At 44.4% G+C, this 71,893-nt stretch overlaps 3 protein-coding genes across 4 annotated transcripts; 2 read left to right on the top strand and 1 right to left on the bottom strand.

Annotated features, from left to right (window-relative positions):
- The first annotated feature begins 475 nt into the window (after nucleotides 1-475).
- On the top strand, nucleotides 476-6,732 carry ppa2 (inorganic pyrophosphatase 2). Of its 2 annotated transcripts, XM_084465609.1 has the most exons (12): nucleotides 476-683; nucleotides 1,380-1,444; nucleotides 1,572-1,616; nucleotides 1,698-1,751; nucleotides 3,326-3,445; nucleotides 3,797-3,883; nucleotides 3,984-4,110; nucleotides 4,304-4,431; nucleotides 4,600-4,685; nucleotides 4,846-4,915; nucleotides 5,387-5,426; nucleotides 6,179-6,732. In XM_084465609.1, the coding sequence occupies exons 1-12, from the start codon at nucleotides 509-511 to the stop codon at nucleotides 6,199-6,201; spliced, it is 1,020 nt and encodes a 339-aa protein (XP_084321735.1). In that variant the 5' UTR covers nucleotides 476-508; the 3' UTR covers nucleotides 6,202-6,732. The 2 variants fall into 2 exon arrangements, with proteins under 2 accessions (XP_084321735.1, XP_084321736.1); XM_084465610.1 differs by lacking the exon at nucleotides 4,846-4,915.
- Nucleotides 6,733-6,857: 125 nt separating this feature from the next.
- Nucleotides 6,858-33,972, bottom strand: tet2 (tet methylcytosine dioxygenase 2). Its single transcript, XM_084465608.1, has 10 exons — nucleotides 33,527-33,972; nucleotides 13,894-16,828; nucleotides 13,689-13,779; nucleotides 13,476-13,569; nucleotides 12,970-13,178; nucleotides 12,607-12,757; nucleotides 12,424-12,513; nucleotides 12,064-12,201; nucleotides 11,428-11,773; nucleotides 6,858-11,227 (listed from the first exon to the last, which is right to left on the bottom strand). Exons 2-10 carry the CDS (start codon nucleotides 16,781-16,783, stop codon nucleotides 9,870-9,872), a joined length of 5,367 nt encoding a protein of 1,788 aa, XP_084321734.1. The 5' UTR covers nucleotides 16,784-16,828; nucleotides 33,527-33,972; the 3' UTR covers nucleotides 6,858-9,869.
- A 19,759-nt stretch (nucleotides 33,973-53,731) lies between these two features.
- Nucleotides 53,732-56,652, top strand: cxxc4 (CXXC finger 4; the record flags this gene model as incomplete). The annotated part of the gene is made up of 2 exons (XM_084465959.1): nucleotides 53,732-54,553; nucleotides 56,620-56,652. The coding sequence occupies 2 exons, from the start codon at nucleotides 53,732-53,734 to the stop codon at nucleotides 56,650-56,652; spliced, it is 855 nt and encodes a 284-aa protein (XP_084322085.1).
- Nucleotides 56,653-71,893: the final 15,241 nt, after the last annotated feature.

Consider the following 71,893-nt stretch of genomic DNA (forward strand, 5'->3'; position numbering starts at 1 on the left):
GGTCAAGTCAAAAGGTTACTTTATATATTTTTTTCTATTGTGTAGTAAAAACAGACATTCAACGTCAATGTAATGTAACGATAATGGACGTATGTTTGGTAAAGATCATGGAATATAATAAAAAGGTAAAGAAAGGTGGCAGTGTGCTCATGAAACATGTGACAGTGAAGCATACTGACGTCAGCAGTAACGACAGTAACGACTAGCTGCCCCCACGTCGAACACGTCCGGATAAACGCTCTGCTTTTGTAATTCAGACATGTACCTACGTTGAGGACTTGCTTTATCAGTTAAACTGTTTACTATTTAGCAATGTGTGTTATTAAACGTTATTCAATCAGCCAAAATGACGCTTACTTTGGAAAGCACCGGTATGTCTTTTTATTTTGAAAATCATACCGGAAGTTTGATACTACTGCTACTCTATGGTCCTTCGTGGATTCCGTAGATTCGCGTTTCACATCAACCTCACGTTTGGAAGGAGATCTCATGTAACTGAGCGGCTACAATGAGAGCACTTGTGCGCTCCTCGCTGGGAAACGTAGTGAAATGGTTTAGCCCACATTCTGCCACTCCGAGAAGGTTTGTCAGGCAACCAGCAGCACTATATTCCAGAAAGATGTTGCATTATGAAACGGAGGCGAGAGGACAACCGAACTCTCAAAGCTACAGGATTTATTTTAGTAAGTCAACAGTAAATCACAGTGGTAACAGTGGATAATAAATGTGTGTCGTTTGTGTATAACGGTAGTTTTACCCGCCGTGTATGACTGTTAAAGGGAAGTCAGCGAGGTGGTCGATATGGAGGTCAAGGAAAACGTTCTGTTGTTGAATCATTGCTAACGTGACCGTAACGACTCGGTTGTAAATTTTGAATGCCGTAGATAAGCGCTGTCGAGTCGTTTTCGACTTGTACCAGGCCGCATTGACTCCTTTGGGTTTATTCCAGTCTCTAAAACACTTCCTCGGTCACGTGTTTAGTCAATTAGCTGCAAGAAGCTGTCAGTCAAAACATTGGGATGGGTGGGTCAAACGACCGCTCGTTTCTGTAATGCACTGAATTAGATGAGTTAGATAAGTTCGTTAAAAACGAACTATTTGGGAGGAGAATGCATGTGACTTGACCAAACTGGAAAAAATTATAGTAGGCTGTATGATTTAATTACATGCACTCCACAGTCTACTCATAATTGAAATAAACAGATGAGATAAGATAACACTTGCAAGACCAGAGGAGAAGGCAGAAGGACACTAGACTAACTTATAGTTTTGTTACTTTTAATGTCTTCAGATAATTAATTGACAGTCAAACATTAAACATTGTTTATTTATTTCCTAAATTACTAAATCCATAAATTAATATAATATTTTTCTTCCAGAAACATCTGAAGGAAAGTACATCTCACCATTCCATGACATTCCACTTCATGCAGAGGTGGAGAAGGTGACTGATAAACCACTGGTTTTAGCATTTGAACTTCGGCTTAGTTTATTATGGCTTGAAGTTAATAAACATAAAGTAGCTGAAATGCAGCCTGCAACAATTTGTCTTTCTTTTTGCCTTGTTTTAGGACAGTGATGTGCCAACCAAAAAAATGAAGAAGGGGGAGAATGAGGTAATGCCTAGCTAGTCAAGCATTTTTTTTTTTTACCATTGAATAACTATTAACATTAATTGTTATTTTTTTAAATTTCAGGTGCTTTTCAACATGGTTGTCGAGGTACCTCGATGGTCAAACGCAAAAATGGAGGTAAATTCAATTTTGCCCTAAAAGGATCTGGCCGGTTTGCTAAGACCCCAAGTTAAGTGTTGACATTGTCTATGTCGAGATGTAAATTAGCCATGATTTGTGTTCAACTCATCCCCTCTAGTTAAAGTCCACAAGTTTTATTCTGTGCTTAAATGCCACTGCGCATTAGCCTAGTCCTAACTAGACCTTCGTACTCATTTCATTCATACTGATGGTCTAGAACTGCTATAGAGACAAACGATTGTTCACTTGAAGGCGGGTGCTGTTGAAGTTTAAAACCTATTGGCTCTGCCCAGTGCCACTCCGGATCTGCCTTAACCAATAGCTAACATTTGGTCGTGACGTATTTCATGCGCTGGGGTCCTGCCGGAAACCACGTTGCGGACTAGGCTAGTATTTGTTTGACTACAACTGAAACTCGCGCACAACCTGGATGCATTTCCCATTCCCATGTTTTAAAATATTAGTATGTAAGCTATAATAATAGGCTATATATAGGAACATTTTACATATATAACAACAATGTATGCCTATTCATTCAAAATATTGACATACTATTTTAAAATTAAAGAGGCTGGGATTTTGTTTTATATAATTTGTTTATATTGTATACGTCGCTGATAGAGGAAACCCATCGCAACGGCAACGAAAATCCCGGTCAGATCCATCCGATCGTGTGTGTGTGTGTGTGTGTGTGTGTGTGTGTGTGTGTGTGTGTGTGTGTGTGTGTGTGTGTGTGTGTGTGTGTGTGTGTGTGTGTGTGTGTGTGTGTGTGTGTGTGTGTGTGTGTGTGTGTGTGCGCTTTTCTATTCTAATCTGTGTAATTTCTCGCTCATTCGTTATTATTCGTTATAATAGCCTACTCTCCAACTACATAGGCAGTTAGGCACGCGCATCTGTACCCTACATATAAAAAGTCGTGTGTATATAAATACACACGACAAGCATATCTTTTAATTTATATTCATTCAAAATATTAATACTATTTTAAAATGAAAGAGGCTGGGGTTTAGTTTTATATAATTTGTTTATATTGTTCAGTATGCCTACATGAGGTCGTAAAGCAGTTAACAGAGCTGAGGTGGTGACGTCATTGAGTCCGCTGCTGTTCCAATTGCAGGTGCGTACTCGCGTTCTCGGAAGTCTGTACTTCGAAGTCCGGACTTGCGAAGTACGTACTTCCAAGTCCGCAAGAACGTAGTCCGCGTACTTGGTATTGAGAAACGGCTTTAGACTGAGAGGGGTGCAGTTAGAATTCTTGGTCATGAGCATGGTGGGAAATTTTGGATCCAACTTTGCATTTCTTTTTTGCTTTGACCCACCAGTTGCAATGGACTGGCTCTGTGGGGAAAAAGTGAAATATGTGTTACAATGGGAACTGAGCCTTTCATTTCGATTCAGAAGTGAATGCTTAGGCTGCTTTGCAAACAGTTGAAAAATAACCCCTTCCTTCCCTTGCGACTGATTGAGATGTTGCTCTGCATTCAGAATTCAGATTTATCCCCCTGCCTTAAACGCAGCCCCTATCCTTGCGCAGAATTCTTACTCCCCGCCTCATATTTCAAATATTTCAGATTGCTACGAAAGAGGTGCTGAACCCAATCAAACAGGATGTGAAGAAAGGAGCACTGCGCTATGTGGCTAATGTCTTTCCACACAAGGGCTACATATGGAACTACGGGGCGCTCCCACAGGTAAGGGAAACCCTCACACAATAAACATTCACAAATAAAAGACTCATAGGTAGGGTCTTGGAGGAAGTGTTTAAAACAAGGGCTGTTAGAGAGATGATATGCTCCATCATCTCTCCACCTTGAAGCTCTTTGTGCTACAGTTTAAGCCCAAAAGCTATTACATGAATGATTTAAACATAATTCTGGGAAACTACTCTTTTTAGAATTTCACTCAATTTTTTTTTAAGAGCTCAGCCTGTCAGCCAGACTCTCTACGATACTAATTTTATATCTTTGGATATTTGATTCACCCATACATCCCCCTTCTTGGCAAGTTATCAGACTGTTTTAAAGGCATGTGTGTTTTGACAGACATGGGAGGACCCAGAACACACAGACAAAGACACAAAGTGCTGTGGAGACAATGACCCCATAGACGTGTGTGACGTGGGCTCCCTGGTATGAGCTGCACATAGAACGCGTTTCCTCACTGAATACAACGGTCCCAGCGCTCCAACCTCCAGCTCACCACGCTGCTCTTGTTCATGCGCTTCTTCAGGTGTGTGTGCCAGGCCAGGTCATCCAGGTCAAAGTGCTTGGCGTCTTGGCCATGATTGATGAGGAAGAAACCGACTGGAAGGTCATCGCCGTCAATGCTGATGACCCAGATGCCCAAAACCTGAATAGTAGGTCAAGTTACTTTTTCTACCAAAAAGAAACCGAAGAATTAGAATACTGAAGAGAGTGTGTGTGTGTGTGTGTGTGTGTGTGTGTGTGTGTGTGTGTGTGTGTGTGTGTGTGTGTGTGTGTGTGTGTGTGTGTGTGTGTGTGTGTGTGTGTGTGTGTGTGTGTGTGTGTGTGTGTGTGTGTGTGAGATAGGTATAGACGATGTTCGCAAACGGAAGCCCGGTCATTTAGAAGCCACTGTTGACTGGTTCAGAAAATACAAGGTGCCAGACGGAAAGCCTGAGAACCAGTTTGCCTTCAAAGGACAGTTTAAAGACAAGGTAACAACTGTTGCATTTTGATTCAAAGCCATTGATTCGTAGGCTCTTTTTATGCATTCATTTGGGCATTCATTTTTGGAAATGTTAAATGGCATGAGGATTGTGTATAACAAAATGCAGTACATATGTGTTTGAACTGTTCTCTATATCGATTATTGGTTTGTTAAGGATTTTGCCATGGAGGTAATTAAATCCACTCATGAGCACTGGAAGGCTCTCATGCAGAAAAGCACCAACAGTGGAGAGATAGAATGGTGAGTGTAGGCATGTATATCAATCTCTATTTAGATTTATATGCATGGAATATGTACCCCTGTTATAAATGTATGATATGGAACTTGATGAGTTTGACAATATTTTAGTTTTTGTATCTCGGAGCGGTGGTTAATTCATTATTTGTGTTCAATGAAACAGTAAAAATACTTCTGTCTATGAGAGCCCCTTCACGTGCAGTTCGGAGGACGCCAGAAAAGTCGTTGAATCAGTAAGATGAATGAATATACATTATACATAAGTGTTAATATAAACAGCATCTTTAAGGACGCAAATATTTTTGTGTCCTGAAAAATGCTGTAGGTAAGATTAACGCGCTGTAATCTTGGGTGCAATTTGTAAGAAACACCAAAGCCATCCATGAAGCTACATAAATGCTCTGAGAATATATCTTGTGGTTGACTTCGACTACGCCAAATTTAGACTCCTGGTTCAAGCCGTACCAATCAGTGAATCGCCTCTTCCCTGATTGGTTCGCAAATCCATCTTGCCTGTCAATCATATTCGCACACACAGCGTTGTCCTCCACCAAATGTTTGTGTGTGTGAAGGCAACACTTCTCAATGGCAGAGATTTATAGGTTTATTTTCAAAATGTTCTGCTTTCTTTTCTTCACTCAAATACTACTCCCAGCCCCTTTTAATGTTGTATTCAATAACATTTATCCTTGTTCCTTTCTTAGGCTCCTGCGTTGAGTAATGCCCTTCCTATGTCTCCTGGGGGTAAGTTTACAGAAAACACTCAAAAGTTTAACTATTTAACCTGTGTTGTGTAACACTGCAAAAGAGAAGCCATGTCAGTTAGTGGTAACTACTAAAGTTAGATGATTAGTTAGTTAATCCTACGATAATGTTAAGTGTCTATAATAACTTCACACTTCACACCCAGTCCCACAGTCCCTTTCAGTCGGTGAAGCAAATACACTTAATGATTATAGTTTACAACAAACAAGGTTATTTACATTTTTTACAACTTATAGTTATGTTGATTGATCTGCAGATTTCTTTGTGGAATATTGACCATATTTTAACTGGTAAAAGTCTGCGAAGTTTGAGCTCTTATACACACAAGCAAAACAAAACAGCTAGGGAAAGTCATAATGTATGAAGCCATGATGGGTTGTGTACCATGATGGTGGGTTGTGTACCATGATGGGTTGTGTACCGATGGTGCTCGCTCTCCTGATAATATTCTGCATTATGCCCAATATACTCATCCAACTGGCTGTAAATTACTGAAAACTATGTTTGTAGTGGTATAATCTCAGAGCATGCCGTAATGCGAAATTTCTTGTTTTTCCCTTTTATATTGAAAAAAAGTACACCTACTAAAAATAATAAAACCTAATGTTATGCATAAGGTTAATCCATATTTAACATTTTGTTTGAATCTGAAAACTTTTTTTTTCTTTTCTTCATTTTAATTCACTTTAATTCATGCTTGTGCCTTTTTATACATGTATTCCCTTGCACAGTGGACAAGTGGCATTTTCTCTAAAGGGGATCTGACTTCCTCAAGATGGTGCCAAAACAACAAATCCTATGGTCCACTTGAGACCATTCTCATTTTGTAAGCACTCTGTCTGCATTTATGCAGAGAGGCTATGGTCTCTGTTTTGGTCGCAAACATTTAATATAAGACGATATAATGACATTTTGAAATGCCCTTTTTCAAAACCATGCAATTATACGTTTGAAAGGTAAAATAACCGTTGGAATATTTTGTTTTAAACAAAACTTTATTTCAGGCTTGCAGAATACATGGAATATATTTGATGTTTGCCAAATAATTATGTTGATCTCACTGTTGATTTCACTTACAGAGGATTTGTGTATTCTTTGGGCTCAAATCTTGTAATCATTTCCACTTCCTAAAAAGTCAGTGCTCAGCAACTCCGGTTGTATGTTAAGCATATGCCATGTTACCCATCGCACTCAATCTAGCTTTTTATTTTATTAAGACCACGTTTTTTTTGTACTGTAATATATTATTAATTTGAAAGAATAAATAATCATACTGTAAACATTACGTTCTTTGCCCCCTTTTACTTAAAACGTACCCTACAAATGGAAGAAGACAAGGACGGCATGTATTAAGTAGAGAAACAAATCAAAGTGCATTAAATAAATATAACCTTTATTAAAAACACCCACATCTTAGCAATAACAGGAATGATATAATGAACAGCTTTCAAATAAACTGCGTTCAGTACATTACATTACTTACAGTATCTAACCTTTTAATTCCATTTTTAGCATACCATACTTAGGAAAACTAGGGAAGCCTTTGAAAAAAACAAACAGGAATTTGCAGTTTTTAACCTTTTAGTGTCTAATTGCAAACCTCTGTTTATCAACTGCTAGCATAACGTCAGAGCTTAGCACCTTTTATTTGTAAGTTAAGCTCTGAAAGTCATTCAAGTAATGTTGATCCTCGAGTATGGCTATGCTTAAAACCCGCTATAAATCACCTTGTCTTACTCAACTTGCTACTTCAGCTGGGTCCTGTACAACATAGAGTGAAAGAAATGTAATGTTCGCAGCACTGATTAAGCTCCCATATTAATTTAATAAAAAATTAACAGCAACATTTCCACCCTGTTGGGTCATCTTCAGGCAAAGTCAGTGCTACGGACATTAAATTTCTTTCACTATATATTACTTTATTTGTCCTGCACCTGGCCAGAAGGTGGGATGTGCACACAGCTACTTTTTTGTACATCCTGTACAACATAATCATTTTATAATTTCTCTACAAAATGGGAAAGGTACAAATACACATTTTGAAGATTTTTGCTAACCGGATTGTATAACTGTAAAAAATTGCTGTGGCAATGGAGTTTAGTATGTACAAAAACTGTCTAGATTTATCTGACTGGGGTTTTCTGTTAACTCAAAAAACAAAGAAACCATGTTTACTTTAGGATTGGTACTTGATGGATTAGTATATTTGACAAAACTACATGAACCTACAATATCAATAACAAAGAGTGAGTTGTATTTGTGTAATACAAATGCATGGTATGTACAATGTGACATAAATTATTTTTCCTTAACACATTTACAATCTATTTTAAATAAAGTAATTCTTTTATTACATTTTTTTCCTGAAAAAGAAATTAAGTGCTTTAAGAAATTGATAGAATATATGTTAAAGATTGGGGTCACTCATACATAACTCATAACATTATATATCACATCAATTAAATCAAATAAATGGGGCAAAATTATCATTATACAATTGCTTAGTGGTTATAAATAAATTTGAACTATACCCAAGCACAATGGCGTGCAACTACTATAATAACTGCCCTGGCCTTGCTTTTTTAGCAAAATAAAACTACATTACTCCTCACAAGTAAGTGTCATACTTTCCCTTTAGTCAACTCAGTGCATATTAAATTCAAATGACCATTTTTTTTAATAAGATTTCAACCAGCCAACTAACTATATAATAACTTATGAATGATCATTTTTTTTTACTTACAAAATAAATTTTGTTTTGGGTATGGCTTCAAGATTTTCTAATGGGATTCTGAAGGCAAGTCCCTGAATGAGGTGTAAAAGACAAACTGAATCAAGATGGAGGTTTAGACATACTTAGTTGAAAATGTCCCTGATTTGTAGTAACATCAAAGCTTCAAGTTTAAGTAATTCTTTCTAGCAGATTGGTAACAAAAAAGGGAAAGAAATAAACTTCTCGGCCTGTTGGTAACCTGAATATTCAGCGAGTGTGAACGTTTTTGAGTAATCGAGGAAGGATAATAGACTAAAATAAACCTTTGTTATGTTATCCTATTGCCAAGCATGTTCTGAGGTATATGACAGGTAGATACTGTATATCATTCATCAGCCTCATGAGTCTCACATTATGTAACTACTATGTCAAATAGCACCATATGAAATAAAAACAGTTTCAACGCATAAAATACATCAAATGAAAAAAAAAAAGTCTGAGACTACTTCTTTACAACATTAAAATCTTAAGCATACATTTGAAAATTAATTTACTGTACAAAACTTTTTTGTATCTTACAGTTGGTTTACAATATTTTAAAGACCCCCACAGCATGCCAGCTGCCTTCTGAAACACCAGCACCACTGAACTAACCCTGCCTCATGTTCCTCAGTGTATGAACAAAACATGTTTAGTGAATGCAACAGTCACAGGACTAAATATTCACATCAGATCTGTTCAGTGAACCTATGGCCAGCAACCCGGAAACAGCCAACGACAGAATTGTGACCCCGTTGTGAATCAAGTGTACATTGATTTTTTTTCTCATGAAAATATATAAAAAAAGAAAAGCACCATAAGGATGGCTCAATTAAAAATGGACAGTATAAAGGACATAGAATAGTGAAAGAAGCACCAATAAAATGCAAGTGAAAGTCAGTTTTCTCGGTTTGACAGACCATAATCACTCATGATCCTTTTTTCTAATGCATATTGTCATTTAACTTTGAATATCATTAGGAAGTAAGAATGGTTTTGTAACAATATAATAAGCACCAACTTAAAAATTCAGATTTGAAGCTGTAGCATTTATCTTGTTATCAAAAGTGCTCTGATAATAAAGATTTTGTAAAGTAATCAAGTTGCTGATGATTTGATGATACTGTTTTCTGAATACATCATTTTAGTGGCTGCCACTCGTATAAAGTGGTACCGCTATTGTGTAAAAGCATTTTAATTAATGAAAGCATTATTAGGTATTCTTTAACATAAGTTAGGCTTATCACAAAATCACTGTTTTTTTGCCAAGGTTTTATCTCCAAGTGAATATCTTTTAAGAAAAATAGTCATAGTTCATAAAAAAGAAACTTTGTTTCCAGTATAAACAAGTCCTGTTGTATCAGACTGACAGCACCAGCGTTTATACAGTGTGTATCTTGCAAAAAGTAGTTAAACAAAAATAAATATTATGTTGGGTCAACTTACGAGTAAAGCTTGCTTTATAGAGAGGTGAAAGACTTGTCGAGAGAGTGCTTTCCATCTAAACTGATCTGAAGTTCACATTTCTTCTAACACTGTTTCTCTGTGGAAAATGAGGAGTGTTATATATCAGACCAGTGGTGCTTAGGGCTCTTGTATGTCATCCCTAATAAATATAGCACCTATTTGTAGGAATATAATGTCTTATTCCTTGGTATCCTATCCTTGTCCTACATAAATTGACTGTAGGGCCCGGTGACCTTAGTGAAGGCGTAGGGGGTTGTACTGACATAGGTGTTGGTAGTGCTGGACATAGAGCTCTCCACGAGTGTCTGGATGAAACGCTTGTAAGTAGGCTCCCGGGGTGGATCAGACTCCGGGTGCTCACGTTTGACCGCTTTCTTTCCTCCGCTTTTACTGGGGGTAACCTCACCCCCGTTCCTCTCTGCGTCTTCTTCCTTCTCTCGAGCTTTCTCTGCCATCTTTGCTTCCCATAGGGCCAACCCGTGCTTTGCCTCGTTCATGTTTTTGTGCTGGTAGAAGACGAGGGAGATGCGAGTTGGGTGGTTGCGGTCTGGGTTCTTAACCGGCGTTGTTGCATGGAGTTCCCGTTTCGCGCACTCGATCAGGATGGAGCCGTGGCTTGGGGCCACTGCCACGCCACCAATATCTGGGTCCAGGAAGTTGTGCTCGTTGTCTGACCACATCTCGGGTTTCTGTGGGGTGGTGGGCGTGGTCGGGGTCCCTGGCTCCTGTTTAATGGTCACACCTTGCAGGTTTCCATTGGGAACTCCAAATTGTGCCTGCGGAGTGTGACACTCGCTACCTAATGCAGAGGGAAGCACCTGTGGGCCTGGAAGGCCCATTTCCTGCTTGATCGGCATACGGAACGGATCTTGGCCAGGGGGGAACATTTGTGGATTTTGAGGGAGGTATGGATTTGGGTATCCTCCGAACTGATTGCCATTTTTCATGGCAGCTTCGTAGTTCAGGCCAGGGTGTGTTGAGGGGGCTCTAGAGAGGGCATCCATAAGATGTGCATTTGTTGCTCCATTAGGTCCATAGGGGGGGTAAGTGCCCATGGGATGAGCACCTGGCCTCATGCTGCAGGCATTGTATCCATTGACCTGTAAACCTGGTTCTCCATACCTTGGTGGATAGCGTTGATGTACACCGTACTGCTGCTCTGGGTAAAGCGTGGGCCTCTGTTGCCGATACATATCGAGGGGCTTTGGGTTGGATGCATAATAAGGGTGATAATTATCCAGGGGCATCCCTCCGTTACACTGATACCCGGGGTAAGGAGAGTTTGCCCCGTTCATGTAGGTGTTTGGAACATGAAGTGGAGACGGGTAAGGGCTAGTTGGTGTCGGCGTGGGGTACATGCCACCTGCCTTCGAAGTGCTCGGATAGGACCCAGAATGGATAGGGAAGCCGGGATAACCAGCCGGGTGTGGGGATCCTGGGTATGGAGGGAGGATGTTAGCGTGCTGCTGTTGATGGTGCTGCTGCTGCTGCTGGTGGACTCCGAGGCGGTGTGGCGACGGAGCTGCTTGTGCTGCCGCTGCCATAGCCCCGGGAATAGGTCCTGGAAGAAACGTAAGGACAAAAGGAGTCGTTAACCTTATCCAGCAATGGAAAGACGACATAATCGAAGCATTGAAGGATGCTTCGATTATTATAAGCATTGAAGGATGTTAAATTGTAATTAAATCACATATTATTTAATACCCTGCATTAATCGTTACCAAGGCAGTACGTCAAATGGAAAACAAATGATCTACCCACCTGTCCCAGCACCGCTCTGAGCAATAGTTTCATAAGTGCCAGCCTTGGCCTTGGCCTGCATGTTCTTCTCGGCCTTAATGTCGAGACCGGCGTTCTTGTTGGCCGCTGCCTTTTTGGCGTCCAGCTTCTTCTGCCGGCAGGACTTTGCAGGTTCTGAGAGCATGCGGACCTGGCGTCGGAAGGCATTGAGGACCTGTATAGCACCGGTTTTGATTTTCTCCCGCTGGCCTTCTTCACTACCAAATTCATCCGTACTGGAGGCCTTGTACAGAGGCAGAACATGAAGTTGTTCGTCCTCGGGGATCTTGCCTATGTCCCGATTATCCTCTCTGGTCAAGGTGCAAACCTGTAAGAAACAGGTGGCAGGATGTTTAGTGACTTTGAAATGCTAATTGAAACTCCTATACTCAACAAGCACCATCTTTGCATTTACAGAACAGACTAATGTTTCTTTGATTTTAGTTTGAAACCATGTGTTGATTACATGATGTGCATACTAGTGCTATGCGGAATTCAACTGTATATACTGTAAATACCGGTACACACAATAATTACAAGGACATTTATATTGTATGTGTGTGTGTGCTTTAGGAGTACATATTGAAACACCATGTCGTTTACTATGCATCTGCTTACCACAGTGCTTCCACCCTGCATATTGTGGAGGTCTCTGTGAGCATGTGCACAGAAGTCCATGCAAGCGGTGACCCCAGAGAAAGGACGGCCATCTTCCTGCCCAAGGCGACAATCTGGAGCTCTGTGTTCATGTTCCACCTACGCAACAAAGTATTCAACGTTGAGCAATTAGTTCAGTTTATGTTTATTTAAATGAATAACATGATTCAATTAACTGGTTAGAAATTGTTTAACTTATTGTGGCAGTTAGCAGCTAAATTAAATAAATTCAAAGGTCTCATTGCATAAAATATGCATTATGCAAAAATAATTATTTCAACTTGGTGTACTGGTAATATACTGGTTTAAAAAAAAACATACCTGGTTAGCATACGCATCAGGTGCTAATGTTTTATACATTGGCCCCATTAAAGTGGCTAGATTTTGTAGATTTTGCTCCAGTCTTGCCTCCTGGGGAAAAAAAAGTATTTGGTACTATCAATATTAAAGATATCTTATTACCTATAACACGTTGCCAAAATTGTTGAGAGTTTTACGACATACCTCATTACTATCATCTCCAAGAAGCTTGAATTTCCTTGGAATTTTGCTCCTAGCAAACTTGCATCCATTGTAATACATGCTCCAGGAACAGCCAAACGAGAAAGACGCTCCACAGGCCTCAGGATTTAGTCCTTGGCAGGCACATGTCCTCCTAAATGACAGGGAAGTTATGTTATGATATGGATGTTATCATGTACATTGGAAGAAAAATAACCAAAATATTTTGGATGATGTTGAATAATCTATTTTATCCCCAAAAAAGGTTTTCCCCAGTGCTGGATATGTGAAAACTTGGTTCTAAATGATGATATTTACATAAAGTGAAAGTTTCTTGGTGTTCAAGTGGTAACTATTTGTACTCACTCCTCGTTGATTGCGCAGCGTCTCTGGGTGTGGGCTCCATGCTTGGTTAACGTGGTGCTCAACTCCTTGTACAGCTGGTCGGCCACATTTCGGTTGATTCCCTCCCAGATTAGAATGACCACGATGATACAGGAGGTCTCACACGTATGTCCGGCACGCTGCCGCACCAACACCAGCACTTTCTCCTCATCACTGCCACGACGAATGACCTGCAATACACACAGGTAACGCAGGTTTAAGTATACATACTACCGGTTGAGACAAATACATTGTGAACGTTTTTTTAGAATCTATCTTTCCATTTAGTTATTTAGGCAGACACTTTTATCCAAAGGTCATTTATATGCAAGATATTAATGTGCTGGTAGGGGTAGGCATCTTGCCCTAGAATTCTTACAGGTAGGCTGTGGACATAGGCTGTGGGGGTTGAGCCCAGTACCTTTGTGAGTCGAACACCCTAGCGACTACATTACCCCCTATACAAATGAAATGCAAAACCTTCATACCCATTTGGCAATAGGACATCCTTGTGTGCTCTTCCCCTCCTTGCCTGTGTAAATGACTTTTTCAATTCTAATGGCACGACCAGTTAGCCCAGACCTTTTAAAGAGAGGGACAAACACAGAACAAGCACAATATGAGTACTGAGTCGTCTTCAACAGCAGGAGTCGTCTTCAATGGCATCTCAGAAGGCTGCATTTAATAAATTGATGGCATGCCTTTTCTCCATGACTTCTCGTATAGCTGGGACATTCGGTGCTGCTCCCAAATGGGTGTAATAAGGGCCCTCATCCTTCTCACTGATTTGTTCTATGGAAGAAAAAAAAGATAAGATAGGCAGGTTATCGGTTTATATTTGACATCTTATGATAATCTTATGACATCTTATGATAATAATTCTAAGAAAAATATGATGAGACTCACCGACACAGTGACAAGATGCAATGTCATACTGTGTTTTGATAGGAGTGTCTAGTAGGTTCTTTATGGGGGTGTCCAGGAGCTTCATGGGAGATTCAAGAAAGCTCTGGAGGCAAGGCTCCTTCTTCGGGGTGAAGTCATTGTGTCTTCTCATAGGAGCAGAGCTGGAATGGATCCCTGACTCCACTCCGCCCAGGTCTGTGTTGGTTGACAGTATTGTGACAGCTCCTGAGGACTCCACCTTCACCTGAGGAGGATTGAGGGCAAAGGGCTTCTTCTCAAACACAGGAGAAAGCTCATACTGCCTTAGGCTTTGTTCCATGGTGGCCAGGATGCTCCCGGGCTTGTTCATTTGTTTGCACATGGATTGAGTAAACTCCTGCTTGACCTGTGGGTTTCCCATGGCCTCTCGCCTCTGATACTCCTGCTGATGTGGTGATGAGAAGCGGGGTCCATTTTCCATTTTGATAGGTATCGGCCCTTGTTTGTCACCGAGGCTCTGAGGTGGATAAGGTGGTCCATGGCGCTCCTGCCGCTGTAAAAGGTGCATTCGCAGAGCTGCATGCTTCTGATAGTCTCCTTGGTTCCCCCCAGCTCCAGGAGGTAGCTGGTACCCTCTCTGTAATTGAGAACACAAATCTTTCTGCTGCTGCTGTTCTTCCTTAGGATACATCTTTCCTGAAACCTGTTGGTTCATTGTGCCTAATTGTGGTATTTGGGCATTTGAGCGTGCTGTTGTGTTTTGGAAGTCAGTGTGGTTGGGTTGATGGCAATGCAGTGTAGGCTGCTGCTGCTGCTGCGGGTGGCATTGTTTAAAGTCCCCGCTCCCTTGATTCACTGTGGCAAACTGTTGCCTCTGAAGTTGCTGCCTTTCCACAGCGTTGTTGTAGCCAAAAGCTTGGTCACCTTGCTGAGTGTGTTGGATGTTGGCCTGTACAGAGTTTCTCCCCTGCTGGTGGGGCTGGAACTGCTGCTGACCTGGGTGAGGCTGACTGTGGGGTCTATAGTTTGGGGACTTGAGCTGCTGCTGCCCTTCAAACTGGGGCGGATGTGACATGGGCCGTTCTAGACAGTGCTGTTGTGTTGGTAAGAATTCTGGTGACAATATTTCCTGCAGGTCTGGGTCTACATCGTGTAAGTGCTCTCGCTGCATGGGAGTGCGATAGCAGTGACTTGTCTGGTCAGAGAGGTTGCACTGCTGGGAAAGAGCCTGCTGCATTGGAGTTGTTTTCGAATTAGATTGCTGCCACTCAGGGGCAGTGTTGTGCTGAGTTTGAGCACAATGAGTTTGGGACTGCATTTGCTCCTGTTTAATCTGCTGCTGCTGGAAATTGTTAGACCCTGAGGTGTTATCTGTGAAACCTTCCTGGGTTTGAAAGCGTTGCACTGGGTCTGTCTGCAACATCTGCCCATTGACTTTGGGATTTGGTGGCTGCTGATCTGACTGAGGCCTGTTCAGAAAGTCCTCCCACATATCTTGCTCTTGTGTTTTGGATGGCGGACCACTGCTCAAGCGCTGCTCAGATTGAGGTGCGTTTCGGTCCATCCACTGCCCCTGGCCGGGTGCAGTGCATGATAAGTTGCTGCTCTGCTGGGTTTGGCTTTCCAGTCCGTTTTCCATCCCAGCATAATGAGACTGCTGAGTTCCTGGTGCTCTTTGCCTGTTTATCGATTTAGGCCCCATAGAGCCAATGCTGTCTGGTCCAGCTCGACACAAGCTCCCAGAACGTTGAAAGTGCTGCATCTGGGGTTGCATTGTGTATTGGAGACCCCCATCATTTTCAGATTTATTGCCAGAACCAGGCTCCTCACTCTGCCTCATTCCTTTTAATCCTGGGTTGGGAAAACTCTCAGACTCACATCCCTTCCCTGTCTGGGGAGGCATGTTATGTTCAGGGAAGGAGTTCTGATTAAACTCCTGGTTTGATTTCTTATACATGCCATCAGGATTCTTTGGAAAGCATTTGAGATCATTTTGATGTTGTGAGCCGTTGGCAGGTCGCTCTCCACCTTGCCCAAGTGCAAAGTCACGTTCCTGGACAGGGTAAGCTTGCTGCTGCTGGTGCTCTGCTTCATGGTTCTTGGAGTATCCGTTCACTATATAGGGAGCAGAGTTGTAACCATTTTCATTATTGTGGCCTGGTCTAGGTTTCTGTTGCAGTGCGGCAGGCATCTGAGTTGAATTTGAGTAACCTGAGCTTAAAGGGAGGTGTTGAGCACCTTGATTGGGCAGCTTTTTTGCTAGAGATCCATTGACGGCCAGTGGCAGTGAACCAGATGGTTGTGGTGCAATGGAAACCTGTTCAGGGCAATACTGAGACAGAGTCTTCTCTAAAAGATCACCCGGAGTGCCTTCCATTATTGGTGGCGAGGCTGTAGCACCATTAGAAATGGAAAATGGTTGTCTTGAATGGCCAAAAAGATCCCCATTTGAGAAATTTCTGTTTATTTTGTCCAGTTTTGTCCCCTGCAGGACATTGCAGTCAAAATCCTCCTTTGTCAGCTCAGGAAAGTCTTCTACCAGACTGGAGCTCATTGCCTCATTTCCTTTAATTTCAGAATCCATTTTGAGTTTCTTAGGCTGGTGAACCAACAAAGAGTCGTCCGGGAGCGCATGCTTCAGCTCCCCGTTCATGGTGTAAGGCCCTGGGCTGAATAGCCCCTGTTCTGGACCAGGGCTGTTGCAGTTCTCTTGGGTTCTTTTCACGGAGTTGACCCCTGCGTTAGGCTTGTAGTGGGTCCAGTCCTCATGTCCATTAATCCGCGCTCCATCGGGAGACTGGGTTCCATTGTGGAGTTTGGTGGTGTCCGTTGGGTTGGTGTTCTGAGTTTTGGCAAATTGTGCTAATATCAGACTTTCTTCCGTCTCATGGCTAGACTGTTCTGTTTCCATCTGGTCTGCTTAGATTCCATCCACGAAGCTGTCCTCCTGTGCGTCCTGCAAACAAAACACAAGAGAGAGGGAGATGTTAGCATCCAAATAAAGTCATGCGTTGCTTTTATTAAAACAAAGGGTTGATGTTATTGTTGTGACATGTCTTTTCCTTCAGTTGCAAAAGATTGCCGTGGTTGCTGATAGATGCTGATTGCTACACACTATGCTAGTGTGAATAAAAACGGTATATATATATATTAGTTATAGGTAGTGTTGTTAAAGTGTGTTTGAATAATTTCCTTGCTGTACGTATCAGTCAGCGACCTGCGGTTATCTTAAACATAACATAGCTTGCACACACGCACGCACGCACACATGCACGCATGCACGCACCAATATGGCTTTCAATATTGATCAGCCAGGAGAGGGTGTGGGTTTGTGAACCATCCGGGTGAATGTGGGTAGAAGTACCGCTTGTCAGATCATTTTTAGTTCTTCATCCACAACACTTGCATGTTAAATATGGAAATAACGTTCTACTAATCTGGTTTCGAAAGAGCCATTGCTGAATTGCAGTTTTGTGCATTTCCATCATAGGCATTTTGTTTTTAAGGCTGACATTATTGTGGGCTGTTTGAATAAGGGGAATCATGCATGATTCATGCTATGACTCATGCTTTGGCAGTTACTTGTTAAGCTAGTTTGAGCAATACATCTACTCATTTAACGTTATGCGTCATATTTAGACTGTTTGTTCCATGCTGTTTTGCTGTTTATTCAAAATGTGTATCAAATAGTGTTTTCCCCATTAAACTCCCTGTTATAGGGATTCCTTTTCTATAGGCATTCAGCCATTTTATAAAGCTGTTATCAGGCTGTACATGTTGACCTCGAAATAAGGTTTCATTATTCACGGATGGATCTCTGTATAGTATCTCTGTTTAAGCTGAGCCCAGGAAGGCCTTTAATCCCCATCTTTTCCTAACCCCCATCCCCCCTCCGGCACATGGAAAAATGGTGGTGCGCCATTGATTTTTCTGTGCCACCCTCTTATTATTAATGCATGTCACATCTGCAACATCTGCAAAACAATTACAGTGCAGAGGCTGAAGGAGAGCCGCAGTCTAATCCATCATAATTATGAGCAACGCCTTTGCAGTAGCTGAGGAATAAGACAACCAAGGCGGTCCAAAAAGGTGGGTATCGCTAGGTGGTTCGTTGACGGCAGTTAGACTGAAACATTCAATCTATTCATGTGCATCTGTGTTAGTTTCAAAGTGTATTTGAGAATTAATTTTTCCTGTGGAAGAATGTCACACATGTCCATAAAGAGTAATCATCGTCATCATTGAGTCATCTACCACCCCCTTGCAATTAAGAGAAAGACTTCTAACACTGTGCTTTGTCACCAGTATGTTTAACCCATAATCACAGTCCCAAAACAGAGTGAATAAACATCTATAATTTAGCCTTTTATGTCTTCATGAGCAATTTAAGTCACTCAACCACTGAACCATAAAGGCCTGCATTTAAACACGTACAACCTTTTTTATATTTGTTCTTTTTGACCATAAAGTTCTGAGGAAATGCATGAGATACGTCTGTGACCACAGAAGAAAAACATGGCCGCCACTACTTTGAAAACATAATTTGTTCCAGATTTATATTTCAACAAAAACGCTGATGTTAATGCAAACTTGCTAAAGGGGGTAGCTATAGACACTGGTCTTGAGGGGAAAATGAAATCTTATTCAAGCAACTGTTCATAGTGAAATAACAGCAGGTCCATTTCATGCTGTTTGAATAGACCAATGCTGCAGATTATTTAATATTTTGGAGACATTTAAGAAATGTAGGATTCTGATCTGATCATGACATCTGGAGTATGTTACAGCAGCATTAACTGTCTTCTTCAAACTGCATATGGAGTAAAACATAATGTGTGTGATCCTAATAGTTACAGGATTTTTATATTCTCATACTGTTGAAATGATTTTCAGGTAATAAAAAACAAATTTGTACAAACTTCTGTGGAGGTGGCGACACAAGAAACATTTTTGATCACAGTTGGTTCACAGTTGGAGAAGACAACTGCCAACTGCAAACAACTGTCCTTTATATACAATAAGAAGTTTATTATGTTCCCAAACAGGCATATCATTTTTGCCAGTCCTTTCGACACATTTTCTTTGCCGCATACTTTCTCACAGAATGTTTTACATCATTCAGAAGCTTCGCTAAACAACGTCGCAATCTCATTCAAAACAAATGCTCCCAGTGCTTACTTAAGGCCTCAGACCTCACACTACACAGGCTCGGAGAGTATCAATAAAAAGAAGAACATGCGCCAGTTTCACACGCTTGGAGGCAGCTCCTTCACAATCAGACTCAAACCAACTGGCTAAAATAAAGACGTACCCCCTCATGTCAACGCTCCTCACTGTGACATTGGCTGTCAAGTGGGACCCCCTGCTGTGGGTTTTTAAATCTCCAACTAACGATGCGGCCTGCTTAAGCAGTGGTCCCGGTCATTACTACCACGCAGCCCGACAGTCGTTAGCGGGTGAACGAGGGAATTGTAGGAGAGCCAAGGACAATGGTAACTTTTCCTGCTCAGAGGGGGTTAAGATAATGACAATCTAGGTATTGAGGAGCAGGTGTTCCTGTTGGATTGTTTTCTTCCTCCATATTGTATAGCAGCAGAGATGAGGTTGTATTCCAGTTGGTCTTGGCTGTCTTAACACCTTAGACCCAAAAGAGCATTCTCTTACATAAAAACAAAACAATGCCATGAATACCCTCTTTTTTATTTGCCGGTAACCATCTGCTAAAGAAAGCTTGCTTGCATCCTAGTCTATAGATATGTTAATAGAAATAGCATCATATTGTTAGAAAATAACTTATAATGCCATGATTTTAGCTGGAAAATCCAATCTTTGCAAGTCAGATAATCCTATAAATTACATTGAAGTAATCGTGTTTTTCTCTCATGAATCTTCCAGTAGAAGATGATACAAAAAACGAACCAAATGTAGCTGTGAACCTCTTTCCATGCCATTGTTACATGTGAATTGGGGCAAGGTACCTAATTATTAACCTTTTATATCCTATTTTAAACCCCATCACTGCTTTGTTATTTTTATTATGTTGTGTGTGTGTGTGTGTGTGTGTGTGTGTGTGTATGTACGAGAGAGATGTAAATGAATGACAAAAGTCAGTAGGTGAACCAGAGTGCTAGGGTGCTCACAGTGTTAGCTCCAGTCCAGTGGGACACTCCAGAGTTTCCAGAGGGCTGCCTAGAGCCAGGCAGCTTGTCACAGTTGGATACACCCACACTGAACACTGAAAAAAAGAGATCTTTGCGAACCTAGAACAAAGCAGGCGAGCCAGCTGAGTGTGTTTGCACATACAAACGTACACGACTCAAGCTTACCCCGAGAAATTTTCACCATTGGCCATATATTATTAAACCTCACTTAAACCTGTGTTTTGGTTTGAAAAGCCTTAAATTGTTTGATTTTGTTTTGCTTCTATTGTTTTGTTTAATCTTTTTCTTTGTGCACTCTGTCTGGTTTTGGATCTCACTTAATGACAATCTGAGTGCTGAGTAGAATGTATTATTATCATAGTGCTGACAGTGTCCAGTGTAATAATCAGCTAGAGTCGTGATTCGTAACCAGAGTTTATTGTCGGTTGGAATGAATTCAGTTCAGGCATCTGGCATAAAGTTCTACAACTTCTGACCAGCGTTTAGTATTCCTTCAGCCGCTTCCTTCCACCAACCAAACTAACAAACAAACAAACAAATTGTGGCACTGTGTACAAATCTGTCAACCTCTTCCAATGGAGGACTAGGAGAAGGTCCATCTCCCTCCAAAACCGGGTGCCTTTGTTTCGACGTGCTTTTGTTGTTGCTGTGCCTCGTCTGCAGGGCCCTCCCTCTGCCTGTCCCATAGTTTTCTGCCCTGTAATTACTCTCTTCTCTCTCTGGGGTCCTCTCTGTCGCTGTCCTCACGTCTGCTCCCCATTGGCCTGTGCAGTTATGAGCTGAGCTGTTAAGGGCACTTGTAAGAAATGTAGACAAGACACTGCCTATAGGGATAGCCCGTACAGCTATGTGCACCATGGCATTTAAAGCTAGCTAACTGGTTTTAGTGCTTTAAGGCCTAGGGGTGTCCGAGAGTGGACATCTTGAAGGCAGTGTGATCAATGCAGAAAAACAATAGAGGTGGTTTGGGCAAGATGGACGTCCATTGAACCGCACAGCAAGAGGCATTTTCAAGCCTACCTTGAGTGAAATGTGTTCTATGGTCTGTGGTGTTGTACTGTATAGCATTTTGGAAACGTCACTGTCTACCTTATCTTCTCCACCAACATCATTTCCATACCCACAATAAGTTCAATGCACTACACCTTTGTTTAAGACAATACATATAATGTTTTAGTGCTTTGGGAATATGTGTCTTTTTTACCCTCTCCACCAACTCAACACTTCTTCCCAGCCACAGCAAGTTCAATGCACTAGACTCATAACTTTGTGTTTGTGTGTGTGTGTGTGTGCAGTGTGTAGTGATCCCTGGTAGGGAGGCAGTGAAATAGGAGAGTGGACCCTTTTAGTGGACAGTGAGGTCTATTTGCTGTTGCTTGGCAGCCGTATGTGACATTCACCCATAGCGACAGCTGCTGCTGGGAGACTGAGGTCTAAGCTAGGCTAGCAGGTTGAGACGTGCGGTGTGGGGGGAACGATATGGAACAGCCTTGTAAATCAGACACACGCTTTGCCTCCCAATAGACCCTGCCACGGGTGTGTGTATTTCGAGTGGTTGTTTCCCCTTCTCTGGGCTGAATAGGGCGGTGAATGTTTTCCTGTGTGGCGTCAGGAACACCGGCTTGTACACTTGGAGCCTTGCCGACACACCGTTTCTTTGCGATTGTATTGTTAGATTTTTTTTGGACGTCTATAAGCCGTCCACTGTGTTTATTACATAAATAAAACATAAACACGTATGGTAGATTAGAGTTTAGAGTAGGCTCTTATTGTGTAATGGATTATCCATCCCTTTGTATTCTTGTAGTATATTTGCACCTCAACCTCTGTACCTTGCTTGAATCCAACTGTGCAGTTATGTTAATATCATTTTCGAAAATAACAACCCTAAAGCATTGCCAGGTCCTTCTTTTCATGCAAAGACTGATAGAAACCTACTAGAAGTTCTGCAATATATTAATGAATCCACTGCTCAGTTGTTAACATTGTACATTGCCTAACATTGTTCCTTACAGCATGCTTGTTGCCAAAACCCAATCTCGTTTTGAAACAAACGGACACACAGACTCTGAATCTGGTATCACATGCTAGCTTCCATTGTGGTTGAACAGTCATAGTTCAATTGTGAAACGGACACAGTAACGTCTCAACAATGCCCCCCTTCCTGTCACGTGAGGAGAGGAATTTTTTCGTCCAGAAGTCCAAGCATTTTGTTGGACAGAGAACAAAGCTAAAAAACACTTTGATCTTTTACCAGAGTAGTGGGTTGCGATGTGTAAATAAATACATATATATGAATGGCCCTAATGTTTGTTTTTAAGCTGCCCGGTACTGGCTCAAGGCTGGCTCCGGTGTAGTGAAACCTCATCCCTCACAGATCCCTGCCAGCGCAACTGGGTCACATGACTTGCATGCTAGAGCGTTTTAAATCCCTCTTGTAATAATAGCGCTCGTCCCACTGGCCTCTGACACTGTTTTCACAACATTATACTACAACTGGCCGGTCGTGTGAAAACAAATTGCAGGGGAAAGCTAAACGATAGCCTTTTTTTAGCCATAGGCCAGCGATGAACATGCTAAACCTTTAAGAATTGAGCTAGCATTGGAAACATAGTATAACTCGTGTTTTTGCTGGTGTTGCCATGCCAATAATTAGCTAACCTCCTGACAGTGAGCAGATGGTTAGTGTTTATTCCTCTTTTCCAGAATACCGTGCCGACAAACAACCTACTTTGTTATGTGGTTAATGCCTTAACAAATATACACAGCCAAATCTATACGCAGCCCACGAAACTCAGACAAAAAAACAAATTAACCAAATTGAAATAATCAATGGCACGAACTGAAGTCCACAAGGGCCCATTTGACTGGGTGAAAGAGGAAGAACCTCTCTCCACTGAATGTGGCAGTTGTTTATTTTTTACTACACTTCCCTGAAGCTTTCGGGGGACAATTGAGTCTTGTAGCGCGACTGGTGGTTGGTCACAATCTGGAGTAATGTGATAGTCCCGTGTGTCAGTGTGGACAGTCAAGTGCTGCGCAGCTAACACTGGACAGATGTCCGTGCACGAGTCCCATGACAATCCAACACACAAACACTTGTGATTTGTGTCTCATGATACATAAGTAATTAAGAATGATTCATATTTTTTTTTTTTCTTCATTCTTTGAAAGCACCTCAGATTGCTGTGCATGCCTTCTCCCTCTGAACATGTGACATTCTCTCTCTACCTCACTCTGGTCGTGCAACAATAGGACCCTGTGTCTGCAGCCATTGAACCCCATGCCCCTGTGCAAGCACACATGCACACACAGCCACACATACATGCACACACACACGGTCCCACTAAATGTATAGCATTCGATGTTGTAACTTTTTCCTCCAATTGCCTTCAACTGTTTAATGCTAAACAGTAGCCCAACAAGATTATGTTCCAGCTGTGGGTTGAAGAAAACATACAGTGGACTATTCTGAATTGACTTAATGGAAAACGTTTCAGCTAAAAACATTTCTAGCCAACATTTCAGACTTTCTACCTAAAGTTTGCACCCTACATTTCTCCCAGAAACCTATTTTCCTTACATGGACTCTTTAATCGACAAAACAAGGAGAAAAATTACCTAGATTGTACAGTTTTGTATTGTTGCCTTACTCTTCTTTCCCTAACATACATTTACATTTAGATAATTTAGCAGTCGCTTTTATCCAAGGCGACTTACAAGCATTCATACACATATGTACGGCTGAGTCAACCATGCAGTTCATACAAGTCATACACACATACATATACACACATCTTGCTCAGGGACACCTCAACAAACAGCTCGGAGGAGCCGGGGATCAAGTCAACACGCTCTACCTCCTAAGCTAAGCCGACCCAACATTGTTTCGTGTTGTTCATTAACAGTGAAGCACGGTCAACAGTTTAGTCCAAAACTGCCTAACACACTTGACCATACACCTTCAAATGAGACCAGAAAGACAGGCCAACTGCTCCCTCCGCCTCCCTCAACATTTCACCTCTGCTGCTGTGTCCACATTAACATATGAATGGGGGGGGGGGAGAAGGAGAAAGTTTGTAAACGCTGTACTAATTACTGTTTATCTCCTCCATTGTTGTCGTTGGAGCAGGTGAATCACCTGTTTCCTCTTCACCCCGGTTCATTGACTGACTAGCAAAAGAGTTGACTCAGTCCAGCATTTGTCACACAATATACCTTTTGAGAAAGGTTGGTTGATGTACAAGGTGTGGTCGAACTACAGGAGGATCTTTGGACCGTGCAAGCTTTGAGCATGCAAATAGAGCAACGTGAAACGATAGTAGCTCCTGTTTTAGTGTGTGGGGAGTGCAGGACGTAAGTAGGTCAACGCATGGAGACTTCAAATAGCCTCTTGTTTTTGTTTGCTGCTGGAAAGTTTCAGGAAATAAGCAGAGTCAGAGTGCAGCCACTCGTTTGAACTTCAGAAGCGGCATTGTGGAAAGGCTGTGGACAAACTGCCAGTGTGACTCAATCTTTGTAGGCAGGTAGCACAAGGCAGTTTCCTGTTGATGGCTGCTCTGTGGGCCAGTCACACGATGGGGAGTCGATAATGGCTGCGTCACATGACGGCCTGAAGCAACAGTGGCTGATTTCTCTCTTTTGTCTCGAACATCCTCTCCGTTCCTTCTCTTGGCCAACCTAGAAACTCACAGGTCTGCCTGCTGGCTGTAGATAGAATATTCTCTCTGTTACAACATAGTATTTATCTTGGACCAGATTGTTACATGTCACCGGGTTCAATCTATCTTTCGAAAGGTTTTAAATGACTTGTGTCTACTTCAGAAACCAAGTCCAATCCTGTGGCCCCGTTAGATCGTATGTTTACATGGTCTTTAAAAAACAAAAGATCTTTCAAATAAGTTTTGAGGTATTCTTTGTTATGTGGGTTCACTTCTTTCATTGGGATCAGAAGATGTGATAGATTACCTAGAAACCACAGGGCATATACACTTCTGTTTTTAATTTCTCCCCAAGAGAGCCTCCTCCCCCAGCCCTGCAAGGATCTGTACAATCCTCATGGCTCTTTATGTCTAATCTAAGACAGATGTCCCAGGCTGCAGGAGATTCCCCCTATAGTCCCTGTGCTTCTCTGTCAACTCCTAGTATACTCTGCCCTTTGGGCTGCTTTGAAGCAAATGGGGATTGGCATTTTTTAGTCATCTTTATAAAATGTGCATTACAAGTATAGTTATCCAACAGAATTATATATGAAAAAAAACGAAAAGTAAAATTTACTTTTGAGTGCCACATTGAGACCAACATTGAAATACCGTCTTATATCACTGACAGAAACCCCCAAGACTAAGAAAAAATGTAATAGATAATACCTTGATCTACTCTTCTTTCTCACTCAAATTCTTAAATGTGCATGCTACTATGAACTATTCCTTCTCAGCAACATTTCTTTGTTCCACTGCATTTGATTTCAACCTATCAGGAGCCAATGGAAGGGTAGTTAGAGCCGGCCCATCAAATCGAGGAGGTCAGGGGCATCCAATGCCGAGCGGGTCAATTGGCTTAACGATCAACTTAATACACTTTGGTACAATGGTGCACTTCTTATCAGGCTTACAGAGTTAGCTGGCCGTTGCCGATGGTTTACAAGGTGGTTGCAAGATTGGTTCCTACAAAGTTTAGGGTTTGATCCCAGGCAGATAGTTTATCAAAATATAATTATTCATGTGAATGCATGAATGTAGGCATGTATGCAGGCCTATATATATATATATATATATATATTAGTACACACACTTGCAGTTTCTGAGGTGCAGTCCAGGTGTTTTCACTTGAGACGCGGTTCAGCATCGCGCGCGTGGCTAGGGTTGGGTGTTGTGTTCGCGCGCACGGCGAGTTTAAAACACACGCGAGCAGCTGCGGCTCAGAACAAGCCAGCTTGTTGAAAATAATTTCAACTTCCAGAGCGAGAATCCTCCATGGCAAACCGCCACGTGGTCTGGCGCATCTACTCCATGAAATTGCCTCGGTGCTTTCTCCACAGGAAAACAATGGAGTGGGGTCGCACAGGGAGTCCGATGATGATACAATTGGTAAGACTAGAAGAGCAAATTAAATGGCAAACCAAACAGCAACTGACTTCTCCCCGCCGCCTTCCTGCAACCACATGCGCCTGATGTGGCCGGCCAGGCCAAAGGTCCCCCGCAGCCGTAGTGACAGGCAGGAGACCCCTGCACTGTGGTAGGGAATAAGGGGCTCAAGAACACGTTAAAAGTGCTTGAGCCGTGATTTCCTGCACACAGTTATACCTGCCTTATACAACACAACAAGAGAACACGTTGACGTGTCGGAAAGGCCTTCTTGTGGGCTGACAACAGACCATTAAATACAAGTAAATTCAATTGTAGTCTGTTGACGTGAGTTGGACTTTGCAGCAATGTTGATGTTGATATGTTGCATGAACGGATTCTGTTTCACAACACTGCTTGTTGCTGTGGTCTTAAGGAATGTCTTGTTGCTGAGTCTGCTGGTTTTTGTTGTTGATCGGACTCTTTTGAGATGTCAGGTGACCTACAAAGAAGCTTCTAGAGTAACGGGTTCAACTGCTTTTATTTATGTAAGGTTACTCCCTCACACAGTGTACAGAAATACACAAGTATGTCAGTACAGTACAGTGTCTTCATATAGAGGGGGATCTTTGGAGCATAACCTGCACGGCCATATCTTTCACAAGCCTTCACATTTTTTTGTGTGACAACGGCAAGTCTTGGAGCTTGCCGTTTACTTAAGGTGACTAATTAAGGTTTTTTCAAACTCCCTGAGAGGTCAAGCCTCATAGTAGAACATAGTTGTTCATTAGCTTTTGTTAAACCATAGACGTGGGTGTCATGTTATTCTACCCATGATCCCGGTGAATGGAAAAAAAAAAAAAGCTTGGAGCCGGAAAAAAAACACACCAAACTATGTCTAAAATTGCCCCAGTGTGGCTCACACAGTAAGACTAAACATATACTCTGTACATTCAGGCTGCGTCACACGGAGGCTCTAATTAACAAGTTGTCAGTTGAGCACACAACAGCCCAGGGCTAAACCCGTTCACCTGCCTGCAGCCCCTTCCCTCCACTGCCCTCTCTTTATTTTTCCCCTCATATGGTTCCCTGTGCGTCGTTATTTTTTTCTCCTTCCACCGACCCACCGAGTAACCACCAACCCCCCCCCCCCCCCCCCCCCTTTTGTCTGGTGCTGCAGTCAATATATCTGACTAACTTGATGAACTGTGCACAGTGCAAAGTTAATTTCTTTCAGAGAGCCTCCGGTAGCCATGGCAACCATCTTATTAAGGGCTCCGCAGCCCATCTGCTCTAAACATTACCCGAGCACGGCTGACTGTGTAGCCTGCCTTGCTCTCGCCCCCGCCCCCCACTCCCCACGAGCTGCACTGTGCACATGTGATCTACACATTGATCCGTGCCGGGGAACAGAAATCAATGGAGACACATATGCATGAAGCTCACATTTTGCACTTTTGGAAAACGGAACGGTTGATTAGCGCTGAACCCTCGCATGGAACCCTCCCAAGTGGGTTTTTGGTTTGTCGCTGTTGACATTTTTATCTTAGGTATTTAGTTACTTGTAGATTTCAATTCCAATGAATGAATTGTGCTACAGACGCTAAAGCTAGCCGGAAAGGAATTTTCTGTATCTGGGTTACTCTTTACTCTCTTAATTAATTATTAGCTTCCTTATCTGGCTCTGTGCCTTCTACAGAGAACACTTATATTCCTGCACTCATGTTCCTGCACTAACCCTTGATGACGGCCAAATGTAAACGCATACCCACCCAACCAACAAGAACACTGAAAACAAAGGTGGGACCATAGCCAAACCAATTTTTCAATCGATAATGCAAATGCTACCATGGATTAGTACAAATTAGATGTTGAAATGGCATGAAAGTCCTCGCTAAATCAATTCACTAATGAAAGTGCAGATTCTTTCAGTTTCGATTTTGATAATGCACAATATATATAATGCTATGTAGTGGTATAGTGTCTTGGTGGCATAACACAGGCTTGGTTTAATATGTGTGGGTAAATAACAACATAGGGGATATCTTTTCCACTAGCGGTCTCCAAGCAGCTTGACCCGAGAGTCTCTGTTGCCATGCTGCCGGTTTCCCTCCAATAAGCTTGGGGAGTCATGTGACTTATTGAATAGAGGTCACCGATCCCTCTCTCCCAGTCAGGGATACTCCCAGACTCCCTTTAAAAGGGAATATCTGGGAAATCCAGCATCTCGCAAATCTACATGGATGATCAAATGTGCACCAGTGAACCATTTTTCCATCTCTGGACGGTCTGTTTAACAAACAGCCTTGTCATTCGCAGGGAGAGAGGGATTCAGATAGACACCAGCTGCTGCGCACAAATGCATTCCCCGGTGGAAACCTAATATTGCGCCGGTGCCACTTGAAGCCTTCAGAAGCAGTTAGTGATGTCATTCAAGCCCATTGGTAGGGTTACGCTTTCTGAATGACACTCGCGGCCAGCTGTCTTTCTTTGTGCGCCCGGCGCGCACTGAGCCACCAGGAGGGAGGCCACGCAGGCCTCAGCCTTTACAATCACAAACCCCTCAAGACGCGATAAGAACTTTATCTGACAGCCATTTCAGAGCGTCCCCCATGAAAGAAGTTTAGCGGTCGAGGTGCCGTTCTCCTCCCTGATGTGTGTCCGTCACAAGGGACCTCTGCCCATCACTTGAAAAGCTGCATTAGTTATGGAGATTCCTCCCCTTCAGATCTTGCCCTAAATGATCTTAGCAGATTACTTTACTTGAAAGGATGCGTTGCAACCAAGCAGCCCAACAAAAAAGCTTTCATCACCCACTGCATAGCCCACAAAACCCCCCCTTAACCCTACAGAGCCTCAGAATTTGCAGCATTTCTTTGTAACTTGTTGAAATCACCTTAAACCTATGTTTTTAAAGACATACCGTGGTTTGTCTAAGGGTGACCAAAAAAGGCTTCACAGTAGGAATGTTTGATTATGGACCCTGTGGATATTCATATCACCCCACTCATCTATATTCAGTTACTTTTGCTTTTATAGAAATATAGCTTTTTTTATTTTCCTATACTGGTCCCGATCTGCTCACAAATAAGCTTTGCTTTAACCATACAAAACTTTCCTTGAATAAGGTTTTTGCGACGGAGAAAAACTTGAATTGAAATAGCTCTGAGAGGTTGGAAGCCATCGACCATGGTGACTTTATCGTTAAACCTACTGTAGTCATTCTATGAACAAAGCCTTTATTAATCTCAACCATCCGCCCTCCGAACTAAAAAAACGGTTCATGGTGAAATGTATGAAGTTTGCCTTCGAAATATAACTGTGCTTAAGCCATTGAAGGCATACACCTCGACGACCTGCTACGAAGCTGCCGGCTCCATTGTTGACAAGCAAGTCCCTTAAGGTTAAGCTGACTCAGCGGCGCCAACGTTTTCCTCATCTGGTGTCAGAACCGGCGTCTGCATTCAAACAGGCCGCGACACTAGGAGTTCACGTGACCGGGAGGCGCCCGGACAGTGATGATGCTGTGCGCATCGGGGAGCGGCGCTTGCGTAACGGCTGACTCGGTATCGCGCTACGGAATGCCAGAATAGTGTTTGCAAACAGAGCAGCCACGTGCGACGCTCACGTGGAGGGAAAGCCTTCTGAGTCTCCTGCCCCTCTCTGGTTTACTCACTAACCCACGGTTAATTTTTCAGAGGTAATGCCTGAGACATCCATACATGTTTATATGTATATACTGTATACCTTGCCAGGACTAAGAACCCACTCCTTACTGTCCCGTGCCACTCCAACCACCCTTATCACCCCCTTTGATATAATCACAGGGCCAGGCTAGGCCAACACAGCAGGACAGCTTATTGGTCATCCGGGTTTAGATTTGGAATGTGCTTTGGCATTTGCACTTCTTTGTTGTCTTCATAGGGGACTTATTTTGCAGTTGGTTTAGGTGTGAATGCTTAAGCGGTTAAGAAATGCATCCAATATTTTTGTTGCACTAAGTACAATTTTTTAGTCAAATACCACCTGGAAAATATTAGGCTTCGATCATGTTTTTCACAAAAGGCACAATGGTGTATAATCTTCCTCTCATTCATTTGAATGGATGTGTCTTCAATATACCAAGTTTCTAAAGCAGCAGTCGCACAGTGGGTCACTGCATCTCTCCCTCTGTACAACAACAACAACCCCCGTTAGCAGGAAAAGAAAAAAAAATCAATATTGAAAAGATCAATACCGCACAATAAATAGCTCGCCATTTTGTCTCAAGGTACAAAAACCCACAACCAAGGCAAGGCCTTGAGGCAAGAGGTAGCCCAATCTAAAATGTCCAACTCAACCGTCTCAGAGTTAACAAAACAACAACAACCAGGGCAAGGCCATGCAGTAAGACATAGCCCAATCTAAAACGTCCAAATCAACTGCCAAACCAGTTGTCTCCTTTCTGAGACCGGGCCCAAGGGAGTCGAAATATGATGCGTGCTCAAGTAAAGGAGGAGGGTCAGGGGTCAGGGGGAGCATTGTCATTTGACTGCATTGTTGTTGAACGCTATGGCAACTGGACATTCTTCCCAAAGGTGATATTGTCTCTTACCCTGGGAGGAACATAAAAGGTTCCTACAGCCACAACCAGGGAGCAGCCTGACCGCTAGGCTTTATCAGGAAGTGTGGATGGATGTGAGCAGCTTGATTGATCTGTAGGTGCCCCATCCCCCCAACCGGAGCTGCAACCCCCCCATTGGAGACGCACTCAGGCCCCGTCGTTGCTAGGGCTGATGTAGCAACAGTCATGGCAGGAAACCATGGAAACTATGGAAACCGTGTCACTGCGTAGGTTTAGGTTGTGACAGTTTGTGCTACAACAATGATGTCACCTGTGAATAACCTCCCAGCTGGAAATGGGCGTTTATGCTTTACTACGATTACCTGGCACGTTAATTGAAACATTTAAACAACAAGTTTGATAAAAGCCTATAGTAGTAAGGGTAATCGAACAGGTATAGCAAGGAGTTAGCATTACACTACAGCAAACACCCTCCTCATTGACTGATCAGTCTCCTAAAGAAACATGGCAGTTATTAAAAAAAGTACAGGTGACTCACACACACACGCACACACGCACACACACGCACACAAACACATACAGCCCGAGACTTCAGACCGATGTGTTCAACTAACCGGTTGAAACAGGTTACCTTAATAAACTGATCTCTTGTGTCACGTGGTACCGGCGAGTCGGGGCGGCCGAGCACGCCCCCGCCTACTCTCTTGTGTTGACACTACACACTCGATAGCCATGCGCGTCACATCAAAACAAAACCATGCCGTAGTCTTACAACGGCAACCAATGAACATGTGACGGGAATAGTTCCGAGCTCGCAAAGATTTAGCTCAGTGTTATTACATTGCAGAGTACCTAATTTCTTATAAAGGTACAACATGCTGTGCATAGCTAACCACCGATTAACAAATTAGACACAAACCGTGACCAACATAATTAATGCAGTGTAGAAACTCTAGTTTTTTTTATGTATTAAATGCTACCCTGCAGTCGTCCACAAAGCAGTGAACCATTTTCGTTCCGTTCCATGGAACTCCACTGCCCTGTCCGAGTCCCCTACTTTATATAGGTCCTCTGTCATTTATTTCACCAAGCAGTGATCTCATGTTACTCAATGTAAATGCATGAGAATGTTAATGCATTAGGGATTTTTACAACTAAGCTCAACTATTGGGCCATTTAGATCACCTGATGACCCTTCCAGGCGTTGCTTGGTTAGCATTTAACTGCAGGCCTAACTGGGGCTGGAATACACAAACCAAATACACAAGGTTTAAGATGGTATCTCTCACAATCTCCCAGCATGATGTTAATCTAAAGGATGCATTCATTGACCGCTTTAGTTTTATTTAAAACAGCAATGGTAATGACCTATTAGTTACATGTGTTCTGTCATTATTAACAAAAACAACAACAACAACAACAACAACAACGTTGCTTTTCTAGTATATCTCTAATCAAATAATAATCATGAAATGTATGAATATTCCTCCTGGGTACCTTTTATAGCATTAGCATTCCATTTGTAAGCTTACTATTTGGCAGTTTCACTACACTGACCTAATTGCACAGAGCAGGAATACTATCATTGCACTCTATCATACACTATACTCTTATCATTGAGAAGTCAGCAACTCTGATCACAGAAGTAGGTTGAGTATAACAATACAAATGTATACTTTCCATACTGTTTTATGAATGAAAAGAAGATGTACCTCATATTCTACTATGCTAAATTTTTTATTAACATTCTTGTCAACTTTGTGGAGAAATAAGGTCTACTGTTCCATTGAAGTTAGTGAACTTTGCGTTTCCCCCCCTGGTGTCCCCCCCAAAAAAACCAAGCCATGCTAGATTCTCCCCATCAAATGGTGCAGTAGGATAGAGTTTCATTTCCTTTAGCACTTTCTGACCTTGCCCTGCTCTCTGCCCCTTGCTAAAATATTCTTTCTTCTTCTTCCACTCTCTTCTTGTCTTCATGCCCTCCTTGGGACCGGGGCTGCCTGTCATTTGGGGGTGATCACGATGAAAGCTGATTCAGGGTGATGCACAAAGCCAGGAGGTATAGCTCCCCCCCCCGAATGTTACCAATGCTATGTATTTGTACAATGTAAACTTAATGCCAACACTAGCTGATCTAGGTAGGCTTTTAAACAAATGTTTGTAAACTGCTTCTTTATTGATGAGCAGACACCAAGGAGAAGAGCACTGTGGAACATGTTATATAAATAAGTAAAGCTGCCTGTAGCATTATTATGCATATCTCCTGGTAAACAGAATTGTTCTGTTAGTTAAGGGACCTTTTTAATAACTTCTGAATAATATGTCCCATATTATTCTAAACATCATGTGACATAAGCCCACGTGAATAAACGCTAGATAACTGCTGACAAATATACCGGACACTTTTCTAGCAATTGGTCAAATAAAAGGAGATCCGAGATAGGAGCATACTCTGCATAGCTACAGAGAGACATCGGCAGTACTGCTTCAGAGAAAGAAAGAAGAAAACAGAATCCTTATCAGGCAGTCTAAGCAGGCCATTTTCTGTTTCAAGAGGCATTCCAAAAAAACAGCAAGTGTGCACAGTGAGAGAGCGGCGCTCGTGGAAACACACGCTGAAAAATAACCAACCCTCTCACATTTACAAGGTACCGAGAGCAACGAGAAAAGAGAATGAGAACGGTCAGCCATGTTGGAAGAGCTTTATGAAATAAGCCCACTTCTCATTCTGTCGGCTGTACAGTGGGGGGAAGTGCCTTGGCTTCAGAAGAAAAAAAAAAAGAACGAAACCCTTCCCCAATCTATGGGAAACATGAAAAGCAAAAGAGCCCAAACAGAGAGTATACACTCTATAAAATCCTCACCTCTTTCTGTGTCCTCCCACTTTGTAGAAAAAAATCCAACAAAATCGGCCGGTTCTGTTCTCTAACAAATCCTAAAGGGTAGCCATCTTGCCTCCTTCTGTTCTTCTATGAAACAGACCATACTCCACATCAATATTCATGGAGACCAGTCTGACGTCGCCTCTCACCATCAGGAGAAGCCCGGGTGTCGCTGTTGGTCCGGTCGGTGAAGCAGCTCCCGCGTGCACCTCTCTCTCTCTGTCTCTGTCTCTCTCTCTCTCTCTCCGGCGTGTAAAGAACAAGACAAAAAAGGGAGAGAGAAGGCTCCAAAAAGGGAGAAGAGTGGACTCGCTTGGGGGGAACAGCCTCCACTTTGCTGGCAAACTGAAAAATAATCACAAAATCACTTTCCTGCTGAGCCTTTCCCACACAAAGAGCCAGGTTTTCTCCCCCCCCCTCTATCTCTCTCGTCTCTCTTTCTCTCTCTCTCTCTCTCGCGCGCGCGCGCGCACCCTCTCTCTCTCTTTACACTCCCTCCTTTTTTTTTTCTCTCTCTCTCTCCCCTCAGCCGCACACAATAGTGCACACTATGATGGCCGTTCACAAGACCCGGACTGGATTCCCATCCAGACGGCCCCCCAGACTCCGCCCACCGGAGACCTTTAAATTGAACATTGCACTGGTGCTGTCTGACTGGTCGAGCTGAAAAAGGATGTCCCCCCCCCCCCCCCCCCCGCTCCCACCGCCCCCCCACCTCCTCCCACTGCTCTCAGACAGGAAGACAAGTGACTAAGGGATTTTTTCTCCCTCCATTCTCTCTTCTCTTCTCTTTTCTCTCTCTCGGTCTCTGCACTTCCTGGTTATTCAACTATGTTCTCCCCGAGCTGCCGTACGTAAACCCTCATGCCCACGGACCCCCCCCCCCCCTCCCTCACCGGGGCGTTCCAGTGTTGACTATATGGAAAGATTTACCGGTCGCCATCAGATACCTTCCAGCCTCGCCGGTTCTACCAGTCGGGCTATGTACTTAACTCCCAACAGCTTGTGTCGGGGCAAACGGCCGTGCTCAACCTGTCTTCCTGTCTCTTTATCTTTCTCTTTTTCTTTTTTGAGGCCAGCGGAAGAATCTGCCCTGGTCTTGTGTGTGTGTGTGTGTGTGTGTGTGTGTGTGTGTGTGTGTGTGTGTGTGTGTGTGTGTGTGTGTGTGTGTGTGTGTGTGTGTGTGTGTGTGTGTGTGTGTGTAAAGCCGTCCTGCACTCAGCCATCGTTCCCAGTGCTGGCCGAGGCCAGCTCACTGTTGACGCCAGCCACGTGGGGGCCGTGCATCGGGGTGCTTGGTGAGCTGGCGGGCTGCCGTGTGCGTTTCCACACTGCCGTTTAGCAAGTTGGGATGAACGCAGCAAAAAAAGTAGGGGGGACGTGTCTGGCTGCTACACAATCATAACACACACGATACCTTGGCCACACCCTGCCCCTCCCCTTCCCCCCTCTCTCTGCATGTCACCAGGTCATGCACTATCTGAAATCCATCTGAAACTGACTCATTCGACTCATTTCCGTACGGTATATAACGTGTGGTGCATATCTTTTACTATGCTGTAATCAACCTGTAGTCTTGAATGTCCTGTGATATGCACATTGTGTACCGTCTGTAAATTGTTTACTCTGCCGGTTGCCGCAGAACGCAGAGAGAGGCAAGGGGATTGGAGCACATGTGTGCGATGTGGCTATCATTTGTTTGAAATCTGGTGGCCCCTAGCCTCTTATCTCTGAACCCAAGAGCCCATGGTATGCACACACACAGCCAAGAATCTATTTAGTCCTGGCTCTTTCTTTCTCTTTTTTCTGTCTTTTTTTCCCCTTGTATAACAGTCCAGTGGGGGGAGGTGGTCCGTTTTAAACTGGTTCTTTCAGAAAACAGAGGCCTAGGTTTTAAAAATAAATAAATAGGAATACCCCACCTCTTTCTTTTTTGCATTGGGTTTCTGCTTAGCTTCACTGACATTTGTTGACTCAATAGTTTCAGCCTCTGAGCAGAGAGAAGGAGATTTGTTTTTAGCCGGTGTGGGGGGAAGGGAGTCAGCCAGTGACAGGGAGGTGGAGCCTGGCTCTCTCTCTCTCTCTCTCTTCTCTCTCACACACACACACACACACACGCTCTTAAAGACAGAAGAAGGGTTTCCACTTTGACCTCTAGCTTTGCAAAGTGCGGTTGCTATTTATGCGGAAGTGTCGTGGGTGGCTGCTTTTAGTTCTGCATTACCTTTAGAAAGCACAAGAAAGACAATTATAACGGAAAGAATGCATCTGAAACTAGAACAATTACTATTTTCTATATGTCCTTCTGATCGTCAAAAGAAGAGTTGTGTTTTTCAGAATGCAACACATAAATGACACAGGTTATTTTTGTTCTCATAAATAACCTTGTAATCTTTAAACGCAGAAGCCTCAAGATAAACCACATTCTTTGGTGTCCCAGGCACACCGGTTGGGTCTCCTTCCAGACACGAGAGTGTTGGGACATATCAGAGGTTTGTCCAACAGTGTGTAAGGAGATCATTAGTAACAGGAGAAAAGAGGTGATGTCAGAGAGAGCCAGAGAGCTCCCTGGAGAATAGACGTTAGCCCGGCTCCCGCCTGCTCCGCTGACCCCTAAGACCGCGTGTGTGTGCGTGTCTTTGTTTTCCAGGCTGAATGGTAACTACAGCCTCTCTGTCTGCATTGTCACAGGTCGGCTTGTCACCACACATTTGCCTATTTGAATCCCTCCATTCTCCCTTCCCCCTGCTCCAAAAGCAGTTAAAAATAAAAGTCCTCAACTACCTGTAAAAACCTCCTCTTTCTCTCGTCTTCAATAACAACTGCTCTTAAAATGCCCCCGAGCCATCGCAGCAGCGGAATAGTTTCATGGAAGACCTGCGCAGATGGTGTTAAATCTATTGGTTTTTGGAGCCATGAATGTTAGTAGTATAAAATAAATCCTCTCTCTCTACACATGCACCTTTTGGCGAACACCAATGAGAAATAAAGAATTGATGGGTACATTTTACTGTTTGAATATACATGCTGTGTAAAAATGTACATAAAATATACAACCTCAACTTAAAAAAAAACAAAAAAACATTTGACACATCATGATGCCGAGTGAGAAATGGTTTGATAGTGCAGTGTCGTTGATGGTTACAACAGTGTACCGTGACACACATAACAGTAGCCGTAACACAATGATCATGTCTATTGTTTGTGTAATAATACTATTACTACTACTACTACTACTACTACTAAACTACTAATGATAGTGTATATTTAGATGGAATGCCTGATGGTTCAATAACCACTAAGGCTTTCGGAAGTGACACAGTAGATTCCATGAGTGAAATACAACGTATAACCCTAAATAAAGAACTCCTTGCGGTTTACCTTAAAACAAATGGGGGAGGCACGCTGTAACGGAGATACACGGCTCGTTAGAGAGCTACCTGGGCGTAAATCACATACTATCTGGGTTTCCTAGCTTAGTGGGGATGGGAGGGGGGCTGGGGGTCGTTGGGGGGGGGGGGGGGGGCTGCTGTCTCCCTCTTCTGCCAAGTCAGGCCTTCCGTTGATTTAGGGCAATCAAAATACAGGCACACTTGCCACCTGACTGAATTCACACCTCGGCACAAGCCGGGGTTGGGTGGTGGAAAGGGATTTAGAGCCAACTGTTTATTTGAGGGGTGCGAGGGTCAGCACGTATAGGGCCTGCTGGTTTCGTTATCTTAACACTGATGATTTACAAACCAAAGCCACTGTGCTGCTCAGAGGAACTCTTTGACTCCTTCGAACCTAATAGTACTAACACGTTTACCTTTTACCTCTGAGAAGCTGAGATGGCTCATATCAAAGGCTCTTAACCGTGTGGTACTTTAGGAACACTAAACATTCCGGGATGTTTTCTAATGGGTTCTCAGTCATTAATCCCACAATTATCAGTGATCAGTCAGCCATCTGCCTACCTTCACTTTGCATTACGCCTCATTGTTTGAGAAACCCCTTATGCTCTGCCTTTTAATATTGGCTATTATAGCACATTAGGAAATATTTGCTTGCCGGTGCACAGAACTCAGCTCACAACTCTGCAACGCTTTTTATGGTCACCACCCTGGAGGATCATGGTTGTTGGAGTTTATTCAGAGTTCATCCTGGCCCAGACACCGGCGCAATTAGTTTGGAGCGCCGGAGGCAAATTACATCGCCCTGCAGGCACAAAACACACACACACACACACACACACACACACACACACACACACACACATAGAGCCACATAAATTACAGGGTGACGGGATGGCCACCTCTCAGGCCAATACACAACAGTGTGGGTAAGATGTGGGCTACTGTTGGCCCACCCTCCTGTACTTATCTTCCAAGACAAGGGAGAGTCGTTAGTGGGACTCTCGCGTGGCCTTATTGTTGAAGGAACCACAGGGGTCCTGGGTGAGGAGGGGGTGGGGGTGGGAGAGAATTCTAGTGCTGGTGGTTAAAGAGAATGAGATAGAGGAAGAGAAAGAGTGTAATCTAAAAGCTTCTGCACAATAATCAGAGCAGATATGGGTGTGTGAAAAGCACAGAGTTACATTATCCTTCGGGCCTTCGTTGGACACCTGCGTTGCCTTTTGTTTAGCGGCTTCTTTGTACCACAAGTGCCGTCATCGACGTTTGTTTTCCTCCACAGTTCTCATGACTTTCGGCCCACCTTTTCTCGCCATCCTGATATCAGGGGCCGTCGGGGTTGTTGCTATCTAATAGTTGACTCGAGGGCCACCGTGGGCCCCAGCAGTGTTGGATAAGGCCGATCAGGGGCCCACCGCTGTTCCTGGGGTGACCCACTGATTCTGGGAGGCAGTTTCCCGCACGTTTGTCTGCAGGTGCTTCTGTCCCTGCCGTCACAGCCACCCCCCAGCCTCCCAGCCAGATCCTCCATACAACAGCCCTCTATTGAGCCTGGGAAAAACAGTCTTAACCAGCTGTGAGGAGCACATTCTCCTCCTACTCTAACCTATATGATTACTCCTGGAGCGCTTGTGACCAACACTGCTGTGTCCTGCCAGGGGCCAATATGCTGTAGGGTGGTTGTTGTTTTACTGAGGTACAATGCCCTGGGTACACGTGTGTGTGTGTGTGTGTGTGTGTGTGTGTGTGTGTGTGTGTGTGTGTGTGTGTGTGTGTGTGTGTGTGTGTGTGTGTGTGTGTGTGTGTGTGTGTGTGTGTGTGTGTGTGTGTGTGTGTGTGTGAGTGAGAGAGAGTGTTGATGATGTTGAGGTACTTAAGTTGTACCGGTTGAATTTTGATACCCACCTTTTTAGAAGTGATTTGTTTGTCTCTATTTTTACTCCAGTGTTTTCCAAGGCTTTACTTTCTCCTTTACCACATTTTTTTTGTAATCCCAGATGGAATTGTCTATTTGTATTTTTTTTTACTGAAAGGTTTTTTTAAGCAGGCAAGGTTAAATTTTGCTGTCAATAAGAGATATGTTAAGAGACTGAAACCGGATCATCAACCTTGGCTTTGTCTCAACCAACAGCCAATGCACCTAAGGGTGGAAAGGTCCCCATATTGCCAAAAAAAAAGTAGACTGCGTCCTTATGAAGTCTTTGAATACTTTAACTTGTGTAGAAGGTAATGAATTCCATGGTGACACCTTCCCACACAGCAGCTGAACGATGACGATAAGAGGATCTCCCTTGTTGAATAAAAAAAACACATGCTGCATCTACGCTACAGGGCAATCACAGAGGTTTCCCTGGATTGTTATCCCTAGAAGTGTCCACTACTAGTGAACATGCAATCCATAGACGATAAATGCAATCGCATCTGTGGTCGGGGCAGACAGTGACCCCTGGTGGTTGAGTATGAGAACTTCCAATTGGTAATATACCAACCATACCATTTCTATATCAAATATACAGCAGCATAATATGCTGCTGTATATTTGATATAGAAATGGGAGATTATAAAACAGGTCTTTATGGCTTTACCAGCAGTTACAATTGTATTCATTTTTTGTTATTGCCAAGCAATAAAATAATTAATACACATGCTTTTTTAAAATGGTTAATCTATCGGCTTAAACAATACAACAATACAATACAACATTAGTTTGCTTAGGTCCAGGATACAAAATAGAGGCTTGTGTGTTCAAAGATTAAAAGGGGTTATTTTAAGTTGTATTTGTAAACAAATGTGTCATTCTTAAAGATGAAACTCTACTGACTAAAAATCACAATGACCAAAGGAAAACAAATTTTGTTGAGTTGAGTTGTTCCAGATCCACATGAATTCTTGCGGTTAATTTCTTCCTGGCTTCATAAAAACAGAACTCAGCAGCCCACTATACTTCCGCTTGTGGGGTTGGAGACCCTTATCTTCTGGACAAACTAAAAAAGGCCTGCAGGAGTTTAAAATTCATAATTATTTATATAAAATACGATTTCAGTGGATTGTATATTCTGAAATAATCCCATAGGCTAAGAGGGTTTCTTCTTTCATAGTTAGTATCTGCCGTTCCTTTCTATCTTTAAACAAACAGTTTCAATCAGCCAATAATTATCGGAGGGTCTAAAGCAGCGAGCATTTAATTTTCTCATAACAGCCTTCATAATCTGATGACACTGTTGGCACCAACATGTCACACTCCACATGGTGACACGTACAGTTGAACACGAGCATGTCTATGAGTTAACACTTGTGTGCTTGTGTTCTCCTCCATGGGGAACAGCAGAAACGCTGTGGGTTCAAGTGCAGACAGCTGACACGCGACTGTCTGGCCACTCGTCTCACACCCCGACACAGCGGTCCTGTGAGACCCTCAGGCAGTGGGCCAGTCCTCTGTGTCCTGCACACACTGGGTCATACTGACAGACGTTGGCCCTTGACCGCTATCTATATCTATAACCAGTGTGAGAGATGAGCAGTCGATCGAACGTCAATGACTGCTGCTCCTTGTTCTTCTAATGCAGACATGGCAATTACACAGATTACAATACCACAGGTTCCTCTAAACACATGTTTCTTTACGGTGCTTAGCAGGGTACTGCTGAAAAACAAGGGTAGGCTAAATAAAGACATCAAAGCAAATGTCCAAAATCTATCATATTAGAATCTGACAATATGCATATATTTCATAGAAATCTGACTATGGGACAATATATACAGTTCCTTAACCACCTGCGACCAAACAAGCAGTGGTTCGTCGTGCGGGCTACGTAAGGTCACCAACTATGATCGTTTATTTCAATACAACACACAACAGCCCTGTATTAAGATGGTGAGACAGGGTGATTACCAGACGGCAACCTGTCGGGCCGACTACTGTGCTTGGGCCCGCTCAGCGCACAGCTGCGTGCGCAGTTGCTTATCTATTCAATAGCAGGCAGCTGGGGGGAGTGTGCAGATATCATCCACGTGAAGTCATCCCCTCACCTGTCACTGGCGCGCGGTGGCGTGACACGCACTTAGCGGTGGGTAGCTGTCGTCGCTATGCTTGTTTGTTTTGGCTGATTAGAAGCCTCCTACGCTCGTAGCGCCGTTTCACCTTAATTGTCATAAACAAAACTGGAAAGAAATATATAATAATTTACTGGTAACAAAAAGAAAAAATCATCGAAGCGTTCGCACAGTGGAACCTGTGGGGGAGTCGTTAATTCGAATTAAGGTGACGGGGGGGCGCGCGGGGCTGACAGCTGTTCCTCGACACAGCAGCCCCTTCTACAGCCTGTTAAGTGATTGGGTCGAGTCCTTGGCTCTGCCCTTGCTCACCTCTGCTGCCCACGTGTTCGTAAGCCCGGGAGATGCGCAAGATCATGGGCAATTTGAGAACTGTATATCAATTTCTCTCCCTATATATATATAGAGAGAGAGATATTGAAATAGATATAGGCCTATATGTTTATGTATACATATATATTTATAAGATATGGATATATATATATATATATATATAGATATATAGATATATATGTGCATGCGTACATATGCACAACCACCCACTCCGTAGTCTCCTCTCAAAAACTCAACAACAAGCTACAGTCATTTGCATAAATGTGTTTACCTGCTGCAGAAGAGACTGCAATGCAAATCTGAGATGGTGATTTCGGAGACATCGTTGATTGAAAAGTGTAGCCATACATCGGGCATACATGTGCACAGAATACCATCTTATTCAGTGTTTATAGATACAATTTGTTTAATTGTATCATCTCACGAATGATCTGGCAGTGTAATTGTCTCTTTTTTTTACCTTATTGACTTTCTACAATCAGCAAAATCCTGCGAAAAGGCTTTTTTTAATGAAGGCAATTAATTAAAATGCTAGCCTATTGTGATACGTTAACGTTAAAATAGGATTAAATGTGTTGCTTTATTTAAACTTTTTTCCATAACGAAAATATACTTCTGCTCATGTGGAATTAATCACAGCAACCTTCTTAACTTTCGTTAAACGACACAAACTCACTTCATTAGATAATGAATGGTTCCAATTGGTGTGCGATGGCTTATTATTGTTTGCGTGCCATGCAGTAAAGAGCCACTAGAGGGCAATGTGTCCAATGTATTTAATCTGACGTTTCTGGGTTTCACCAGAGCTGTTGTCTGTTACCAGACCCGCCACCACACAAAGGATGTGACAAAGACCAAGTTATTTTAACGTAAATAGCACCAAATTCAACCCTTAGCTTTCGTTGTTGTTTTGATTATGAAGCATATCAATATATGGAATTAACTAGCTAACTGACTAGCTAACTGACTAAACCACTATCAATAATACAGTATTCTCTTATTGTGCTTAATTTTCCTTATTAACTATGATGCATATATGCATGTACAGATTGTTTTTGCATTTTATTTGTAAAGTTCATATTAAATATAAAATGTATCTTTGTTCAATCGCTTTAAACATATGCTCAATGATGTCAAGAATGAGGCTTCTCAGAAATATCTCAGTCCAGTATTATATTTCCTGTAATGTTATGTTCCATATTATACATTATCGTTATATTCCACGTTGTACTGTAGGCCTACAGCTATATGAGCAATCACACAGGGGAAAAAAGCGTAAATCCGCTCTCCACAATGAAACCAAAAAAAAAAAAAGCAATGGACTCATGGACAATATTTTAACATGACATTAAAACAATAAATCCAAATTTATTCATTTACAATATATTTTGCAAATCATATATATAGCAAACAGTTCTAAAATGCAGCTTTCCCATCTCCCTAACAAAGAAATGGCTGCTCAACTCCTGTTACCATTTTTTCCCTTTCCCTCCTTCCATTTCTCCTCACCTCCCTATTTCATCCCCCAACCCCACTCCCTTCCCTTCCCCACTCCCCCCCCCCCCCCCTCCCCCTCCCCCTCCCCCTCCCCCGCTATCTATTCCTCCTGAGGGATCATGGGAATTGTGCGAGCAGCGTGGCGTTGGGGCGCTCCAGCCCGCGGCGCAGGCGTGCGGTAATGACCTGCTCGTGAGCTCGCTCGCCATCATCGCCCTCTCAATTAATTCCAGCCACGCGTTGTTCTCCGGTGGTCGGGGGGTGGGGGGGGTTGGGGATGAGGGGGAGGGAGGGAGGGGAGGGAGGGGAGGCAGGGAGGTGGTGATGCGGTGCTGTGTGTGTGTGAGTGAGTGAGAGAGAGAGCGAGAGAGGGAGGGAGAGAGCGGCTCTCTCATTAGAGAGCCTTGTAATGTGTCTGGCTACGGTTCCCCTTTCCCTGACACTTTTAGCCCCGCCAGAGCCGCCACCGCTGGCTCGCCTAGCGTGTTTGCATTATAGACAAGCCTCTTTTTATTTATTTTTGCTTTATTTTTGTTTTTTCCCGCCTTTAAGCTGACACCTCAGGGCTTTGGTTTCTAGTGTTCTGCCCCACCATGTCTTGCTAAGACAAATTCAGAGCCGTTATTGTTGTTATTATTGTGAATCCACGTAGATAATGGTGAATACTCGATAAACAGGTTCTCTGCATTGTTCTTGTGCTAAAAATACAAATGCTAATATAGCACTTATTTTTTGACGTATACGAACCGTTTTCATACCGGTTCAGTCCTGCACCCAGCAGAATGATTCTGATTTGAAATGGGACCATATATTCATATAGTTGTCATCTGTGTTCTCTATGGCCATTTCAGATGTACAGTGAATCCTATTTTAAGATTATTTATAGTGGGCTTTTGTTCAGCCCCATATTTGTGCTCATCTTTATATTAGTCCCATCCATTCATATTGAAGTGTATATCAAAACAAAACATACACAGAAATCCTAGAATCATCAATGAAAAAAACTACAGCTTTACTCAGATTGGTCATTGGCAATTGTTCTGTGCAAGTGGCTATAAATAGCATGTCGATGATACTACACAGAGAAGTTTTCCTTTTTTTCATATACAAATAAGGCATGTGGGATTCTTAGATATACAAGCTTTCTAATTTTGTTTTTGTCTGTTCATCTAGTTTATTTGGACGTCAACATTTAGAAATACAAAGATCTATCATTATTCGTGGGCTCTATATTCTCTGGTATTTAAATACTACTACTACTACTTATACTACTAGTAGTGTAGTAGTAGCAGTTGCAGCAGTAGTGGTAAAACTTTGTGTAGAACTTCACTTTGATTTATTCCATCGTGGTTGACTTGCAAGCCTTTTTTTAATGCAGTGTCTTGTGCTTCTATCAAGAAGAGGTCTAACGTGCTGGCACTGTACCTTTTATATCACATAATATCTTATCTCTCGTTGGATTTCCTTTGAATGAAAAAAAAGCCCAAAGAGAATGGCCTATAGAAGGTTTACATTGTAATGTGTATACCTATAATTCCAACCTTGTGTTCAAGAGACATTTATTAACTATAATTGTATTGTATTAAGAAATCCGCTAAAAACTACGTCCTATAATGCCAGATATCCTATAAAAAGTAATTGTATCAAATATAAGCCATTTGGTTGGTACTTTTATCCAAAGTGCATTACAATGCATTCTTAGTGCCACAGATACTAGCTAGCTAAACTGGTCTTCTCCGGTTCCAATGGTGTGGCACTGGTAGCACCCCCAACCCTAGACTGTGAGAAGGTTATGAGCAGACACACCGGGGTTGTTATGGCTGCTTAGAGGAGAGGCACATTCTGAACGCGACTTATTGATTCTGCTCGGTGTGGCGGAGATAGCTCTGGTTACAGAACGGCTGCTCACTCACCCACTCACGCGTGATCATGCTTACATGTCAGCACCAAATGTTGTCGTCAAAACACACACCTTAAAAACGCACACAGGCCTATTCTCGATTCTAAAACCTGCATAATATTGTATAACAAGATTGTTATTGTTATGTGATAGTTCTTTTTGAACAACATAGATCACGTAGCTTTTTACTAAAGAAAATAACAAAAACAAAAAAAACACGCTCTCTGCAATAGTAGCTAGTTCTTCCAGGACACTCTAGTCAAGCGCGCCTATCGGCTGACAGCATATGCGGTCCAATCAAACGCACGTAAACTGATAGGCTGTCAATTTAAGGTGACTTGGAAGTACGTACTTGGCAAGTCCGGACTTTCAAGTACAGACTTCCGAGAACGCGAGTACGCACCTGCAATTGGAACAGCAGCGGACTCGATGATGCATTCTGGGATATTTAACGGTCCCAAGTCCACACGAGTCACCTCCGATGCATCCTCGGTAGAACGGCCTCATCGAGAACGCATCGAGAACACTTCCGGGTTTTACGACAGTACTCGTGTTCTCGCGTACTTGGAATTGGAACAGTGCTTGGGCTACCACTGATGACGTTTATCGAGAGTAAAGTTTATCGCAAGTACACAAGAACACACGAGAATGCGAATTGAGAAACGGCCTCAGATTACCCCATTGACATATCCAGAAAGCCCTTACTAGCCGATAGCAGAACGGATGCACGCGGATGCACAGCCACTGGCTAGTCTGCAGGAGCACATCCGTTCTGCTATCGGCTATTAAAGTTATAGCGTTATAGCTATTCCGTAGTGCCGGCAGCCAGTGCAGATCTCTGGCTTGGTTGAATCAATTTTCGTCTGGTTTTTTACTTCCCTCAGTTCTCGTTTAAGAGTTCTCGTTTAAGATTTTTAAGGTTTTTTGAGTTTACAATTTCTAATAGTTTATAATAATTGTTTGTTTCATCCAATCACAAGAAGAGATATTTCCAGAAAATGTAATCAGGATCTTGTATAACAGCCTTATCTTAACAGCCTAACATTTAAAAAACAGCAAAATAAAATATTTAAAAGATATTTAAAACATAAATTTAAAACATATTGTACATATTATCTCGAACTTGGTCTGGGACAGGAATAGATGCGTTGGATCCTGCCTGGTTGATGGTTGAACACAATAGACGATGGAAGAGAAGGCTAATCAACCGTCACAAACAATCTCTGTGTTTCCGGAAACGGTGAAGGATGGGCCACTAGAATAAACCGTAGCAGAATTACAAAGCAACATCAACATCATCAGTGGGGCCAGCTAAACTCGGCCCGGTCCAAACCCATCTCACGACCCCTTTTGGTGTTGGATCAATCCAACGCTTGAACGAGTTTACAGCTTCAAGAAGCGATAACAGTTAATATTATTGATTTGATGGATTGTCAGGTCGCCCATGAGTCCAAATGAGATTGCTAAATATTTCCACATTGTTCTGGGGTTGAATAGCATTTACATTTTCACATGTCTTTCTGATTCCCAATGCTTTTTTTTTCAAACTAGGTTGCACACCATTTGACCTTTCGGCGTGGCCACGCTCTCACGTTTCTCAGCCTCATTTAGCGTTGTTTCAAGCGGCTCTCTATAATAAAAAGATGTCAATTAATTCCAGTGATTGCCATATAACGAGACTAGTGCAGAGTGGAAGACTCATCAATGGATCCACACTTCACCATCCCCTTCCATTTCACCCTCTGAACAAACCACATCGTGTGAATGTTTCCCTCACACCCACAGGACAGATCCCACACTACGTGCACCTCCACCACCTCTCCCTGCTGAGAGCCTTTGTGTTGTCAAGCCGTCCTTATCCCTACCAAACCATTCTACCCCGGGAGCCTCTGTCGGCAGCGTGGGGGCCCTGTCAGGGGAAAGCAGCTAACTGGATAATTAACGCTGCTCCGCGCAACCGCAATTAACCGGCGGTGGCCAGGGAAGGCTGCGCTCGGTAAATCAGCAACAGGGATGGAGCCGGGGCGTGATATGAGCCATGTTGCAGCGGGGCGAATAATGTGCGCGAGGTGAGGGCGCCATACATTATGTCTTGGGGAAGGGAAGCGAGGCAGGTTTCTAAATAAACACCGCCAAGGTTGCTGCCGTAACCCAGGAGCTGCCAAGCCCGTAATCTCAGTTTATTTTCTGCAGTCTCTCTCTCTCTCTCTCTCTCTCCACCCATGCTCTTTCTCCCCCATCGCTCTCTTTCTCCCTTTCTCTACCTCCCACCCTCTCTCTCTCTAACACTCTCTCCCCCTCTTTCTCTTTCTCTCTCTTTCTCTCTCTCTCTTTCTGGCCCTGTCACCCTTTCTCTCCGTCTCTCTCCATCTCTCTACAGCTCTGTCTCTCCATCTCCCTCCAGCTCTCTCTCTCTCTCTCTCTCCCTCCACGCTTTGTCTGTGTGTTCCTCTCCCTGCTGTAGAGCCCTCAGAGGATTGCTGTTTACCATAACATGCAGTGTTAGTGCTCCTCAGTACCTCCTCCACCACCAGCGACGCCTCCTTCTCCTCCACCTCCTCTCTCCTTCACCTCCACCTCCTCTCTTCTTCTCCTCCCGCCTCCACCTCCTCTCTTCTCCTCCTCCCGCCTCTACCTCCTCTCTTCCCCTCCTCCACCTACACTTCCTCTCTTCTCCTCCTCCCTTCTTCTCCTCCACCTCCTCTCTCCTCCACCTCCACCTCCTTTCTCCTCCTCCTTTCTCCACCTACACCTCCTCCTTTCTCCACCTACACCTCCTCTCTTCTCCTACTCCACCTCCACCTCCTCTCTTATCCTTTCTCCACCTACACCTCCTCTCTTCTCCTCTTCCTCCTCCTCCTCATCCTCCATCGCCCTTCTGGTCAGAGGACTCTTTTGCATAACTTAGCTTTTATGAATCCATTATGATTTGGGGTTTAAGCCCATATATCAATCTATTATTGAAGGGTATGCGGTTTTAGAAGATCCAAATGTAAAGGGAAACATTTATTTAATGTGCGATGGGAAGATACTGAGTGGAAGTGTCTGATTGTGTTTAGGGCCCTGTATAGAAAAGGTACTCAAATATTCAAAGTTAGTCAAACAGGTGGATTGAACTTAACAATCCTTTTATGATTTTGCAATGATTCTTGTCCATTATTTTTAGCCCTTCCAACAATATTCAGACTTGAAATTCTATTTGTAGTCCGTTAACATTAATTTATCCAAAGCAACATTTCTTTATATGATATATTTAGATATTGATGTCATTCATTTGTTGGTAGATATACCTTGGTTAGGTATCTAATCAGGGATGCCTACTGCTATGCTGGAATCATTGGGCTTTGAACCCAAAACCTTTTGGCTGGGACTCAAGCACCCTAACCTAAACTAAACTTCTACTCCCCCTTGAAATGTACTGAAGAAATCACTCTTGCCGAGCTCTGTTTAAACACCACCATGAAGAACAGTAAACCAAATGCATCCACATCAGCAAATGGATAGGAACACTTGCACCCAACTGTTCCCACTGCTAGTTACACTCCACAAACAGTCTCAAGGCAGAAGACTGCCCCTGGGGACCTGCAGACCGTCTGCTAGACAGACGGCCTCGCAAAGAGGTGTCCTTCACAAAGAAAAGGATTACTCAATAGTTCATTCACATTTTTCAGTAATTGTGGTTTGCAGCATTTCAATGTCGTTGGCTAAACAGCCTCACCAAGGCTGGACGTCACATCGCAAGGACCGCCTCCCTTTCGGAAGTAAAGGAGCATAATAATGTTAGCGGTAGTAATGGTGTTTTGGCCTTTGTTTAGTAATATATCGTGACGTTATCCGTCATTATATGGAGACGTGCCGAAGGAACTGTCACAGCGTTTTTCATGCAACAAAGTTTTGTTTAGCCTAAGTTAAGGTATATTTTGTTTTATTTAGGATTCGACAGTACCACGACACTCTCGAGTCATCACAACATGGCGCGGAGTATCGCTCACAAAAAAAATCCCATGATGCAGTTCTTCAGTCTATTCCATAGGGCCGATCCAGCCGTGTGGTATGGAACAGTGTTGATGGGGGGAGGCAGAGATGTGCCAGAATATTCTCCACTCATGAAGGCACGAAGGAGACTCATCATCTCTCTCTGGGTGAGCTGATTTGAGGGTGGATGGATGTCTATGTGTGCTAGAAAAAAAAAAGAAGGAATTATCAACCTGACCTGATCAACTGTCAGCGGGCCGTCAGAGGATGACAGCTGTTATGATGGCTACATGTCATCGTTTCATTGCATCAGAAATCTTCCTCTTATAAAATATTAGGAAATTACCAAGCTGAGGTTTTTCACGTTTAACTATTACCTTTTAGGTGAAAACAAATGTAAAGATATGTATCTATATATACTGTCAGCTCATATTTTCCCACGGCGTTTGTTTATTGGTTTTGTGGTGAAATTTCCATTAATAATATAATTAATATTGAGCTGAGCTCACCAATGGGTCATACTAGGTGGTATCTCCTATTTGTTTCTTATTAAGTTGATTTGGGATTGCAGAGATGGAGTGTATTTTTTGTGAATGAAATCCACATGCGATCCTAAAATCTTAAGTATTGCGCCCATGCATGGGTATTTAAGCTTCGAAGTTGCAACCCATTTATGGAGAAGAGCAGCCAGGGCAGCTCCACTGGACCACAGAGCACTGGATATGAAGTCAATGTATGCAGTGTAGACAGGGTCAAGGTGTGGGTCAGGGTCTCTGAACAGTAGACGTGAGGCTGGGAAATAGACCAGCTGATACGTTATGGGTTCAAAGGTGATGGAGGGAACTCAGGGGTGTTAATCTCTGACCTCCAGATTAACAATACTTTAAATAAATAAAAAATAATCCCCAGCATCACGAAATATTGAAATTATGCTTTTGTCATTGTTCTCGCGTTATTCCAGTGCTGCAGATTAAGGTTGGAAATGCATTCAATCTCATTTAATACGCAAATGTGAATCAAGGAAGTTACTGACTTGTGAGAGGAGTATGGAAATTAAGTTCAATATGCAAGGCTTTAGCTTTGAATACAATATTTGATTGGATTTGTTTTGGACTTGTTAATTTGGATTTTAACAAGTTTATATTCCAATTGTGCCACTTTCTGACCGATGTGTCAAGAAATTTTATAATTTGCAATGTTTTAGCCGACTGCATAAGGTCACTGTCTCCCTTCTATTGAACAACAACAACTTCAGTAGTATGGTTCAAATATTATATCAGCATTTTTATTTTTAGTTCTATACACGATAGCAAACAATCTGAACGGACCAATTTTAACTACTACAATTTTAATTCAGACCATTTGCAGTTTTTTCACAGTAGGCATCAAAATAGCATGCAACTGTTAGCATTCAACCATATTAATATAATATTGTAGGCTATGGTACTACTGAGATTGCAAAACATATATATTTTTAAACTGTTATCAACGTACAGATTTTACACTGTATGAAGGTTAGGCCTATAATGATCTTTGTGCAGGCTACCTGTTTGCGTTGGTTGCTAGCTTGGTATTACCTAGAGACAATTTACTCTTAGTTATAGGTGTTAACAGTAAGCGTATCGGACCACGTGAGACGAGTACGCCTATTAGCCTATGAATTAGCCTATACGCAGACGCATCTCCTAAGTCGCGCTAAATATGTTCAAATTGAAATCTTAGTTTACCATAATTACTCATTAATTAAGCCATTAATTTAATTCTCCATTTTAGTTTCGAGTAAAAAAAAAAAAAGAAAAAGAAAAACATCACACCAGGTTAGGCGTTAGAGGACCATTTTCTAATAATATTATGAATGAACGTATTTACACACGGGGAACCCGGAGTACATGTGCTGTGCACGCCCGTGTTGTTCCCCTGTGGGAGTCTGAAGGCTGCCGTGGCCAGCAGGCAGGATTTATTATCCTGATGAATCCCCCTGGTCGTGAACGCAGGTCGCAGTAATTACGGCTGTCGCTCCGCGAGGAGGAGGAGTGGGGGGAGGAGGAGGAGGAGGGGAGAGAAAAACAACCCGACGGAGGTATTTTATCTTAATCACTGGGCGCCTCCATTTAAATTAATTTGACAAGTTTTCCCCTCTCACGCAAATCCGCAAATCCTTATTAAAGGACGCGCCACGACCAAATGACAAGCGTCTCTAAATGCTTCGTCATACCGTCCGAAGGAAGAGGAAAAAAAATAGAAAAAGAAAGATTGTGGAGAGAGAGAGAGAGAGAGAGAGAGAGAGAGAGAGAGAGAGAGAGAGAGAGAGAGAGAGAGAGAGAGAGAGAGAGAAAGTGACAAAAGGTTAAGTCGCATCTCCCCAACGATATTTCCCTGTAGGGCGCCCTGAGCCATCCCCCTCCCCTGCACTCCTCGTGTTTCTATAGTAATTTCCAGCCAATGATCAGTAGGTGTCCGCATCTCAGCTTCCTCACCTCAGCACCAATCAGCCACACGCAGCGACAGGAGCCGCGGACCGAGCCAGCACTAAGCTACACAATACATTCCGGATCAGGAGGAAACACCTCAACCCCTCCGCGATTTCCACACACGCCTACTTGATATTTAACACGCGTTTTGCGCCCTTTTTTCTACTTTTTTTTTTAACGTTATAAGAAAGTCAGGAGGAAAAAAAATATGGTGTTGTTTTGAGCGCCCTGTCTCCGTCGCCTCGTGCGTTTGGGTCTTCTTTGGATTTTTTTTTTTTGCAATCTTTTTGCCCCGTATAAAATTGGCAGTAATGTATCGCTATATGGTTTCAGACTGGTAGCGTCTGTACCGTCTCTTCTCAACAGTAGGACCCTCGGTAAGTGTTTGTTCTTTTCATCCCTTTCCTCATATTACGCACGGCTTTGCCCACTATCTCGATTTTTCATTTATGTTCAAATAGCGATCAAGTAATCCGGGCAATGTCAGCTTTTTTTTATTTGATCGTTTTTTAATTGGAGCCTCCGTTCAAGCGTCTCTTCACGTTTTTTTTCTTTTTCTTTGCTCGACCTTTGATCTGAACGTCTTCGACAGACCAGCCTGGCTAAAATTAACTGCGCCGTGCTGCAGCGGCACAATGGTTCGTCATCGGACGCCGCTATACTTTCTTTCTTCTCTTCCCTTGTCTTACTCTCCCCTCGCCTTTCTCGCCCTCTCTCTCGATCTCCCTCTCCCCATCGCTTTCTCTCTGACTCACCACACTCTGTGTGTTCTTCTTCGCTCTCTCTCTCTCTCAATCTCTCTTTCACTCTCTTTTTCCTCACCCTCTCCCAAAGTATTGAGCATTCCTGTCTCTCTAAACTTTGTTTACAGGCTGAAAATCAATGTCCGTGACTTGATTGCCTTCGGGCTGCTTATTTCGCTCCGGGGGTGAATTGATTAAGTAATAATGACCGTGCAGAGAGGCGGTCATTAAGGCTGGCTTCTGTGTTTACTGGTGGCTAGCTCTGGTGGTTGGGATTCAGCATTAAAATTACAGCATTAAAGCTACACATTCAGAATGTGGATTATGGTTTATATTAAGTTTTGTCAGTAAAAATAAAACCAAAATACACAATTCCAGTCAAACAGTCAACAGCTTGCCACTAAAGCCTATACTGACATCAACCATTCCACTATAGGCACACATTTAGATTGCCATGCCAGAATTATTTCACTGTTGTGCAAGAAAGAAATCAAATATGCATCTTCTACTGCAAAATTCAGACGGCTGTCATAGGACCACACGACAGGATCTCTCATTTGCCAGTGTTTCTGTGTACAACCCTGGACCGTTTTAAGGAAGTCTCTTGGAAGTGATCTCAAACACGTTAATGTTTCCAGCAACGCATCAGCCTTGGGAATAACAAAATAGGAAAACCCAGGGAAAAGTGGTAATGGACGTATATGGGAGAGTTATGTGCGATTCTTTAATGTTTCCAGCAATGCATCAGCTTCAAGAGTAAAAAATAGGAAAACCCAGGAAAAAGTGGTAATGGACGTGTATGGGAGAGATGTGTGTCTAATGGGCTTTTATCTCTGCAAACCAAATCTAGATAGACTGGGTGGGAAGAGTAAGTGGGGCTCCTATACCAGACACACACACACACACACACAGCCCTCCTAACCCTAACCCTAGACCTTTGGGCTGACACCATCGTTGGAGTGGTCCCTAGTCTGGATTTAAATTCAGCGAGCGTCTGTCTGGTGGATGGAACAGTTCCGGCCCTGAACGGATACTCCATGTACCTAGGGGGCAGCCGGGTCCATGCTAACGTCCAGAGGCCACTCTGACCGTTTAGATTAGATCGATGATTTGAAATCATGTAACCGGTGGTCTCCTGCCACCCAGCGCTCTGCCCTGATTATGACTGCCTTGTTATAGATGGATAATTATCATTGACTATTTCATAGTGGTGGTCATCTGGGATTTTATTTAAATAGGACTTCTGTCAATTCTGGAAAATTCGCCACTTCCTGATTATGGGAATATTGTTGTTTATGAATTAAATGTCAAATCAGTTAAATGTTTTAATTTATAATATAGTCTTGTTTGTTTATTTCAGTTTGGGAAATAAGTGGTTGGACTCGCCTCTAAAATAACAATAAATTCCAAGAGGCCAGAAAAACAACATCTTTAAAGTCGGCCATTTTTTGCATTCCTCTGTTTTTGTCTCTTTAACTGACATGTTGGTCGGTCATTACTCGTATTATTCTCAGGGGATATGAATCTGTTATAGAATGTCACATGATACGATCCACCTCCCCAAATATTAAATTTCAAATCCCAAGTTATTCCCCATTTGGCGAAGTGGAAGTACTTGGAGACCAAAAGTACTTTTGGGTGAGGATTCTAACCTTGTTTATATGTAACTGTTGTTGTTTTCTCTGTTTGTTTCATTTTTTAATTCAGCAGTGGAGACAAGTAACCAGGATGGTCACCCATCGCATGTAACTGCCCTCAGTTTGACCAAGGCCATCGAGACCACCGATTCCTCCCAGTGAACCTTGTCCACGCCTGCATCAGCCATGTCGAGTATAAACAATGCGCTTTGCATTGAAAACGGACAGAACATTGACCTTTCTCTCTTAAAGGATAATCTTCAGGACGGTGGATTAAGCCAGCTTTTGGATTATAATGCCGAGATGGAAAGGTACCGGTCTTTTGCAAACTTTTACAAAACCAACGGTGCGTTTCCACAGACTGCCAAGATTGCCCGCATCACAACGCCCATTTTCCCCAGCGCCAGAATTGGCATGTCCCCTTGGAACTGCGATAACGCCATGCTCTGGGGGAGGAAATCAGCGGCAATAAACCCTAATAGGACCAGCATGCATAGAAACGACTCCCACAGGCCAGGGAAGCCTGGCATGGTGCCAGAGACGCTGCAAATGGCAAATAATAATTTCCTCTCTACCTTATCCCCCGAACACTGCAGACCTTTAGCAGGAGAATGCATGAACAAGCTGAAATGCGGCGCTGCTGAAGCAGAGATAATGAATCTCCCAGAACGCGTTGGAACTTTTTCCGCTATTCCGGCTTTAGGGGGCATCTCATTACCTCCTGGGGTCATCGTCATGACAGCCCTTCACTCCCCCGCAGCCTCAGCAGCCGTTACAGACAGTGCGTTTCAAATTGCCAATCTGGCAGACTGCCCACAGAATAATTCCTCGGCATCCAGTGGAAACCCGGCGAAGAAGAAGAGGAAAAGGTGTGGGGTCTGCGCGCCCTGCAGGCGGCTCATCAACTGTGGCGTCTGCAGCAGTTGTCGGAACCGCAAAACCGGCCACCAAATCTGCAAATTTAGGAAATGCGATGAGCTGAAGAAGAAGCCGGGCTCGTCGCTGGAGGTGAGAACCTGGGGAGGGTGGGGGGCTCTTGCTTCCCCTTTCTTTTGTTATTATCCCCTCGCACTCCAAAGCATTAACCTTTTCATCCAGTCACGTTCTAAGCCCTCGAAAATTGTTTCCATGCCCACCCATGCCTGAACATCCCCCCGGCTTCTCAAATCTGCCTACCCGCCTAGCCTAATTGGCAGTAATTAGGGGTGTTTGTGCGGAGCGCAAGCTGAGCTTGGCTCAGACACCCCTAATTGCTGCCAGTCAGGCTGGGGCTGGAACACATCCGAACAACCCAGGGCTTGGCTCAGCTCCAGGCAGGGCTGGGAAATGGTTTTCAGCAGAAAGCCATCCCTCTCTGCACCCGGTCATTTTAACCAATTATGGAAACCGTCTCTGGATGGGGAGAATCAATATCCCACAAAGCCTCCGCGTCCGACCACGGCGAGATGGTGAGAGTGATGGCAGGGCCGCTGATGGTGTTTCTCAAAACACCTCCCAAGTGTATGCTGGGTGAAGGAGGGAGGTGTGGGGGGGGGGGGACCATTCAGACGGATCCTCTTCCCCGTGATCCCATATGAATTGATTGTGCATATGAGGCTGAGGTGAAATCATTTTATATTCCATTTGGGCCATTATGGCCAACTATGGACCAGCCTAGTGAGTGGTGCATATCAATAAGGCATAAACGGAGGGCCAGAGGATTCAGTGGCGCTAAGGTGGAGGGATAGATAGCGGTAGATTATTAGCGACAGCAGAAGTAAGGGAAAGAGAGGGCCGGGTTGTTGTTTCATAATAATTGGTATATTTTAATTGATGGAATTTGGTGGATGCCATTTGCTTATCTGGTGCTTAAACTGAAGGTAAATATGAAGCTATGGATGTGTCTCTATTAGAGCTGTTTTGTGGAGTCTGGCTTGACATAAGCGTATATGGCGTTGAGTCACCAACAAAAACAACTGGAGGGCCAGACGATTACCTCGTTAATGAAGCGATGTGTAAAAAACACACTCATGTAAAAACACCTTGTATCTGGAATCCAAGTCATGAATATGAGTGACATGAGTGCTTTATTTATCTCATGATTCATTCATAAGCGTTGTGTCAATAATGCAGAAAAATTTATAAGACTTTATTGATAATGCACTTTTCATAACATTGTCAAGACTGATATGCTGGGCTGATATGCTGGTGCATTGCATCGATTTTGTATTGATGAAGAACCGTAAAGATGTGGTGTCATAATTCATTCATTCACTTTCATTCAGTATTACATGCAGCATGTAGTACATACACTGGGACACAGAGCAAAGAACAGTCATTTAATGAAAGAGGAATGTTTGATGGACAGAAACAAAGATACCCTATCATTGTCCATAACTGAACCTGAAACAATCTGATTTCCATATCCAACACAAAATCTGTGGTTGAATGACGGTTTTTCATTGGAGTACGAATCAATGGGAAGGCATAATTACGTTTTTTGCTTATGAATGACCCAATGATGATGATCCCCAATGAGAAAAAAAACCAAAGTAGTCTGTCGTACAAACGACGGATAAACTTAAGCCGTCTCCCGTAAACTGCTATCAACTTCCGTTGATGACAGAGGAAGTAAACAAGCCCCAGTGATTTTACTGCAGCATACCGTACATACGTATCCCCCATGCATTCCCTAACGCATGTGTTTCAGGAACAGTGCGGTCAAATTGATTGCTGACCAAAGCAACCAAAGCACCTTCGACTGGTTTGAATTTCATCCCAAGGAGAATATTAATAAACATGGTGCCTGTATAGATGATATTTATGTGTTTATTTTCCAATATGCCCTCCTAATGCACACATACATACAAACACACACACAATTATAACGCATATATACATAAGAATTGTTTGTTAAAAGTCAACAATAAAAAAAATTGCATTTAAAATTGCAACAGTTATTTTTAAGAAAGTAGTGACGAAACGATGGAATCATCGCCTCATTACCGCGGCCTCGACCACATCAGACCGAGTGTGTTAGCCGCCCGCAATCAACACGTTGATATCCCCTTGTTAACCCAGCCCTCGCTGTGCAGCCAGACGCACTGCTGCTGGTGAAGTATGTATGAGCTATGTACGGACTGTAACCTATACGATGGCCCAGCGCGCTCTAACCAAACTATCGGGTATCCGTTCCCTTAGCATACCAGACACCACACCACACCACACGCCACACTACCCCTCACCATGCCATACTATGTTAAGATAGATCTATAGATCCACACACAAACCAGGACAGAATGTATGGGACAATAATTTGGTCTATAATATCATGCCGTCACACTGTGGTGCAGGAAGGAATATCAGTATTGTGGTCAGGGTGTTTGACGGCCAGCCAAAAGCCACCCAGAACCTTTCGCGGACCACAATGTTGTCTACCTGTAGGGATTTGTGGGCGAGAAGCCTAACCCCCTGCTCATTAATGAAATACAAAATGTTTTCATTGTAAGATGCTTTGGTTGTCTGCTAAATGACATAATGAGTAACTGAGCGGGAGTATCATTCGTTTATCGTTGGCCGTTTCATCAGGGATAATGAAGACCCACCCTCCCCACTTGAGCAGACAAGCCATGCAGGCTCAACGGCTGAGGAGGCTTAGATGTGGTTTCTAACTACAGACCTGACTGAAGTGCTGTTTGGGAAGTTTATTTGTTCTAGTTCTAGTAATAGGAAGCGTGTTTGATGCTCACTCAGGGGTGCTCTGCGTGAACAGGTGTCTCCAAACAGGTGTCCCGGAAGGCGACCTTGCATGCGTAATGTTTGGGTAGTCATCGTGGCCCCCGTGCAAAACATCCATTTTCCAAGACAGTTAGAATTACAGAGAGGTGGGATATAACCGCCAAGTCAAATCCAAACTTGCTTTTGAAGGGTTTCCTTCTTGTGAGTTCAGTTAATTAATATTATGGGATTTTCTCCACCTGTAATTGTCGTTAAGGACTCTGTAATTACAGGATCCGGTGCAGGCCATGGTGTTTTTACACATATGATACACGTTAGAGTCATAGTATAATATTGTTTATTGTTGGGTTTGCCAAACTGCAAAATAAGGTTGTTGAAGTGAATTTAAAATTAGATTTTGCAGCCTACATATATACACAGTCTGTCTCCCCTAGTCTAACGTCTGCTCCAGTCTCTCTCTCTCTCTTGTTCTCTCTCTCTCTCTCTCTCTCTCTCTCTCTCTCTCTCTCTCTCTCTCTCTCTTTCCCTCTCTGTCTCTCTCCCTCTCCCTCTCTGTCTCTCTCTCTCTCTCTCTCTCTCTCTCTCTCTCTCTCTCTCTCTCTCTCTCTCTCTCTCTCACACACACATACACACACACACACACACATACAGATAAACATTTGCAGACTGCACCGTTAGCCCTGGAAGAGACGATAAGCTACTGGCAGCTATTTAAATGTGGCTGTCAGTGTTTTTCACATGGGAATCACCCTGAACTAATTATATCTTAAGCAGCGGTGGAAAATGCAAATCAGAATTTTACTCACACCCCTGAAATCGGAAAGCCAATTTAATCTAATACCCCCTTTAATTTAGCGCACTAATGCAAGACCCCAGAGGATTGCCCTGGTGTCACTATGTGATGCTGTTCACCGGCAGGCTTGGGTTTCTTTCTCTCCCTCGCTCTCTCTCCCTCTCTCTTTCTCCTCCCTTTCTCTTCCCCACTCTCTCTCTCTTCCCCACTCTCTCTCCCTCTCTCTCTCTCTTCCCCACTCTCTCTTTACCAGTCTCTCTCTCTGTCGCTCTCTTTCTCTTCCCCCCCCTCTCTCTTCCCCCCTCTTTCGCTCCCTCTCCCTCTTCCCCACTCTCTGTCCTCACCACTCTGCCTCTCCCTCTTCCTCACTCTCACTCTTCCCCACTCTCAGTCTATACCCCTCTCACTCTCTCTCTTCCCCACTCTCTCTCTCTCTCTCTGCTGATTTAATGTGAGACCATGCTCTCTAACTGAGCGTTTCCGGGGAGCGTCCACATTTACGTACCGCACAGCGGTTGGCACCAAGGTCCCCACAAGTAGTAGATGCATATTCTATAGGAAGTGGTTGGGATTTCAACTTGTTGGTATCTGATTTAACATAAACGTACATAAAGACACATTACAGGCACCAAATACATTGAAGGAACATTGAATGGCTTTTGCATCAATGGGCGCAGCTGAGGATCACGATAGCCACTGTAGCCACTATCATGGCTAGCCTCTAACATGACTAGATGCTAACATGGCTAGCCTCTAACATGACTAGATGCTGACATGGCTAGCCTCTAATATGACTAGATGCTGACATGGCTAGCCGCTAATATGACTAGATGCTGACATGGCTAGCCGCTAACATGACTAGATGCTAACATGGCTAGCCTCTCTAACATGACTAGATGCTCACATGGCTAGCCTCTAACATAACTAGATGCTCACATGGATAGCCTCTAACATGACCAGCCCCTGCATTCAGTTCTCCATCCATACTGCAGTGGCACAAGAAATCACCTGATAAACAAACACTGAGATTACGCTTTCAAAATGCTCAGTGTAAGACACAGCGTGGAGCAGGGAGGGAGGCGCATACATCTCAATGAAAGGAACCTGAATGGCCAGTATTGTTGTTCTTCAAAACATGGAAACGAGGAGTTTCCATGAGGACTTCACCACACACACACACACACACACTGTGTGTGTGTGTCTCTCTCTCTCTCTCTCTCTCTCTCTCTCCCCTTTGTGTCGATGTGCTGTGGTCACATGAAATGGGTGAAATGAAAAGGTGCCAGGGCCGCGCGGAAACCTTCGCAATTGTGATAAAAGATCCCCCGCCCCTCCGCCCCCCCCCCGAAGACGGTCGGAAGCAGGACCTTGAGGAAAATAGCCCGGATCCCGGCCCTTAATGAGAGCGAGGGGGTGAGCAAGGAAGCCAAATAAGCAACAGCAGCCAGGTCTAATTTGTTTTAGGTGTGCTCAGAATAGATAAGGACAAATCTGTGCCCCCCCTCCCCCCCCCAACCCACGCTCTCCCACCTCCCACCACTACCAGCCCCCCCCCCACCCCACAACCTTTGGCTCCCTGGAGATAACACTGAGTGCTCACAGCCAATCTCTGTGGGGCAGAAGAGAGGGGGGTGAGGGAGAGTGGGGTGGGGGGGGGGACAAGACAGAGAAAAAAAAGGAAAAAAAAAAAGAGGGCTGGGAGCTGAAGCTGGAGGGACAGGCGGCTTTTAGATCTAGCGATCTTTATCTCGCTGGATTTATTCAAGCTTTAAAACTGCAGATTAATTTGGCAGCCGGGGTCTGGCGGAGTGTGAAAAATAAAAAAAAATAAAAACGAGGGGAGGGGATTTTTAACGGGGTCAGACACCTCGCCGCACGCCGCCCCAAAGGGCAGCCGTAAGCTGCTGTCAAGACAATAGGATTTTGCCCATCCGATCCGCCGCCACGCCCAATCGCCTAATTACACACAACCCGGGCTAGCGGCCGGCTCGTTGGCTAGCTCTGGCCCCTTGCCACCACTCCCATGTCATTGCGGACGTTTTCGGCTTCAACTTACAGGCCGGCCGTCTCCGGGGCTATGGGGGCGTTAAACAATTCATTGTTTTTACCACTGTCCCTAATCAGGGCTGGGGGGGGGGGGGGGAAGCAGGGGTGCCTGGGATACTGCCCTGACACCAGGCTGCCTGTTGCTGATGGCGCCCTCGTTTGATTTAACATCCCCTGGTCCCCACCTGGAGAAGTGAACCTGGTGTTGGGGGTGTGTGTGTGTGTTTGGTGTGAGAGAGTGTGTGTGTGTGTGAGTGAGAGCTATGCACAAATTTCCATGTGTGTTTCTATGTAGGTGGTTGTGTGCGAGCGTGACCACATCGGTGTGTGTGTTTATGTGGATGCATATGTGCTGGTGTGTGTGTGTGTGTGTGTGTGTGTGTGTGTGTGTGTGTGTGGAGGTGGTGGAAGGCCGCCCAGAGGGAGCTGGACAGCGTGAAAGTGCAGGTGCGCGAGGACGTTAATGTGTGGCACATTAATCTTTTAACGGATGACGGTGAATTATTGATGTTGGCTCTGGCTGAGAGGTAAAAAGGTATCTCGCCGTTATAGCGAACCTGAGTATGTCAGCCGCGAAAGGTCTGTCATAAATGCAATGGTTGCTGGCAGTGGTTTGAACGTTTTCTGCGATTTCTGGCTCTGGTGTGTTTACCGTATGAGACTTATTTATACAAAAAATAATGGCTTTGAAGCTAAGAATTAACATTGCATCAACACCACAGGCCCAACATATGAGTGAGGAGAGAGGGGTTTGCAGACGCTTTATTTCATAGTATTTTATTCTTGAATATTGTTAAGACAATTCAACAAATAAGTTAATTCACTGTTACCTCTACAACCTAGTATTTTTAATCATTAGAGTGGTGGGGTTTCAATGTCAGTTTTTTTTTTAACACTTTCTTAAATGGCCAAACTCAAGCTATTTCTGCAGTGAGACTAAACCTGGGTTTGGTCTGTTCAGCTTCATTATGTTGACTTGATAATTCATTGATGACTAGCATGGCCTCGGGGGCCATTTTGGTTTATTGCCATATGGTATATTCTTAGATGTATGCCTCATTTCTGAAGCCTTCTCTAAACGATTAGAACTGATTTCATGATTTGAGTTGACTTGCTGCATTCCTCAGTCTTCAAATAATTAAATTAATTGTGTATTCTGGGTTGCAAGGTGGGAAATGATGAGTTGATAAACATGGTAATAGGAAGAAAAGCCCAATTTTTTATGATTCAAAAATGCGGGTGGCGGTGTGGATGCGAGCAGCAACAAACGTAAGCTATTCATTAATTTGTGAATTAATAGCATACGTTTGTTCATTCATTCATTCATTTATTTGTGAAAATTCCTAGAAACTGTGGAATTAAATGTGTGAGTGACAAGTGGTGATTGGGTGGAACCTGGTCAGTATAGGTCTAGATTTTTTTTCTCCAAGTCAAATCCACGCATGCCACCACCGTCTCTATTGTGACTCTGCTTTCAACCGCTGAATTATTCATGAAAACCATCTGACACTATGCCCGGAAAGGCTTTCTGAGGTATTTCAAGGTTTGTTTTGGGTTTAGTTTTTTTCGCTGATAGAAACCCCGGGGTTAGAGAATGTCAGATAGACATGGTGACAGAGTCTAGTGTCCGGCCGGCTAATGCTAGCATTTACCATGTGTCAGTTGATAACATCAACAGCTTTGTTTCCCTTTAGAAAATCAAAGATTTTGTCATTTCAGAAAGATGAACCATTAAGTTGTTGATAGATTGTTATTACTCCTGGAAATTTCTGTCCAACTTTACTCATCAAATGGAAAGACTTCCTACTACTATGAGGAAATACTGTGTGTTGTGACACTGGCTGATCAGTGGTGAGTTCAAACAAGAAATCAATGGGGATTGTGCTCAGGGTAAATCCGTTTTCAAAAGCGGCCTTCAAAACATAGTCTGTAATCAATGTTCACGGTCTTAATTCATAGTTTGTGTAAAAGTTGTCCCTACAGCTTCTTTTATTTTTGAGTTGTTTTTTGAATTACTATGGTATTCGGGATAAATCCAGTATAGGCTAAAGAATAGGCTGAAGTAAGTTCTTCCATATTCTATGGGGATATCCACAGGCATCATTACAGTCATATAAATATAGAACGTGTGTACTCTGTGCCCTGCTCTCTTGAATATTAATGAGTAACTTGGTCGTAGGTTGTTGCTAAGCGAGCGTGTCACGTCTCACCTACATAACACATTGATCCGGGGAGGGTAAATATGCAGAGCTTTATTTATATATATTTTTTACACAGAGTTTAACGGCTCCCACACAGCTGCTGAGGAATCTGCTGGAAACAAGAAAGTGTACTCCTACTTTGCATTTCAATTCTTGCATTTCATGCGACTGGCAGCACGTTGCACGCTACGCTCAGACCTAGTCTCCGTTCCACCCACGAGGCTTCTCTCCCTCGGCTCCCCTGTCGTCTCTCGGCGGTGTTACCCCATCAAGCCCGCACTGGAGGAATTACAGCCGTTTCCGTCCCCTGATCCCTCCGGTTCGTGCTCCTTGTATGTCGAGTAGCCTCCAACCTCCCACCACCACCACCGTCACCACCACCACCCCCGTCGCCTCCTGCCAATCCCCTCCTGTATGTTCAAACAGCCTTGTTAGCAGAGCTCCACAGCTGCCCGTCCGCACCCAGTGTGCAATTTTACATTTCACTTTCCTGAAATCCCTGCATGTGAAATTAGCTTCCTCCACCCCCACCTGCCACCATCACCACCACCAACACCTTTCCTGTCATCCACAGGACCACTTGCACCTTACACCTCCTCCCCCCTTCTCCTTGGGTTTGGTGTTTTAGCTTTGACTAGCAGGGATGTGACAAAAAGGGTGCTGCTTAACTTGAACGTGGCCACATTAGCTGGTAGCTAATTTAGATTGTAGCTGGGGATGTGTTGCAGCTATGGCAGCAGCTAAGTGATCCTGACAGTGACCGTGTAACCCCCACGTCTGGAGTGGCCATCAAGTAGGGCAATCCAACGCTTCTTTCTTGTTACCCACCCAGTGGGGCTGGCGATGCTACTGTCTTAGACCGGACTCATACTGTGCACGTCCGTGCACCCGCGTTACGTTAATGTCGCCATCCACAGTTGCGAGGGTCGCTTATTATGCGAATGTCCGTTCGCAGCCCGGCATTTGTGACGGAGCCGACTGTTCACGTAGCAAGCACTCTGACTGTGCATCATGCTCAACATAACAAAATGTACGCTTTATTTTTAAGACAGCCAGGAGATCCGCCATCTACAACATTTACATATTTCATCACTGACAGAATATCAAGAGAGCCAAACCGCGTCGAACCCCTGGCGAGAAATCGAACAAAAGCTTGAGGGAGATGACAATACCTAATGCGCATGCTGCTGCTTCTTCTACCTGATTTTGACGGTGGCTGGCCGACGTCTTTGTTGTCAATACTGCCACTAACCGGAACGGAGTGTGGATCAGGAAAGGAGCATGCGTGGAACGCCAGGCTGACGCGGACCCTCAATCATACTATGAATGGAACGGCGTGCGCGTCTGGACGATCGTTACAAGTCCACAGCTGCATCTGCAACGCTGACCGATCGTTTAGTGGCGACCCAGTAGGGCTAGCGATGGTTCTGACTGTGTAACCGCCCAGTAGGGCTAGCGATGGTTCTAACTTAGTAACCGCCCAGTAGGGCTAGCGATGGTTCTGACTTAGTAACTGCCCAGTAGGGCTAGCGATGGTTCTGACTTAGTAACCGCCCAGTAGGGCTAGCGATGGTTCTGACTGTAACCGCCCAGTAGGGCTAGCGATGGTTCTAACTTAGTAACCGCCCAGTAGGGCTAGCGATGGTTCTGACTTAGTAACTGCCCAGTAGGGCTAGCGATGGTTCTGACTGTGTAACCGCCCAGTTGGGCTAGCGATGGTTCTAACTGTGTAACCGCCCAGTAGGGCTAGCGATGGTTCTGACTGTGTAACCGCCCAGTAGGGCTAGCGATGGTTCTGACTGTGTAACCGCCCAGTAGGGCTAGCGATGGTTCTGACTGTGTAACCGCCCAGTAGGGCTAGCGATGCCGCTGACTTAGTAGCCGGCCAGTACCACTTGCAGTACTCCTGTCAGTGTGGGCAGGCTTTGCTAAGCCTCACCATGCTTATAAAGCTCTCATAATGATAACGTCAAAAAAGAAGCTGAAACGCATCCGCACATACGCATTCATTAAATGTTATACCCCCGAATATTTTCAGTCCCGTGTTACGGATGGCGGTGTGTGTCGGTATGGTGTTTATTTTTTAGGTGCTGCACACATGCTCGCGCCAACCCGCAAATCTATTTGGATAAAAGGGGAGAGAAATAGTGGTTCCTGGAGGAATGGAGTACTGTAATTACACTCCCCCCATTAGCATACGGCGGCATGGGAGAGACCCAGTGTTCAGGGCCCCCGGCGGCTCCCTGCCATATGGCCCATCTGTGCTTCTCATGTGATATTTGGCAAGTCGCTTGCTTGAAGGTCAAATATCAAGTCAAAGGACCGTGCAGGAATTGCATCTATGCTAATTGCTCTCGCTCGCCCCGTCCCCGACCACTTCATACCCCTGCATTGCATTATCCTTTTTTGCCTCTCTCTCTCTCTCTCTCTCCCTCTCTAGCCACCGCCTCTCTTTCTCTCTCTACCCTCCCCCCCCTCTCTCTCTCTATTGAACGGAGGAATGGCTGAGAGAGGCTGGAGTAAGTAATCAGCTTTAGGATGTTTCTGAGATGGAGATGGATTTGCTTTTTTGCTTTTTTTCTTCACGCCTCAGCTCCTAATCCCCCTTCTGTGACCCGCTCACGTCTTCCACTTCAACCCCACCTCCACCCTCCATCCCTCCATCCCACCATCCTCATCGCCATCACGCATTCCCCTGTTCCAATCCTGTCCATATGTGCCTTGTCAGCAAAATAAAAAATCCTAAATTCCTCATTACTCACAAACATCCGCAGTACACTTAGCTTGATTTGCTTGGACCTCCCTGGGGTAAGCCAAGACTTTTAGTTTAGACGATGGGAGCTTTACTTACGTATCACCATACCGTTATGGGAAAAAAAAAAAAAGGTGTACTTAAGTTTTCTTTTATATGCCCACATTAGGTTGATGAGCCCATGCATTTGTGCAGGTGTTTTAAGAGAAAAAGTTAACACAGATATAATTAAGTGAGAAAATGATGCTGGTCAACTCGTCAATCTCCAGTTATTTTAAATTTTATTTGTCCATATGATCAGAAATTTGTGTTGATTTGTAGATTTGTATTGAAATTTCAGCTTGTTTTGGTTCTTGGGAAGGAGAACAGAACCAATTCTTTGGGATGTTATTCAAAAAATATATGATGTTTTGTTGTATCACAAAAACGGACTCTGAAAGCCCTGGAATGCACCCCAAATTAATTGAATCTCTAAGATTTACCTTTAATACACCTAACCTCCAGCCACCCATCCCTCTTTGCAGGCCGCCTGTACTGTTAGGGTTGAGGTGCCCACCGTGTAAGTGGAGCAGCCATCTGTCTTCCTATCAGCTTCCCCCGGCTCCTCCTGGGAGATCCGGGAGTGTTCTCAGGCCAGCCGGGAGACATGATCCCTCCAGCGACTCACGGGCCTGCCCTGGGGTTTCCTCCCAGTTGGCGGTACCTGGTACACCGCCAAAGGAAAAGGTGCCCAGGGGGGCCGGCGTACTTAGCAGATAGTTAACAGTTGCCCTAACCCCCTTGTCTGGCTGCTGTCCTTGTGGAGAGGCAGCCGTCCCATCGCTGGCCTCCTTGTGGAGTCAACCTATATCGGCAGCCTGTTTCTGCCGAGAAGGGGCTTTTGGTCGCTTATCAAAGCTTGTGACCGTAGGTAAAGTTAGGAGTGTAGATTATCAGAGCTTTGGTTTTCAACTGCCACGGTCCGAAGCTTCTCCTGTATGATGGCAGCCACTCTGCCTAACTGGCTATCAATCTTGCAATTATTCCCCCACTTTTCTTTTCCCCCTGTGAATAACTCCAGTACGTATTCGTATCTTGCCCAGGAAAAAACACGACGACCAGGAAGGTAGACAAATCGCAGTCTTGACGGAAAACCAAGCCCAATTCTGAGGGGGGTTTGTTTTAATGCTGAGCATGCAGACATGGTTCCCGCTTTTAAGTGTTACAAGCACCGAATGGCTCCCAGCAGAGCTGCAGCAGCAGCAGCCGCACATGTTACCGTATACCTCTGACAGGATTTCTCCAGGAAGCTGGTCATAGGATTTCCCTAGATTTAAAAAGCACATGAGGTTGGATTGGGAAGTTACGATTCCTGACCCTAGCTCAGTTTCAACAAAGCTGATTGGTTTCAGCCGAGATGGCTGTTTTCAACCAAGTGAGTTCTTTTCAACCCCATTACATCCGTAAACTGTGGTATCTTAGTATCAGAAGATACTGACGATCTTCTGGATCGTCAATATCTTCAGGGTCTATGGAGCATCATGTACCTTGGCCACCTTCTCAAAAGGCTTTCCAGATACTTTCAAGTCAAGTCAACTTTATTTATATAGCACATTTAAAAAACAACAGAGATGACCCAAAGTGCTTAACAAACAAACAAAACAATGACAATAGTACAACAACAATAATAATGTAACATGGGGACATCAGGGGGGATAAAGGAAAAAGGGTGGGGGTATTATGGTAGATTAAAAGCTTGGGAGAAAATACAATTCTTTAAGTTGGACTTAAAGCAGTCAGTGGTGGTGGGAGAGGACTTAATATGTAAAGGTAGACTATTCCAGAGTTTGGGGGCAACAACAGAGAAGACAACTGAAAAGTGTCCTCCTGTACAATATTAGATAACATTACCCATCACCTCACCGAAAATAACGGGCAGTACTTACAGGATGTGCTAATTGTTGGCTTAAATCCTTGAACTATAACTAAAGCCTGATTCCCAACACTTTATGAAAAACATTCTCCCTAAGTGCAATAAGCCATTTTGAAATAACACATGCACATTTGCAAAAGGTTATTTTAGCCCTTTGAATGTGACCTTAAAATACTTGTGGTAATGGCTGGTGATGTGAGGGCCGGGTTGCAGCGGCCCAGATTCATGTAGATGCGTCATTGGCCAGATTTGTAGAACATCGTGTTAATGTAACCCAGATGCACGCTGCCACCATTTGGTCGATTAGTACCTGTAGTACAAGGAAACACTTTTCAGTGAATTCATCGTCATTACAAATAAACTGAGACAGTTAGACCCTGTAAGAAATGAATGGACTGTCCCTTTTGCAACAACATCTCTGCTGTTCAGCATTTAGTGGATGGATATGCTCATCGCCAGTGTATTTTATCATTGCATACAATGCGATTGTAAGATTGTAAGTCATGTTTAGGGCAAAAATCCTAGTCGGTCTACTTAGTTTTCTTGGTTCCGCTTTGCCAAGAATACACGTCTGAACGTGTAGCAAGGCTTCTATCCAGGCTAGGCAGCCTTGGCAAAGGTGGGGTATTTTTATAACCTGTTTTGGGTGGCGAGAATATTGGCTTCAGGCACCGAGATGAGATTCCCCCCTCCCGCCGCCCCCCCTCCTCCCCCCCGGACGCCCAGCCCCATGTGCCGGTAAGAGTGCCGGTGATGGATTACTGTAGCTAGCAGGCCTGCGCTTGGCAACGCCCCAATATTCATGCAGAATAAAGTGACGGCCCATATATAACGCATCAGGTGAGCTTGAATGCACCGCTGAAAGTTTTTTTTTATTATTTATATTTCTTTGCCCTCCCTGAGGCCCCGGAGAGATCGGCGCTAAATCTTCACCTGCCTCCTAAACTCCTCCACTGCTCCCCAAGCCCTGCTTCGCAGCGCTAACACGTGCGCTTAGCTCCCTCACCTAGCCGCGCTTCCCCTTAGCGCTGGATATCAACCCAACCGCCCTGGAAGGTGAAGCTATACAGTCAGGCTCAGCTATACCGTCGTGACGTTATTCGGCTGAGAACTTTCTATATGCTACATTCTTTATGTAGAATGTGTTTTCAGCTGTAGTTGTTTGGTCTGTATTCTATAAGTAGAATGTGTTTTCAGCTGTAGAGGTTTGGTCTATATTTTATATGTAGAATGTATTGTCAGCCGTAGTAGTTTGGTCTACATTCTATAAGTAGAATATGTTGTCAGCCGTAGTGTTTTTTTGTGTTACGTCTACATGCTATATGTAGAATATGTTGTCAGCCGTAGTTGGATTTGTTTTACATCTACATTATATATGTACAGTATAGGGTGCGTTCTTTATATAGATGTACAGATATATCTTAACAGATGTGCATGTATATATGGGTAAGGGAGCGGAGGAGAGAGGGATGAATGGGGGGGAGGGAGGGAGGGGAGGGGGGTGGAGCAGTCAGTGTGTGTGCAGGAGAATTTCCATGTGTCAGAAACAAGGGGGTGTAATTTATTTATTTACTTTGTTTGTTTGCTTACTTAATTACTCACGAGGTCTGTCAGAATAGTTTTCAAAGCGTTGCGTGTATTAATTAAGCGTTGTTAATAAATAATGTCCATGCCTGGGTAAAGTGTGGTCCACATGTTCAGAACATTCACTGGGATTCAATCAGTCCAGTTTGTGCCTTTTCCTCTTTTCTTTCTTCCCTTCGTCCCACCTTTCCTCCTTTCCTGTTTTCCACTTTCTCCTCGTTCTGCCTCCCATCCATTCCTCTTCTCTTTCCCATCACTGCGAAGATTCATGGAAATTTCTCGGCAGGAGGATGAAGATTTGATTTATTTGTTGCTGTGTGTGGGTGTATTTGCGCATGTGCATCTATGTGTGTATGTGCGTCTTAGCGTTTACGTGTGTGTGTTAGCGTGTGTGTTTGTGCGTGCATGCGTGTGTGTGTGTGTGTGTTTGGTTGTGTGTGTGTCAGATGGAGGAGGAATCCCTTTGACAGGGCCGGTGGGGGGGGGGTGGTGAGGGGTGGGGGGGGTTTCTGAAGGTTAGCGGCAGACACGTCTCAAGAGAAACCGGGGGCACATTTGCAATCACCCCGAGTTCAAAAGGCTAATTTATTCACCGTCTTGCGCTAAAGTACGTTTGCTGAGAATGCCGGTGGGATCGCGGGCGGAGTGGAACGGTGTTGGTGGAAGCCCGATTATTCCCTTTTATTTATTTATCTATTGCTTTTTATTTAATTTTTTATTTTTCCCCCCCCTTTTCTCCTCTCCAGCTTTTTTTTTTTTCTTTCCTTCTCTTTTGTTGCGGTGCTAACTGCGGCGCAAACCCAGTGTGTGGGGTGGGGGGGGGCGGGGGTGTGATGGTGGAGGGGTGGGGGCGGGGGGGTGGGGGGGGCAACGGCGCAACAAAAGAGAAAGAAAAAAAAAAAAAAAACCCAGGAGAGGGAACGTCCTTTCACAGACACGCCGTCGTCGGTGCCGTCGCCGTCGAGCATATTTCACTTTTACGCTCATCCAGCCTGACGTCGCGCCGCTGATTGAATTTGGAGGCGCTGCTGTGTCTCCCATTATCGCCCTCATCGCCCTGAGTGGTTTATCTCTGGGCCCGGCCCGCCCTGACACCCGCCGGCGGGCTGGGGGGGGGGGGGGGGGTGGGGATTCACAGGGAGCAGCAGCGGGGGTGGGTCTGTGGTTTAAGACGTGGGACGTGCTTCTGTGTGTGTGTGTGTGTGCCTGTGTGTGTGCTTGCATGATTACCATGTGAATGATTAATTGAAGGTGGCCGTGGATGCTTGTGTGTGTGTGTGTGTGTGTGTGTGTGTGTCTGTCTGTGTTTATCGTAGCCTTATGCGCTGCAATTCTCCCCGTGGGGGGGGGGGGGCGGTCAGAAGGGTCATTTCTCTTTGTTTACGGTGTGGATTTATGCGCGGCGGAGCAGAGGGGGCACGTGGCACTTAGCATGTAGCACGTAGCATAGCGCGGCGGCGGCGTAATCGAGGCAACGCTGACATGTCGGGGGGGGGGGGGGGGTGGGGGGATTGAGCGCTCTCGCGCCTCGGGCTCGACAGACGCCGCTGGAACGCAGGCTCGCTGATGACTCACCTCGCCACTCAGACCCCCTCGTCGTCTCCCCAACCTCCCCCACCGCATTCTCGCCGCCCCCAACCCCCCCCCCCCACCTCCCACCTCCACCACCACCAGCACCCTCCACCCTCCCCCCCCCTCTCCCCCGCCGCCCCGTCCCCTCAATCAGGCAAGAATGCACACGGCGTGGGCATCACCCACACCTGCCAGGCTCTATTAGCGTCAAGGCCTGTCATGGTCGCCGCACAGAGACGCTCTACTCTCTCTCCCCCCCCCCCCCCCTCCCCCGTCAGCATCGACGGGAGACTTGAAGAAATAAATTCAACCAGTATCCTAACATTGTGTTTTCCCGCCGCTCCTGCCCTCTGTCCGGGAGGGGTGGGCGGTGGTGGGGGGGGGGGGAGGTGGGTTACTCAGGCGCTGAAGGGGGAGACGCTGTCCGTGCGTCTCTCTTTCTCTGTCGTCTCCGTGTTACGCTTGCTCTAATTCGGGGCTGGGGGGCTCGGGTTGCCCGGGAAAGGGTAATGTCTCGTGTTGACATTACCCTCCTTGGTGGGTGGCTGCTCCCGGTCAGAGCCGGTGTTTGTGGTAGTGGCACAGGGGGGCGGACCCTGAGCCCTGTCCCGGCCGGTGGTGGAAAAGCTTTGGTGTCTCACCCCTGGAACCCGTGTGTTTTAGCTTTAGCCCTCTCGCTCTGTCTTTGCTCTCTCTCCCTCTCTCCCTCCCTCTCTCTCGCTCTCTCTCTCTCTCTCTCTCTCTCTCTACCCACCTCAGCCTCTCTGTCCCTAACCACGCATTTCCTCCCCACACTCTGTATGCTCACTCTCTATCCCTCCCTTTTATCTGTGTCTTCCCTCTGTTCTCTCTCTTTCTCTCTCTCTCGCTCTCACTCTCTCTCTCTCTGTTGCTTGGTATCCGCTCTCACTTGCATCTCTCCTCTTGCTACCCCAACCATCCATTTCCTCACCACATTCATTATGATCTCTCTCTCTCTCTCTCTCTCTCTCTTGCTCTCTCTCTCGACCCACCTCACTCCAATTACCTCTCCCTAACCACCCATACTTCCTCCTCCATTTTGTTTCATCCCTCTCTCTCTCTCTCTCTCTCTCTCTCTCTCTCTCCCTACCTCTCCCTCTCCCAGCAGTTGAAGGAATGAGTGCGGGGTGCAGTCAGGGGAGGGGGTGGGGAGGGGGCGGGTGGGGGGGGGGGGGGGGGGTTGAGGGGTGAGAAGACAACAGAGGCTAATTGAGCCTTCTTTGTGATCGGACCACCCTCTCCAGTGCGGTGGTGGTGGTGGTGGTGGTGTCGGAGCCGGGCCGAGGGGGTGGGGGGGGGGGGAGGATCAATAACGCCGGGTCTTTACAAAACAGAGAGGCGCCGCACGCCCCCGTCACGGTCGTTACGGTTACGCCCCCCCCCCCGACCCGGGCACACGCCCAGGCGCCCCGCGCCGCTGATCAATGCCGGCCCAGATAAGCGTCCTCCGCCTCCGGTTTCTGCCCCCCCACCCCCCCTCCCTTGCTCGTTGCATGGGGGAGATATCCTGGGGGCCGGCGCCTCCAGACCCGTGGTGGGGGGCCGTCTGCAGGCGGCGGCTCTGGGGGACTCAGGGAGATGTGTCTGGGTGGAGGGAGGGAGCACCGTTCTTTTGCTTTAGTTTTCCTGTTTGGCTGTTTTGCCGCTGTAGATGTTTGTGCTTGTTTGATTCAGACTTCAGACTTCAGATTGGTCTAGAGGCCAATGCCTTGAGCCTTTCATTTATTACTTCCCATTGAGAGTTCCTCAC

This window comes from Micromesistius poutassou (assembly GCF_964030765.1).
Source record: "Micromesistius poutassou genome assembly, chromosome: 3".
NCBI classification, from domain to species: domain Eukaryota; kingdom Metazoa; phylum Chordata; class Actinopteri; order Gadiformes; family Gadidae; genus Micromesistius; species Micromesistius poutassou.

Bases quoted from the DNA above. Each gene is read 5' to 3' on its own strand.
- tet2 (XM_084465608.1), bottom strand. From the start codon at position 16,783: ATGGAAACAGAACAGTCTAGCCATGAGACGGAAGAAAGTCTGATATTA. The intron at 13,780-13,893 runs GTGAGTCTCATC...TTTCTTCCATAG, and splicing joins TGCATCTTGTCACTGTGTCG to AACAAATCAGTGAGAAGGAT. The intron at 12,514-12,606 runs GTATGTCGTAAA...TTTTTTCCCCAG, and splicing joins TTGGAGATGATAGTAATGAG to GAGGCAAGACTGGAGCAAAA.
- ppa2 (XM_084465609.1), top strand. From the start codon at position 509: ATGAGAGCACTTGTGCGCTCCTCGCTGGGAAACGTAGTGAAATGGTTT. The intron at 4,686-4,845 runs GTGAGTGTAGGC...TCAATGAAACAG, and splicing joins AACAGTGGAGAGATAGAATG to TAAAAATACTTCTGTCTATG. The intron at 4,916-5,386 runs GTAAGATGAATG...TTCCTTTCTTAG, and splicing joins CCAGAAAAGTCGTTGAATCA to GCTCCTGCGTTGAGTAATGC.